The 72,089-nt window shown below is 30.9% G+C and overlaps 4 protein-coding genes across 5 annotated transcripts in view; 2 read left to right on the plus strand and 2 right to left on the minus strand.

Moving 5' to 3' along the window:
• Positions 1-1,639, plus strand: part of LOC125073949 — a 7,306-nt gene extending 5,667 nt beyond the window's left edge. For both annotated transcript variants that reach the window (XM_047685068.1, XM_047685069.1), the window contains exon 9: positions 1-1,639. This exon is cut by the window's left edge and continues 425 nt beyond it. The gene's annotated coding sequence lies outside the window, so the exon portion shown is untranslated.
• A 1,360-nt stretch (positions 1,640-2,999) lies between these two features.
• LOC125073928 (cofilin/actin-depolymerizing factor homolog) lies at positions 3,000-20,623 on the minus strand. Its single transcript, XM_047685036.1, has 4 exons — positions 20,460-20,623; positions 6,447-6,637; positions 4,192-4,323; positions 3,000-3,852 (listed from the first exon to the last, which is right to left on the minus strand). The coding sequence occupies exons 1-4, from the start codon at positions 20,460-20,462 to the stop codon at positions 3,732-3,734; spliced, it is 447 nt and encodes a 148-aa protein (XP_047540992.1). The 5' UTR covers positions 20,463-20,623; the 3' UTR covers positions 3,000-3,731.
• A 1,275-nt stretch (positions 20,624-21,898) lies between these two features.
• Positions 21,899-31,698, minus strand: LOC125073926. The gene is made up of 11 exons (XM_047685035.1): positions 31,557-31,698; positions 31,004-31,239; positions 29,118-30,441; positions 28,840-29,021; positions 28,114-28,299; positions 26,868-28,034; positions 25,806-26,117; positions 24,624-24,977; positions 23,713-23,900; positions 22,792-22,917; positions 21,899-22,191 (listed from the first exon to the last, which is right to left on the minus strand). The coding sequence occupies exons 1-11, from the start codon at positions 31,576-31,578 to the stop codon at positions 21,918-21,920; spliced, it is 4,371 nt and encodes a 1,456-aa protein (XP_047540991.1). The 5' UTR covers positions 31,579-31,698; the 3' UTR covers positions 21,899-21,917.
• Positions 31,699-35,603: 3,905 nt separating this feature from the next.
• On the plus strand, positions 35,604-55,940 carry LOC125074014 (lysosome-associated membrane glycoprotein 1). The gene is made up of 6 exons (XM_047685181.1): positions 35,604-35,852; positions 48,360-48,469; positions 50,384-50,515; positions 52,066-52,182; positions 52,787-52,989; positions 53,303-55,940. Exons 1-6 carry the CDS (start codon positions 35,771-35,773, stop codon positions 53,547-53,549), a joined length of 891 nt encoding a protein of 296 aa, XP_047541137.1. The 5' UTR covers positions 35,604-35,770; the 3' UTR covers positions 53,550-55,940.
• Positions 55,941-72,089: the final 16,149 nt, after the last annotated feature.

Here is a 72,089-nt window from a genome sequence, read left to right on the forward strand (position 1 = left end):
TTTTGGAATTGATGATGTGTTAATAGTTATTATAATGAAGTAAGAAAGATCTTTGAATAATACTCTAATTGGGCTGTATAAGAGCCTATTTAAATAATTGGCGCCCGACGTGGGACATTTCGAAATTCAGTTGGTTAAAACCAAAACTGATATTTGTAAAATACTCGAAATTTTTGAAACTATTTTTACAAAAATCTGACAGTATTTTAAATTATTTTAACAAAAATGAAAATAACAACTTATTGTTATCTCGACGTTAACGGATCGATTTCCGAAAAACGTCATGTTGTTGTAACTTTAAAAAACCTTAGCCGCAATGTCTAAGCTCAAATAAATAGAAGTAGAAAAGTTTGTCTGATAAAATAACACCATATCAAAATGCACACTAAAATAAGAAAGATAAAAGTATTATAATACAAAATATGATTGTTTTATTATTTTAGATGATGGAAACATCGGGTTTGAATGTATTTTAACATGGCAATAAAGATTTTGGCATAATTTTAATTAAATTTTGACATATTTACATACTAAATGTTTCTGAACTATAAGTAGAATATATTTAACCTTTAAAAGTTTCTCCATGTTCAGATTTTAAAAATATTCATAGCTATAGAGAGTTTAAGATTACAAAGTTTTATATATATTAACGCATGCGTAACTTGATCGGATGAATAGATGCTTTGATGTTCATAAATTTTCTTTAGATATCGATAAAAAACGTAGAGCATAATAATTAGTATGACGTAATATTTTACTATTAACCGTTTTGTTTTCAACAATGTCTAGTATCAATTTGAATACTCCTGAAACAACAATCAGAACACCATAGGAAAAAATAGTACTTACAATCGCTAACGGAAAAACTAATAAAATGTTCTCGTTCAATATTTTTAAAACTCTTCCATTCCTTCATGGTTTCGACTTCTGTCTCGTAAAACGGGACAAGCAATTTTATTACTATTGGCTACTGATCTTAATATTGGACTCTGACATTTAGGTAGGATCTCAGATTATAAAACAAAAGTTAAATGGAGCGCAGGGAACGTTAAAATGGAGCAACGAAATGAATTCAAATTATGAAGGCTTTGTTGTGTTTAGGAATTAACAATTTCGTATATGTTAATAAGTCAATATTTCGTCTTAACAAAAAGACGCGTCATTTCGTACTACCGAGAATTTGTATTTGCTTTTGTTGCTTCACATTAACGTTATGTTTGCTTAGTTTACCTTTAGCTTTATAATTCAAAAACATGGATGGAAAAAAAAACACTTTTTGAAAATAACGTAGTACATTTTTTTAAAACAATATTTCTGCAATGTAGTGTAATAAAGGCCTGACAATACCGAGAATTAATTTCCTATAATGTATTTATTAATTCTTTTCACAATTAACTGAGTTGGTCTATGAAATAAAATGTAAAAAACTGAGGGATCGTTGATGAAGTTGTTACTTTTGTAGTCTAACAAATTTACCGATTTTTAACGAACTCACCAAATCGATGTTAATACTAACTCCTAAATAAAATGTTCTTTTATAGAATTAAGTTACTATTTGTATTTTCAAATGCACAATTGTTATTTATCTGTCTGCAACCTGCCCTCAGATCTCATGTGGTATTCAATAAAAAGTAAAAACTTGATACCTAATTTAGAACATTTTATTATATTGTATTAGTAATTACATAGTGCATAAAATATTTTCTGTATTACTAAATATGAAAAAAAAAATGTCTTGAAAGTGTTTAATGGTAAGAAAATTAAAAACATACTTCTCTAAATTTCCATGAGTCAAGTATTTAGTATATAGAAAATAACAGCAAAATATTTTAAATGTAAAATGAATTACCCTTAAAAGAGAGGATATCAATGTATCATTAATTTTCCAAAATAAAAATATGATGTCACGTACCTAATTCTCTATGTAGTGATGGTAATTTAATCAAACTTTTGAAATCATTATTGTTGCTAAAAAGTAGTTAGTAATTCGTGATCTGTAGTTATTGTGATAGCAGTAATGTTGCCATGCGTTTTATTAAATGTTTTCATAACTTCAAAAATGTTTTTTTATTTTATATTTACTAACATGCAAATGTTAGCAACATTACCAACTGTAAGACTACGCTGTTCCATGCACACACTAAAAAATACTTCCTTCTTTATGTTTAATAAGGAATGAAACAGGCAAGAATGAAGTTAAAAAAAAAGAATAACAGAAAGTTGTCAGAACAAATCGAATCTTAATCGATGACTGGTTTCAACAAGTGTCTTTATAATTAATCTCGTGTGAAGGTAAATTTCGAGAGGAAACTTGCACATATCGAATGGAAACTGCTAAGAGTATCCAATAAACTGTATTGCAGCAGCATGGTTTAAGTTCCAACTCATTTCCTCAAAAGGAGGGATAGGGAGGGAGAAGACATTGTGGTCTGTGCTGCGCTTAATATAGTTTGTTAAATGGCGATTCAAAAGCGCATGTAAAAGCCTCCTAGAACAAAGTAAATTTAGATTTTGATTAACACAGCAATAGTACATTTTCATTATAACATAACTCATTTCAGTCTAAGCAATCAAGTATGAATAAGAGGAGTATTATATTTTGTTATTTTATGTGACCAATTTTTTTAAGGTTGATTTTTATATATTAGTATTATTTTTGCATATTAGAGTATAATGGAAAAATTCTATTGCACTTTTGAGTTAACTATTCAGATTGTTTATTTTATAGTTATTTATTTATTTATATTTATTATAAATGTATATATATAATACAATCTCGAAGTTGTATACCTCGTGTCGCCTAATAAGTGTTGAAATTATTTACAAACTGCGGACTTACACATCTTTTTTATTTCAATCAATGAAAGTACTTCTTAGCACTTTTATTTACCCATGATTATAGAAGTCCGAGTTCTTTAACTTCTGTGAATAAATCTGTTTTTATATCTCTCGAGTGTCAAAAAGGGTAAAAGGATACAAATAGAATGAAAACACCAATGTTCACTTATATCAAGTGTATTTCTGGATAAGTTGGTTACAAAATACTTACTCCGCCCGCTGGGTCCGAGCTGAATTTACAAGCTAACTGCACATTAGCACACTGATTTCCAAATGAAAACTAGGCGTTCATATGAACATTTATTTTTACATCTAAGTATAAAAGCTGATTGGTATTTAACCTTTATTTCAATAAAAAAATCACGCACACGCGCCACTGAATTTAATTTAGTTTGAGCTTAACTTACTCTTTAGTTATTTTATAGGAAAAATATATATAATAATTAGTATAATTTAAATTATTACATAAACATCCCTTATGCTATTTATCGCGCGTCGGTCCATCGTAATATAGTTTAATTCACTATATCTGTACAAAATGCCGACTGATGACCGCTCATCGGAAAGCTTAAGGATAAATTATATAATAGAACCAGAGCCACATCGCGACCTTCAAAGTATAAAATTATCTGTATTGAATGTGCACAGACAAGCAAAATCGTCAACGGATATTGATTAACAATCGTTATAAAAATGACTAATTTTTTAATACTATCGAGTCATATATTTTACAAATAATAGTTCAATAATACTCAATTACTTATTTGAGATCATGTCGTATGTCCCATTGGAATTTATTTTTGGAGTATATTTCGAGCGATTTTTTGCATTCAACGTTTTGCTCGACTGTACATCGTGATGTTGCCTGCGATGCGACGTTTGATATTAAATGCTTATTGGCGGTCGGTGGCGCGAAGCTTCTCCTCGACGGCCTCTTGGGAGGCCTCGGAGAGGTCAGTCGCCTGGATGTACTTCTGTACACCGACCAGTGACTTCTTCAGGGCGTCAAAGGAGCTGTAACATTATCATTCGTTATATTTAGCTTTGACAATAATAAGTGTTTTTAATACAATGGAAAGATAAGTATATATGCCAGTTTGTGAGTATCAAGATTATTTGACACATGTTTACTTGTTTGAATGCAATGAGATTAAATTTATCTTATTTTATTGAGCCGAGTGTCTTTTTTCTTAGGTCAGGGTATTTTGAATTCCGAACTGGTAGAAGTTATTAAAGTCACAATCAATAAATATGCCTAATGTTTCTATGTTGAATAAATGATTTTTATATCATTTGATTTATCAAGATTGATTTTGTTTGTGAATTTTGTTGGCATTTAAACATTTTTCTCACCTAGAGTACAACATCTTCTTCTTGACCTTGGCGGTGTCTGGGCACCACGACATGAGGAACAACTTCTGTTTCTTGCTCGCCTCCGACGTGCCTTGACACTGATGCGTGTATTCAAAGTCGAAGAGACCATATCTGGAAAATGAAATACATGAAAATAATTTACATTACTATTCAATATATGTACTTATCTCTACCGTCCACCGTGGATTGGTTTTGTGATAAAACATTACAACATCTCAGTAACCAGTAACAGTTTATATTTTTTGTATTTTACAAAGTCAAGATTTTTGTTTGTAGCACACTGTACTTTTATACATTAGTCAGTTATTAGTATTGATAATAATTTGTATCTTATACCTAGTTTTATTTATTTATTTATTTATATATAAAGTATTAATATTAACACCCAACTACAGACTACAGGAACATATCTTTCCTCATACTTGCAATTAAAATATTAATCTATTTATAATAAATTGTGAATAATAAAAAAATAGATGTGCTTCTATAACAGTAGGGGTTTGACTTAATTTTAATCCTTATTTGTTTCTTTTAATGGACATTTTGATTAATTCACGTTTAATCAATAGGTCTAGTTCGATCGGACATGGTCATAGTAGGAAATAATGAGTAAATTATTAATAGCTTATGTTTATTAAACTGGATAATACACATATTTCATTTCGATGTTTTTAGATTGCAAGTAGGTCAGAGCATGTAAGAGTATAAAAATACCTTTTATTTATATTGCTGTTTAAATACGAAAAAAATTAATTTGTATATAAATATTATTTAAATATGACTTTGTCTATTTAAATGTGATTATAATAATAAATATAGCAAATTATATAAAAAAAAAATAGTCAACTTGTGCATAGTAATGTTAATATCTTTACATAGTATAAAACAAAGTCGCTTCCCGCTGTCTGTCCCTATGTATGCTTAGACTTTAAAAACTACGCAACGGATTTTGATGCGGTTTTTTTTCTTGATAGAGTTATTCGAGAGAAAGGTTTATATGTATCACACATGCATTTTATCGTTGAGAAATACTGATAAATTTAGAGGTTTCTATTGTGATGTCGTAAATAAACACATTTTATGTGCTTAAATTGCAAACGTGTGCCGAACCCTACGAGACAGATCAAAATAATGTACTAAAGTGTTGTACACCTTAAAAAGATCTTCAAAGAAGTCTTGATGGTATATTTCTATCTCTTAGTTGTAACCCACATTGCACCCGTGCTAAGCCGGGGCGGGTCGCTAGTTTAATAATAATTGATTGTATTTTAAATAAACACAGCAATAATTTCAACCGAATATTACGACTGTGATTTTAACATGGATCTTCTGACTCAATATGAATAAGGAAAATAACCTCCATCCTCGAATAACATTATAGTAATCAATATTAAACATCTATTTGCTTAATTAATCTGTATTTAAGTCATTTGACAATAAAAGACATATTTCATTTTGCTTTTAATTGTAAAGAGATTGTACATTTTCGTTTCAGCATTAACATTAAGTTCAAGCAAAATAACTAGCAATTATACTAATAATTATGTTCAATTAGAACATTAATTAATAAGTATGTCAATTCATAATTCACTTTTTACTATAGTGACTGTTCACTGCAGGCCGAAACACCCATAACATGAACAATCCCCCCCTTGTTAATATGTACCACAAGAGACCTAATAGATATGATTTCTAGTGCCTCAAACAGATTCATCGCTGTTCGCTTCGCCGAATGTCACTGACCTGCAGTTACATTGGTACATTCACCATTCAAATCTGAACACACAAATACGATTCTTGCTATTCAGCATAGTATATTCATACTATAGGTGTGTTTTAGTTAATTTTAAAGACGTAATTGGAAGTAGCTCAACAAAAATGATCCAAAACAGAATAAGCTACAATATTTAATTATAAATAGGAACATTAAGTTAGTGAGTGCAAAAGTAAAAAAAAAAATTTTTTATTGCATCTTAATTTTCTAATTATTAACTTTTAAAAAAGTAATATTTTCTTTGTGGTTACTACGGGATATTTTCAGAAATGATGAGAGCATTTTTTTGGATTCTTTTACTGGGTAATGTATATGCTTATGGGAATGGTTCTAATATATAAACATTATTTTCCGACTTATACAGCTCGGAGAAGCTTTGATATCCTTGTGAATTTATTAATCATAATATAACTATGTTCAATGATGTAATACTGTATATATGTAGTTTAGTTTTTCTCACCTGCACTCCCCGGTGCCACCCTTCTGCAAATCCTCAAGGAATTGGTCGTACTCCGCGTTACGTTCTCCGACGGTTTCAACGTCGATCTGCTTCTCGTCCCTGATGTAGAAAACTACATAGCGGTGTTTCTTATCTTTTTTGATTTCCTCGTACGTAGTTTTGCAAGCGTCCGAAACTGTTACACCAGACGCCTGGAACGAACAAAATAATATTTGTTATAAAATTAATCGAAATCAATAGTGATATTAGTTTTTTTGTTACTTTTTTTGCTGTAAAATAAAAATTAATAACAGTTAAGGGAGAAAAGGGCATAAGTATGAATAGAATATATATATAAAAACACAACCCGTAAATTGTCTTCAGCTTGGACCGTATTTAAACTTGCGATCTTCACGAAGTTACGATACGATGTCGTAAAGACCTAACTGTACACATGTGTCCGCATCATTACAAATATTTACCTATAACCTATTCCAATAGAAGTAGGAAAAATGATAAACAAATCTTATATTTGCGTATTTCACGCGATTTGCTAATAACTCAGCTATGTTGAGCACTACTAAGAGTTCATGATTAATATATATTATGTACAATACAACACTATTGCGCTTAACCACTTATTTCAATTTTAATTTTGCCTCCATAATTCCGATAAAAATTTCCTCGACGCTCAAAACGCAATTTTTTCGCAAATCCATAGTGAATATCATAGATTAATCAAGTTCTCGACCAATGATATCGCGTCAATTTGCTGTCAAATGTCAGTTTATTTGGCTTTTTTCCTGTTATGGTTGGAATAGAGTATAGGAAACAACCAATCTCCTATTAAATCCGACAAATATATAAATTACGTAATTACGATCATATTTACGTATTTATACATATTATACATCCCTGACAGTGAAAACGATAACGAGTACATATTTCACCTATCGTTCAAAGATATCTAATAATTTATTTACATCGTAATTAGCTACTGGTTTATTGTTATCGCTTGATTGATGACTTAGTGTTTTTAAATTTGTCAAATACATGACTAAAGCAATAGTCCGTGAAAGTGGATATATAAAGAACAAATTTGAAACTTGACTTAACTTTAAATGTTAATAAAGTTTATTCTTACAACGTAGCTTTGCTGAGGTATGTTAGTCGTCACGAATCTAGATAATCGTTATACATGCGAAAGTAAAACTATATGTTTTCTCCAATATATATATATATAAGTTTGGTAGCCATGAATTACGATATTTACGGACAAAAAATCTACGTCAAAAATATTATTGTTGTATTGTTAAAGAGGAGTACAAAGTCCTCACAGTCAGACTAAATTCGTTCGCAATCCGTCGTTCATGTGACAAACAGCTGCCGTAACATTTCAACTATTTTCGTAAACATCGAAGCCCCGCGCATAGAATCCAAACTAATGTAATTTGTTTACACATGTCGAGCGTATAAACAACTGTTATTGTTCCATCAAATGATAAATAGTACATCTTAATACGGTACTTGGTTTTTTTAAATATAGCTAGCCAGACATCAGATAAATAGGTCATTAACCTGTTGCATAAAAAAGGTCGAATTAAAAAAGTATATTAATGTTACAATGTGTGAATAGCTTTGTCTATATATCTGGTACTTACGGCTAAACCACTGAATTCATTTTGATGGAACTATGAAACAACCTTGAACTCCAAGGAATCAAACATGGTTTTATACCTAAGCCCAAATACCTCCACGCGGGCGAGAACTAGTTTCGAATATAAATGCCTTCTATCGTATTTACCATCTGTAATTAGGATATAGGGACGGTTTTCACGGCCCGGAATAATTTTTGAACGTCAAAGAGAATCTCGTTGCGGTTGAACTAAAAATAGACGACATTTTGGGCGTTGAACTTTGCAGCTTGATATTATCAATACTGGCCACGATATTTGAATCGAAGTTTAGTTTTAGCTTCATTGGTATCATAGAGATTTGTCTTTGTTCTACGTACACGTCAGTTTTTCCTATGGAAATGTATACTCTGTATTGCTGTTTAATGGACGAGTGGGCTAATATACAATTAAGTATTATTTTGACAAGGTCGGTTTGAGGAGATTCCCAATTCGTGTTTTTATATATGTGGCGTACAACTGTTGACGATATTTGCGACGAGTATAATGATCATTGCAAAGTGCTCGAAACGTCGGGATGTTAAAATAATTAATATACGCGATTAAATCCGTTAAAAACTAGTTTTATTTCAATGTGTAATAATCGCGAAAATCTAAGACAACATTATAATGATCATTGTTATGTTTTTATTAGAAAATTTAATCATTAATGGAAATTAAAAAAAAAAAAAAGTATAATTAAATTTACGTTTCGTCCTAACTAGGTAGAGTTGTAAAGTATTCGAATCAATATATTTACCGATTTCATCAAAATTTCATTTAATAAAAATCAAGCGAGTTTGGGCGAGTTATTTTTATCACAGCATTGAGGTCGATATCTCTTGGAAAAGCATAGGGATATCCATATATCAAAAAATGAAAAATACTAAGTGTATGTGTGTTTACGGGTAACAAATATACAAGTTAGTATATGTATTTTAGCACTACTAAGCAACATGTAGATCGAACTATAGTATATTCAATTGTATAAAAAAAGACTAAAATATTTTCAATAGAGAAATCCTGTTTATAAATATAATCTAGTAATAACTTTCGTTTGTTAAGCGTTGTTTTTGCAGGTAAGGTGATGATTATATCGTCTATATTTTTTCTAATAATAATCCTTGTTTATCTACAGTAACATTTTATTACGAAACTGCCTATCTGTTCAGCTAGCACAGCCAAACCATTGAAACGAATTACGTGTTATTTAGTATGAAACTTGAACCCCAAATAAAGACCTATGCTACTTTCTTATACCTAACGCCCGACTACCAACATCTAAAACGCGAATTACGCCGCGGGCAACAACTACTGTTTTAATGTTTTATAAATAAAATAATCTATAGTACATAACTGTATACATACATACAAATTTACAGTGCATTTATACATGATTTATTGTCTAGGTGATGTACCCACCCGCATGGGTGTTATAAATAGCAACGAGACATTGTCCGTCTAAATAAAGTACACACACGTGCTTCCAACTAGGAGATGTGTGTATTCAAGACGCATGTGTTGGAAGGTTCAATATTATCGGTTAATTTGAATATAGCTCGATACGAATACTCGATTCATTTTCAGTAAATATTTTTTGACCAAAGATTTGTATGTGACCATATTGGCGCGCGTTGAGAGTAAGAAAGACACCGTATTCATGACGCTATCTTATGTAGTCGAGCCCTTTCTCCTCTGCCGCCCTCTACTCTTTTATATACGTAACGCTTATTATACTATATATTTTGTTTCTAAATATTTGAATCTTTAAACTTTCAATAACCATCGATTTCGATGCTTTGTATCTGTCCCGACGCACGTTTTTATCATCAAAATAACTTTTGTCATTATTAATAGAAAACCTTTCGCGGTTGAACAAACTGCTTAGCTAAAGCTGCGTTTTCTTGATACAAGAAAACAAGAATATCATTGATTTCTAATAATCCTTAGTTAATATGCGACATCTTTATAATTTAAAATAGGTATATACATTCTAATACAAAAAATAAATTTCTAAATGTGTATTATTAAAATGACGTTTCATCTTATATATATATATATATAATAAATTTCTGTAAGCAAATCGCCACGTTTAAGGGTTAGTAATGTGTGTTACAATCACGTTATCTGAAATTTTCCGAATTAAAACGCTAAAAATAAATTTGACCTCTCGTTTAAACTTCATCCTTGATTCTAAAATTCAATTGCAAGAAACGGCACGAGGTCTATAATTAAACCGTGTTTATAATTAAAATTCTGCATGTCTCTGGGTGTATGCCAAAAACTAAATTATACGTGAATTAAAGCATTCATTATAACATTAATTTTTCATGAAAATTGTACGAGAAAAGTATTACGCACAAAGAATTAATATTTAAGTTTACTAAAGTTAAAGTGTGAAAAGTTTTTCAGATCGAGCTCATGAGCCACCTGGTGGTAAGTGGCGCAATGGCGCTGTAAGAAACCATTCCTTACATCGCCAACGCGCCACCAACCTTGGGGACTAAGATGTTATGTCCCTTATGCCTGTAGTTACACTGGCTCACTCACCCTTCAAACCGGAACACAACAATACTGAGTACTGTTGTTTGGCGGTAGAATATCTGATGAGTGGGTAGTACCTACCCACGCGGGCTTGCACAAAGCCCTACCACTAAGTAAATTAACAAAGATCACTAAAGGTATTTCTATCAGTACGCTATTTTTGTGATGGGATTTTTACCGATCGATCGAACTAAGACGACTCGGTTATTCTGATACTTATAGTTAATCTTCTTCTGTTTTCTGGTTCAAGAAGACCAGTGTACAGTTTTACACTCACGTTAACTTCCAGGGGGCATTTATCTGATCTCTTTGATCGATATTTCATCAAACTATGAATGGAATACACAGTTCATCTTTATTTGCGCACACGTGTTAACTATAACTTCGGCGCAGATTAGTACAGAATACATAATTGTCGTCATAAATTCAGATTTAATTCTACTATTTACACTACACCAGTTTTATTGTAATATATAGTAGGTATATGGTATAGCTGCCAATCCCGACTTAGTACGAGTCATTCACACAGGTTCCATCTACCGATTATCCCCTAGATGAAATTTTCTATCATATTTATCTATGTTATAAAATAATCATGTTACAAATTACAACGATTGAGACATCAATAGTTTTGGTTCATTTTAATTCTGGGCAGGTTAGTTAACTTCTATATAATATATAAATGTAAATAAATATAAATATTGGACAACATCACATACATTACTCTGATCCCAATGTAAGTAGCTAAAGCACTTGTGTTATGGAAAATCAGAAGTAACGACGGTACCACATACACACAAACTCAAAACAACATAGAAAACTAATGAACTTTTTCTAAATCGACTCGGCCGAGAATCGAACCCGGGACCTCGGAGTGGCGTACCCATGAAAACCGATGTACACACTACTCGACCACGGAGGTCGTCAAATATATACGTCATAGCTGTAAGCCACAATGAGACTAGCGAATAAATCGCAAGGTAGGTGGTGTATTATAATTAATTTCGTATCTCAGTATAATTGTACTCATTTATTATCCTCGTGTATTACATAAATTCAGCGCGTTGGCAACGCTGTCACGAATGCAACGATTACCTAGAACATCTGGAAATATTTGCTAGAACATTTACTGCTGGTACGCCAACGTCAACGAGTTGGTAGTTTACGCCTTTTAAATATAATTCTTCTGTAAGTATTTATATCACTCATAAGCTAAATCGATTTTATTTTTGTTATTTTATCTTAGCATAGTTGAAGCACTTGAGATCGGGGTCTGTAAATATATTTAACAAAAAAAAAAAGTTTGTGTGTATAATTACATTGTAAGTGCATTTAATTATTTTTATGATTCTCTCTGTCGTGAAGAATTTTCCTTTTTAATCACGATTGTTAAAATGTTTTACGTCAAAAACGTATTTAATATGTACGGGGTCATCAGTTAAAATTCACGTGTTTTAACCACTGAGCCATCTCGGCTTGATTTTAAACATCATTTAGGCTTATCCTTGTAAGTAATCTTATTGTATTGATATCGGTACGAGAACCACAAGGTGTTATCAGTCATCAGTCTCAAGCCGAAGAATCAGTCTGATTCTTGATTTCGGGGGCACCCATTGGGTTTAAACAGCATTATACCTTAGGGTCCTGTTCATTTTAATGATATTTCGTTTACTATTTAGCTTATATAACAAAAGCAACATCAAATATTAATGATATTTAATAATTATTGTTTGTTATCGTTATCAACGCGAACTTTAAAATGAAGATTAATCACGATGTTTTATCGCGATATTTTCAATTAGACGCATCATTTCGATTATGCTAAAGCAATAAACACATGAAATGCCTTCGAATTACCGATTCTTATGAAAACTTTTTGTATTACGTTATTTTTGTTAGTTTGGGCAACGATTTTTGGAAATTTAAACCATAAAGGTGGGTAGCTTTATAAGAATTTTATCCGTACGAAGTCGGGACGAGCAGGCAGTTTGATATATTATATCGACAGACACTTTCCTTTACTTTATTTTTACATTAATGTCTCCACAGACATGTTGCCTGTGCTTTTGGTGTATCTTTAATTTGTATGTGTATCTTTAAGTGTGTCTGCAAAATTTTATTACCAGGCGGCATCATTGAATCTAAAATAATATTATACAGACGTAAAATTTGTTTGAATGTACGGGTAAGCCCCGATCCACATGATCACATTCTAAAATTGTTTTCACTTGTTTCTACAATTGAAAACTACTACACTATTTTGAGTGATATAAGGTATAAATTATTTTTATATCATGTAATTTTGTTTATTTATATATAACACCTGTGTAAAGCCCGAGACTGGTCGCTCGTATATTCTAAAAACTTAAATTATGATGCTGTATGATAAACACCCATGTGATGTATTTATCTTTATTTCTACACTTAGAATGTAATACAAACAAATCGTTTTACAACATAGAACTCCCGAGTCGTGCTAACTGTAGCTAGAAATTTTCTACTGAGCAAAACTATTGGCCAAGGTTATATAAGGCAACTATCAAATGTATCTATGATACCTGTACTGTCGTTACGCTCTATTGAAGACTATAACATTATACGATGATCATAGATTCTCGGATTACAAAGCCTAGATTGATTTTCCTTTATTTCCTTATTCAATGATATAAATTAACTAGGTACCAGGCCCGACTTCGCACGCGTGTCCCTTACACTATAAAATATTAATTTGATAATACATATATGTAACTATTCGATTTTATAATTATAAAAATTTAAAGCTCATGTCAAGAAACATTGCCATATAAGGTACATTACTCAATACAAGATTAGTATATACTAATATCTAGGCACGATATTTAACTAATTGTTCTTTAATTAAAATGTTGGAAGAGAGAAACTTGCCAGTTACTGTCCGGTTCTCGATAGAATCTACTTTTCGAACTGGCGACAGCTTTGCATTTAATTCAACAGTGTAACATGACGATTCAAAGGCTTGTTCAAGTAGGCTCATAAATGCTTGTATGAACGTTATAACACACACACGCAAGTAAAGCTCCACGCGCGCATGTTTCGACAATTCGCGATTATCGTAATTTTTTAGATAATTAACAGATAACTCTGTTAAATAAAATAAAATATTGAGTAATTATACATTTAAACCTTTAGGAATCACGCGCCCATTAGTAAAAACCGTATAGAAATTCGTTCGCCTTCAGATAGACAAGACGGGGTGGCGGATTTATAACATTGGTGGTTTGATATTTAATTTGGTAATAAAAAAATTATCTCTCAAGCAGAATTAAAATAACTTTTTAAATGAGCCTTAACAGACACAAAAATGTGGTAGATATTGTTATTTTAAATTAAATCACGACACGAAATACTTTTATCATACATTGTTTGAAATAAATCTTAAGATTCGAACGAATTTCTTGAACATTTAATCACACGACTCCAGTGACGTTTTCAAAACGAGAAATCTTGCAAATAATTTAATTGGCTTAGAATCTACGAATACTTATAAAAAGCGGGTTAATATTAGATGTGTATGACGACACGAGACCGACTGCGCCCACTCATCGTTCCATCGTATCTTCGATATTTCTTTCTGTTAGACATTGACTGAAAAACATCGATGAAGTCGCTTTTTTTAGCCAGACCACTTATATTACCTTTAAAAATCGTTAAGCTTAGTATGATATTTTACTAACAATTCAAAATAATTTAAGCTATAATACAATATATAACAAAATATTTTGGAACGAAGAGAGTTATGAAATAGAGTATTATTTAAAAGTAAATAGTAGACTAGTTTGTATGGTGGTCAGAAAATTTAGCTTATCAACTGAATGCCATTAAAACCACCCAACTAGGTGGAAATGGTTAAAAAAATCTTTAACGATCTAAGATCAAACAATAGCTCGCGTATTATAGCACGGGGTAAATAATGATAATTAATCTAAAGATAGATCTTTTCACAAGTCTTCAGACCTGAATATATTAAAACTTACAGATATATTTTTATAATCTGAGCATATAATAGAATAAACAAGCTTACACAAATATTATTCTATAAGATATAACAATGTCTGTATCGTTGAAACAGACGTCAGAACGAGCATCCGTTATTTATGACCGGCGGCGACTAGAGAAGTTAAATTTAATGACGGAAACGGCGGGACAACCGTCCCGATTGTTTGTTCGAATATGTTTTAAAAGAATACAATGAAACTAAGGGATATCAGTACTAATATAATGCGAAAGTAACCCTGTCTGTCTGTTGCTCTTTCACGGCCAAACCACTAAACAGAATTTGATGAAATTTTGTATTTAGCAAGCTTGAAACCCAGGGAAGGACATGCTTTTTTAAGCCTAGCATCTGACGGAAAAAAACCCTTAATCATGAGCGAAGCCGAGGGCGATAACAAGTTATTTTTTAGAAATAATAAGTATAGTATTATTACAAATGTAAATATATAAAGTTTTAGTTTGGAACATCTTATTTTGGAAGTTTTTTTTAGTAGTAGTATGTTGGCGGACGAGCATATGGGCCACCTGATAGTAAGTGGTCTCCACCGCCCATAGACAATGGCCCTGTAAGAAATACTAAACCATTCCTTACATCATCTATGCGCCATCAACCTTGGGAACTAAGCCCCACCACCAATTTGGAGGGGTATTGGCCTTGTAAGGGTTAATATTTCTTGCAACCCCTAAGCCCATGGATTGTAACCGCTTGCCATCAAGCGATCCAATTTAAAATAGCTTACCCTTCTTGGTAGTAAGTTGGATTCCCATTATGAATTAATAGATGTGCGTAATAAAAACACTAGTCAGTACGTCTACCTAACAAGAATAATATTATATAAATATACTACTGAAAATGACATGTACTTTGAAGAGGGCAGTCTGAGGCAGACCGATTCTACGTACCTATATTTATAAGTGAAGTACGCTTCTATGCTAACAATACGAACTTTGCTCTGTGTCGAGTTTAAGTAAAGTCTAGTAAATTTTGGTCGGTCCATTATGAGAAGAGCAACGAGAGTTATTACAGACGACATAATATAATATTATACTGTGAACAACAAAATAGTTATAAATTTCTATAGTTTATTTGAAAAAATATAATTGAAATACGTACTCACGCTGAAATAAAATGTTTTAGTAAATCCAAGAAGATTATATTCTTGTTGCATATAGCTAAAACATATTTCAGTAAAACCTAGACAAGTTCATTTGACGTTTTTCGAAGCAACTGAAATTACTCAATACGTCAATCATTGTTGATAAGTTTACATTTACATTTTGTCGTTTGTACAAACGATATCAACCACCGCTGACTAGGCCCGAAGAATTAACATCGATTTAATGTTCTCCTTAAGTTTAATTCGACAACATTATAACAATAAAAAATTGGAAGATTATACATTTAATTTCAATTAAGTGTTACTTTAAAACAAAGTTATTTATATAAATATATATACTAACAAGTGAGACGTATAACATAGTTAACTGAAATAACGACTGAACCAATAATAAAATTAACACATACCAGAAGATACAACGCGTTTTGGAAATCGTTTTATTTTAATATATAATATAATTATATAAGTAGCTGCGCTTCGTTATTGACCCGGAAAATTACACTATTGACGTTTGACAAGCGTGAATTTCATGTTATAGTTTTAAATATTAAAAGACGTGCAAATATGTAGAGATCGATAAAAAACACCGATCGAGCGTGTTTCGAGTTTATGTTGCATGCAAAACATGGCGCAATTCATCCGCATAGCTATCGATTTTTCAACAAATAAGCTAGACACAAAGTCGGAACTAGTCGTCTTACTGGGCCTACGCTCCCTGTAAAGAAAATAAGTTTATGTTATCACGCTGCCGTGGAGCGATTGGGTGGAAACACACGTGGCTGAATTACTTACATCGACACTACGCAGGTTTCCTCATCGTGCTCCGTTACAACCGAGCACGACGTACGTGATCAGTAAATAGATATTAACTAAATAATAACCAAAGTGATATTAATTTGCAATGTCAATGTGTTTTTCCTTAGCCACGATCGTAATATCACACGTGCCATATCATAACCTAGAAGACACATTATAAAAATACACATATATATTCGACACTAGCTTTGACCGCCACTTAAAAAAATAACAATATTATTATTTTAGATATAATTTTCAAATAAAAGTAGCCTTAGTTACTCCTTATTACATCAGCTATCTGCCAGTGAAAATCCAGTCAAAATCGGTACGGCCGTTCCAGAGATTAGCCTGAACAAACACACAGACAAACAGATAAAAATTGTAAAAAAATATATTTTGGTATACGTACCGTGTTGTTGCATTTAGTAAAAAGCGATTATTTTAATATTACAAACAGACACTCCAATTTTATTATATGTATAGACATAGATGACATTTGCTAGAGAATTAGACGGTGTTTACGTAATCATATAAAAATGATAATGACCTCACCGATTGAGGTCACACCTGACGGCGGCTATTCTCAAGGGAGACCAGCCGAGTGTGCCAGAACATATAGTACAAGAGTGTGCTATTGCTTTCCTCTATACTATAGAAAATCTGACACGACCTAACTGATCAGTTGCAGGGAAAACGGATTTTCGTACTTTCCGAGAAACGGTATTTTAACTATTGTCAATTACAAGACTCCGAGCTACAAGTGAGAATTCTTTAACAGAAAACTTAACTATTTTATTTAAAGACCTGCTTTGGAGATTGAATTCAACACGGGACCGGCATCATTATTGCCTCTAGACCATCACGGGAAAAAAATACAATTATATGATTATTTAAATGTTCAAAATTATATATAGAAACATGCCGAGTCTGCAGTTTCAATGTAGAATGCACAGACACGCCGTTATCATTAATTAAAAATGCAGTTATTAATTAATCGATAGCAAGGAAATCCTTTAGGGATACGGCCGGAAGATACGTCCAATGGGGGATGGATTGTTATCGTCTATGAATACAGATAACATTTATGCATTCTCATATAAATAGCACAGATAAAAAAACGTAATATATCTATAGTAATATTATAAATACGAAAGCAACTCTGTCTGTTCGTGTATTACTCTTTCACAGCCAAACCACCGAACCGAATATGATTATAATAGTAATTTTATAAATACTATTAAAATCATTTATGTCGATGTTTTAGAAGTAACTATTATAAGCTTAATGGTCGACCATAATCTTTAATGAAAATTCGAGATAAATATGTATTTGTATGTCAGACATTTTTAACACAGTCAAAAAAGTAAAAAAAAAAACAACAAAATAGTAGTTACTGAATTTTATTGTATGTTCTTTGCCTATTATTATTTATATGCTTTAAAAAATACCTTCAATAAACTACTTACAGATTTATTAATATCCAATAAAAAGTTAATAGCAATAACATATGTATCAATATACGAATATTAAATATTTCGTATAAATGAGTCACCCTTGACCGTCAAAACGGCACGCAAGTACATCCCTTATTAAAATCACCCCACGAGATGAACTTCGGGAGGGTGGCGAGCGGTCGTTAACCTCAGTGACGTCAGGTCAGTGACTCAGGTATCGATAGAGATTCGACCGCGAAAATGTTTGTTATTTTAAAGGAAATATTCACTAGTTAGTCGGGATTGTTTTATTGTGTTTAATCTATTATTAAAAAAAAAAATAGGATATTCGGGCTTGACATGTAAATAGTCTAATTTTAAAGTGCGTGAAACGAAGCGCGGCTGCTTATACAATTTTATATACTAAAACATTCTCCAAAACACATTGTTTGGTATAAGTTTAATGTATGTTGGTTAACTAGTTACTTTTAAGGCATTACAATAAAAACATCTACATATTTAAAGTATAGACAGATTAAGAATTTACTGTAAATTATTAATTTATCATCATAAGGACAAAATGCTGAATAATAACATTTTTTTTATTTTTATTTAAGATCACTATTTTTAAGATTGTAACTGTCATATCAACATATAAACATATCAACTGACATGTTATTTCTGTTAATAACACTCAACAGAATGACTTAAAAATATTTAAAGTAAGTCATATTCCTATAATTACATAAAATATTGTCAATGAAAATCCAATAAGATTATGTAAAATCTTTACTGTCAGTCCGTATTCAGTAATATATATACTTGTAGGATTCATTAAAACATGTCTTCGTAGTGTGTAATTTTATTATGATAATAAAAAATTAAGATTTTGATCTACTTTCTTTATTTATAGTGTCAATAATATTTGTATTATTTTACTAAAAGTTATTTAAATGCATAGCGAAAGCTTAAATTATAGGTGTGTACAACATTTGCCTACACAGTAATTTCTTTGACAATTATTGAGTAATACTTTTATATCCAACTAAGATTTTGCCATTGATCTTAAGGTTTAGATTTAAACCAACAATGTTGATATCGGCAACCAGCACTTCAGCTAGACTTGATAATTAATTTTATTTGCATTTAAGAAACAATCATTTATACTTATAAGAAATAAAAAAAAAATCTATTAATTGCTATGTAAATATATAAAATTATGTTAATAATATATTATCATTGAAAGTATAGTGTTACAGAAACCAACAAGGTGAAAAATATGTCACCTCGGTTGATATTTTATATTATATGTGAAATAATAGATATTTATATATAATGTTAAAGTTGTCACATTAATTATTATCTTAGAAACGCTATATAATTTAATTAGTTATACTACTGATTATGTGGCTGAGCTAAAAAGCTTATAATTAAACAAATAATTTATCATAAATTTTATAAATCGAAATTCTTATTGGTAAAAGGATTAAATTTAAACTGTTCTACTAGTCATACATCAGACCAAGTCATAAAAGAGAAAGCTTTTATATCATTAAGAACTTTGTTCGTTTCGAATTCTCGGTATTATAATTAGTACGTATATATTATGTATATTATGACCGACAGTACGTCACATCGGCGAGTCAGCGACATTAATGACTAACCTTAGTGAAAGTCTGACGATACAAAAAAAACTATACGTGATTCATCCTAATATATGAATCATTAAGTTACGACGCCTAATTGAACGACAAATAAGGAAATCAAAATAATATTCAATGCGATTACTATAACGATAGTATTGACAAATGTAAGATTTATTTGTCTAGTAACCTTGACACTGTCATAAACTTTTTGTATTTATAACGCGGGTAAGGGAAGGAAAGGAGACGCCCAGTGCTGAATTCGCCCCAAAATAGACTCAAAATGGATGTGACAGGCGGACGGCTATACCATATATGGTCAAGTGGCAAAGCGACTGCGCGACGTAGCATTGCCTCGTCGGTTCGATGCCCTCTAGCAGTCTGGCGACTGATAACTAGTATATCACGCAAATTAACTGCCTCCGTGTACGGACCTCGACACAGCCCGTCATAAAAGGCGGTGAAGTATCGTAACCTTTCAAATGCGTGAAATTTAACACCAATGCCAACGATATATCAATAAAAACTACTTATTATCACTGATAATTGACTCTCCCGGTTATTAACGGGATAAGGGACACAACACGTGGCATAAAATCACTGAACGATGACAAGTATTTCGTCGAAAAGGCGTGCGAAGTCGGCAAAGGGTTGTGCGAAATATGGCCGATGGCGGCACCGGTCGTGCACAGAAAATATTAGTAAATGCGTCAATTTGATATACATCAACACTCTCCAATAATATAAAACACATCACGGTTACGAAACACTAAAATTTATTTTCATAACTTACCATTTTTTGATGTTATTCACGTAAAAATTCCACCACTAACTTCACCGACTCCACGACAACGGCGACCGGAACGACACTGATTCGGACAGTTGGCTAAACCTTATTTTGTGGCAACCAATGAGCGCATGTGTCAAAATTGTACGAATGAATCAATACACTATCTTTTATATTTCAAATAAATTATATTACTCACAACTAAAATTTGGAATGATTAATTGTAATAAATAAATAACTTTAAAGTTTTAAAGTAATAATAACAATTTAAAACTCGGTACTGGAATTGGTTATTTTTAATAAGAAGTTGACACAAGACGACAACTTTTCAAAATACTAGCAGCTCCGTTGTAATTTGCAACATCACTACAGAATTTATAATGATAAATTTATTTACAGGATGCTTGGGTGCGGCAAGATAAGATAAAATGCATAAGTCTTTACAACGTAGAGATATAACTATTTTTAAGACTTCACGTTTGATTACTACTTGAAAAGTGAGTCACTGATGACGATAAAATTCTAACCAATCGACATTCAGTATTCAATAAATGCCCATATAAGGACTGGCGGATATTGCTGCAAAGTGGTACGAACATACAAATTTTCGCGGGTAAAGAAAACATTATAATTGAAGCAATCATAAAGTAGAAAATGACCTAAGATTGGATTATAACACTTTATTAACATTAAGCTTATCTTATATTAACGGTTTGTTTTCATTATGTTTTATTAAATTCTGTAATGCTTATTGCTTTAAAATCGCATATTACTCAGAAGTATTAATTACTCGACACTCGTTACATAGAAATAATACTATATAAGGTGAAAAGTTTGTCGTTAAGTGCTGTTTACAATAATATAACATATAATATACATGATTTTATTTTTGTATTTTTTTTAAAATAGCCAGACGGGCAAATGGGCTATCTGTTGGTAAGTGGTCACCAGTGTCTATAAATATTAAGGTTTTAGAAAATATTTACCTATCCCTACATCAGCGTCACCAACTTTAGGAACTAACTGGAGGTGGCTTCGGAAAATAACTTAAAGACTAATCATTGGCAATTTAGTAATAAACATATTATTTATTTTTCTGATAATCTAACAATGATTAAGCAATGATATACAAAATTATATTACCAAAATAGGATTGCACTATTAGCCAAATATAATAAACAAAGGCAGTGATTAAAGCAAAATCAAAGTAAGTATAGATAATTAAAGTAAAAGTGTAGAGATGATGATGTGTTAGTGTGTGTTGATTTTTTTAATGAAACACAATTATTTTAATAAATTCTATATGTATCTGAAGTTTTAACAGCTATCACGCTATATTCGTTACCGAATAAACTACAAAAAATTTTTGTAATAAGAATTTTTTTTCACAAAAATGGGTTACGAGGATTTATCATTATTCATTTAATATAATAAAACATATAATCTATTCAAAAATATTTTATTTCAAGCATTGCCAACATATTTATGATACCTCTTATACATGGTGTACATATTAGTCAATGTCATCTGTCCCACGGAACCAGCTAAAGCTCTTCTCAAGAAGGCCATCGCGTATGTCGAATCAGAAACTTGAATTAACAGTGCTATCGAATTTTCTAGATGTTGTCTGACCATCTTCGGTGGGGGACTGCTCTCGAGCCACGTGCATATATCGGCCACAGCATATGCGGATATGCGAGAGACGTGTGTCTTGCGTTTGCATATTGATTGGGTTAATCTGTGGAATATTTGAATTCATTTATTTATTACTGATTATAGTTTATAATGTTGCTAGGTATAAAATGTATAATAAACGACCATAAGATTAAATAATATTATATTTAAGACAAAAACCAAAAATGTCAAATTATTGAAAATGAAATGACAATACTGAATAGAATCGTAACGAATATTAAATAATTGAACTATCGAAGGCCTTAATGTTAATAATTCTTGTATAAATTAATATATTTACGAACTAAACGAAACTATTGCTTTTTAAATCCTGTTATGTAATATTGTTAAGATAAAATACCTTAATAGTTTAAACTGACAGTGGTATCATTCATACAGCCACGAATAATTAAATAACGAATTCATGTTAAAACACCGAACAAAAAAGATATAAATAAAACTATCACTAAGACCACAATAACATTATTGAACGGCTTGTTGATGATAATTACATTTTACCGCCATTTATCTTGGGTAAAACTTTGACCCAAGAAAGTGAGCCCGTGATTGCGTCAGAAGATACTTTAACAAAACGTCAGGCAAAATTTATGTAATCCATTCGTCTTTTTAATACAAATATTATTATTTACTCAAATATCCTTACTTTTCAATAGAATGCGCCATTTCAGCTAATTTATGTTCAACAGATTTATCAGTGAGATCTTCCTTTGTAGCTCGCTCACATAAACACAGCACTAACGCTTTGTAACTCTGCATGTAACAGGGCCATCTGAAAAGTTAATTTGAAACATTTTAATAAACTATACACTTTAAAATACAACTTATTTAAATTTAGGAATACAGAGGAAAAATAAATTAAACTTCATCAAATTTTGAAAAAAATAATTTTACTTGATTTAAATTTAGAATATGGAGGGTGAAGGCCCCTAATTATTATTTCACAAATTAATTTGAAAAAAATTATTTATAATTTGTCAGTCAGTTATTTCAATAATGCATTTATGGATGACCCTACTTATCTTTTTTTTACTCTAACTTATACTTGCCATACTTTTTACTATATATAAATATATATTACATTAAAACAATGTCTATTGGGGCCTCTCTTGTAAGGGATCCGAGCCAGTTGCCTTCTTTACCGTCTCCTAAGTCTCTGCCAGCCCTGTGCAGTAGGTCTAGCAGTAGAAACTGGACTCTCATTCGTAATAACGTGTTACAGACTAATACTTGCAGGGTTCACCTTTACTAATATAACTCAATATGTTTTGCTGAATGTTTGTTTGTTAGCGGAATGCCTATTTATATAAACTCTATGACAGAGACCTGCTGCCATATAAGGGGTTTCTATAACATATAATTCTATAACATTTTTTAAATTTCTTATAGATATGTATCGTTTATTTTAAATACAACATGTAACAAAAAACAATCAATAAAAATAAAAAAATATATTATATTATTTTAATAAAATCATTTGAATATAATTTTATTTATAACTTAGTTTTCTTCGATTCAATCTTTACTTTTAATTGTAATTGTATCAAGGTACAAATAGTATATTTACCTATCTTCCAGAAGTTCTTCCCTAGACAGCAACAAATAATTCAATATGGCAACACAACCTTCAAACAATATATTGAAACCTTGCCAACTGACTTCACACATTGTGTCTATTGTTTTACGTCCCAAAATGTAATGGAACAAATGTTGAAGTTCAAAAATCGCATCGAGGAATTTAAAGTCCAGGGTTATCTGAAATATAATATAAAAATATATATGTAAAAAAATATTTAGTCAGTAATTAATATTATAAATATTAAGAAAGTGATTTCGCATATACGTCGGGGTTACAGAAACGGTTATAGCGAACGCGGACACTAGTATGTCATAATACGTCATTCGGCATCTAATGATGCGTTTACTTGCTCCAAGACATTTAGTGGAATATCAGTAGCTTAGTTGGCAGACTGAAGAATGGACCACCTTATGTTACCACCGTAAGTGATCTCAAGACCTATAGTCATTGACATTGTAAGAAATATCAATCATGTCAAATTCGAAGTCCCTTGTGCCTTTAGTTACACTGGCTCACTTATCCCTAACATAACCGGAACAAAACATATGTTACAATAGGCTATTTAAAGGTTGAATGTGTAATTCGTTATATTTAAACTATTTAACGTTTAAAGTATTAAATGTATCTCTATTTCCTTATTGACATGATTATTGGATATTTTAAGAAAAGTTAGGAGCGTTCATGCCGTATTAGCAATTTACACGGGTTTTCATCTGATCAATAAATAATAAAATATTTTTTCTTATTCAAATATTGTATAAAGCCGTCTTTCGTTATTACAACTAGCGTTAATTCACGAAATCACCAGGCGTAAAAAAATATCTTTTAAAATCCCTGAAACGTTTCGCTGCCTAGTCGCGGTAGAGAATGATTTAAGAATAATTAAAAAAATATATTACCTTTTTAGCCGCCAAAATAACTTCAGACAGAATATCCAAATCATTCTTCAATAATTCACAAATACAATCTTCAATTTTAACCACATTGGATATATTAGTAATCTCCTCATTGATATCATCGTCGCCATTTTGTGAGACGCCATTTTGTTGTGTAACATTCTGTATTAAATCGTAATTTTGTTGTATCCAAAATCTTATGTTCTTCGTTGCCCGGAATATTAATTTTGTTACGGCAATGCATTTTGGTCCAATAATATTAGCTTTTAAACAATTTATCCATAAATATTTTGAAACTTTTCTGGCTGTTAGTTGAGAGTTTGTTATGTCTGTATTCTTAAGTATTATTGATGGTTTCTGAAAATTAAAGAAAATAAATTACTACATGTAATTAAATGAAGTAAAAAAATACCTTAAAAATGAATTAATTCATTATTTATAGCCTATGTTGTTTGTTAATAATGTAAGGATTTTCTATAACAATACCCCTTCCATCCAAAACTGTGCATTTAAGTTATGTTGGAAAAAATTATAAATAAATACACCCTGAAAACATAACACTCCTTTATGGGCAGTCATGTGAAACCCAACAAAGTCCTCCATTTTTTTATATCTCGGCTCTAACAAATGAACTAATGGAAAATAAATTTTAAATATGACATTTTAAAAAGATTTAAATAAATGGATGGAAGATAAAAAATAAATGGATATTGTCAAAAACTTACTAAGTTAACTATTAGTTAGTTAACTGTGTTTAAAAATATAAATGGAGTTCTATTTTAATAATAATATTTGACAACAGATGTGTAATGTTTATTTAAATATTGAAACAGCTTACGTCATGTTAACTGTTATAGTGAGCGGCATGAGTCGTGAGCACGACCTTCACTTGCAAAGTGTACATTTTAGGTCTTATTGGAGGAATGAAGGGAGCCAGGAGTCCGAAGCTGCACGCGATTGGTCCGTCAGTCGATGCTTATCGTCTATTCGACGCTTACTTGTCATTCGACTACGGTAATTTCGACGACAGTGTACATGCGCGAACTTGCCTCCCAATATTGACCATTTGTGCTCACAACTTATGCCGGCTATTATACTAAAGTTCGGTAGTCATTAAGTCTACTTGCCCTTGTTCTTCAAACAAATCACTAAATTATATAACACCAAAACTACTCCCATATTTACCTTTAGTAACGTCAAATTCGATAAGTCCCCAACAAAATGACTACTGAAACATTCAACCGAGGACAATTCAGCTATAAATTTCAATGTAACCGACATTTCTTCTAAACAATTGTTATTGGTTTTATTATTTTGATCGTATATCAATAATAATCTTGCTTTTATACTGTTCCATGTCTGAAGGAATAGTTCGTCTTTTTTTTGGAATATTTCATGTGCTTCAAGTTTTTTTATGTATCGCAATGTCACGTTCAAAAGCTGTATTGATGAGTCTACTTGTTGGTACTTTGACGTTGGACTCGCAATGGCTTTGATCTGCAAGTTTAAACAATAAGATTATATTTCCACCTTAGCTATTTATCATCTTTTAGGTTTTACTCGTGTGAATGGGGGTAGGCAGTGCAGGTATTAGGTGTGTCCTCTTCTTCTCACTCAAAATCATTTTCGCATAAGGATTTTATCTATTATACAAAATAACTATACAATTATAAAAAGTCGAATCTCTGTGGCCTGTCTTTAATGCTAGTATATATTATTATGAAAACACAGATCCCTATACTCTTACTCTCATAGTGCTATTAATATCTATTTATTTAAATGAATCCCACACTTTCTGAGGCGCGGGAATTTATTACTTAAAGAATTGGTTCTGAAAGACGTTAAAGTTTGACGCCTTCAAGTTAGAAGAAGTTATAAGAAACTCATATTATATATTTGATATTAATACAATTCACCATGAACTTTAGCACTGTGTCAACTGCATTAACATAGTTTGAAATTTCCTACTTTATATACAAAATGTCAAGTACAGTCTGTGAAAGCTTTAAAAGTCAGGGCCCCAAGAGAAATCTTAGTCAGTTTACCGATAAGCCACTCACTGGTCAAGTGATATTATACATATTAATAGTCAATACATACTAATAAGTATTAATTGACTATTAATATGTTTTTTTTTTTATAATTGTTTTTTTAAAGTTACATATTTAAAAATAGTATTGAGCAAAGAGTTTCATCTTTCATAAATGAAAGTTGTATTAAAATCTTATTAAATATAATCATACATACGGCGTTTTTAACGAAAAATGTTAGTCCAGACCAGAGACAATTTAAATTTTTTAATTCTTCCGCATTTGTTGTTTCGCAACACTTCAGCAAGGTTAAAGAATAAGCACCCATCGCGTTAAGTATTGCTATTGTATTCTCTTCAACATCAGTGTTGCCAGATTCATCTATATTACTTTTGTTGAAATCAATATTTTTGAACGATTCCAACATACTCTTATTCAATTTTTCTTGTAGATTTGCTAAAATAGATCTAAAAGCACTGGTCGTTATGGCTTTCTTTTCCTTAGCAATCAACGGTAATATAAGACAACTTATTTGAAAAACATTATCACCGAAATAATCTACATTCGCTTTATTCTTTTTAAGATTCTTCAAAAGTATTTCCACAATATTCACGACTATTTCTGAGTCAGTTTTGACTTTCTTCACAGCTGATTCCAAAACACATTTTATGATAAGCATATCATTCGAAGTTTTGATTTTTAATTTCAATAATTCTAATATTTTAGCATCTTTAAAGTCAAATATAAAATCTACAGGGAATATTTTAAAGATATCAGGGTATTTCGGACTCAATTCATAAATACTCTGCAATATATAATCTATGCTCTTTTTAATTTTTTTATTTTGGCAGCAATTTTTTAAAATCAATAGAACAAAAATTGCAGTCAATTGATAGTTCTCTTCCAGATAATATATCTGTAAATGTTTTAAAATGTCCAGAGAAATTGTTACGTCATCTTGATTTATTACTTGCGGGTTGAAAAACATTTTAGAGTCATTATCATTAAGGAATGATGTTATTTCAAAACTAGATTTGTTCAAAGCTTTAGATAAAGTATTCATATTTTCTATACATTCAGTAATATTTTTAGTTACTTTCAGAACGAGATGTTGTAATAAGTCTTTATTCATACTTATGACTTCATTTTTAAATATTTCTGTATGGGGATCATTTTGGTACAATTTAATAAGTGTTTTAGATGCTTGTTTCAATTGATTCTTGTCAAGATTTGTAAAAATGTTTTTTGTAATATAACTATTTGATAATATTTCTGGATGATTTGGTATTTGTTTGATTAAGTTTGTTTTAATATCTGATGTGTTTTCGTCGGTGGTATGTGATAAAAGTTCAACTGCCATGGATTTTGTCAAGAGAAGTTGACTCTGAAATCATGCATAAAATGTATAATAATAATATTCATTATTACACTGTTATCGATAGTCTTAAAATAAAGATACATACCCAAAGTAGCTTTTCAGTATCGTCTTGTAACTTTGAGGTGAAGACGATCCATTCGTTCTTAGAAATAAATGGCAATAAGTCATTTCCTTCAATGTTTAGTTTAGTGTTGCTATACTTTATATTTAGTAATTTTAAATGACAAACACTCAAACATAGATTCAGGAATGTAACTACTAAAGTTGAATTCTGAAAATGAAAAATAAATATATTAGATTTTATTATGTACAATGTTTATTAAAGGGGAAAACCTGTTAATTTACCATGATATCAAGGCGATTGGGCAGTGTTCCGCAAGGGTGCATTTTAGTACCCTCTTTAATCCTAATTTATATTAATAAATTAATTCACTTAAAAGTGACTAATACCAGAATATCGCACAGATAATTAAATTTATGACAATCCTATGTAAAAGATGAAGTAAACATGAATTTGCAAACAATGGTTACTTCCTCTGGGATATTTCTAACTTGTCCTGGAAATGACTTTACACATACAATAATTACCAAGCTTATTCCCAGGCTCTTTGCATCCTGTATATTATTTATTATCTCATAGTTATTAGTTTAATAGAAAGCATTCATATTTTACTAACTTTTAATGTAATGTTGCCATATTTTAAAATTATTGTGCATTATTAGCAAAATTATTTGTCTTGCCTTATATAAATAGGTATTTAATTAAATAGAAGATATCAATAAATGTAGGTGTATTGAAAAAGTTACTTACATAGTTCAATTTTAAGATACATTCTCCAAATTTGTTCAGACACTGTTCTTCAAAAGTCTGAAAAGCCATCCAGAAATCATCAGCTATATGAAGTGGTACTGTGTGATCGGCCATTTTGTTGTAACGCAAGAAACTGGATAAAATGGCTGATATCATTTCTGCAAGTGTTATAATTGATGGACCTAAAACAAAAAAAAAAAAATATAATTTAATTATTTCTCTAAAAAGTCTAAAATACTAAAAATGACAAATGAATTATAAAATGATAGATAACATACTGACAAATCCTTCTTCAAGCATCATAAGGCAGTTTTCTTCGAAATCTTTCTGGAGAGATATTAAAAGTTCTCTGTTCTGTCTGAACATCAATTCTGAAGTTAATTTACCGTACACATCGACACACTCTTGCGGAAACATGTCATCTCCTGTTATAATTTTTCCCATGATTTTATTTGAATTATCCTCACCGTTATTTAAAGCCTCCTGTAATTTTTGTTTCAGCTCAAATTGTTCCACATTCGATGCTTCTAAGTTTATTTTCAAATGTGGTATTATTTGGTTCAGAAAATCCATACCTCTGCTGAGTTTGAATAATGTTTCTAGTAAGCAATTCATTGTTTGTGTATATGATTCAATTATATCTGGGTTATTTTTTTTCGCTGTCATGATATGTGGTAATATTTTGTCAATTTTCTGTTCAATCAAACTAGGGTCTAGCTTTAAGGCAATTTTTATTATCTGTAGAGTTGTTTTGTCGAGCTTCCCTTCTAACTTTAACTGTCCCATCATAACAATTTGCAAGAAAGATATAAAAGTCTTTTTAATTTCCACTTTCGAGACTTTATCTCCTAATGTATCAGTAAGTCGTACACTTATATCAACCTCACTACTGTGTATTACTTGAAGCATGTTTAAAAATAAGTTACGCTTGATCTTTTCAGAGTTATCTTCGAATATTATCGGTGGCATTACCATGGCTGGGCTTAGATAATTTTGGGGCATGTTCAATGAACTAACTACCATTATATAGAATGCAAAGATAATTTGGCTCTCATTACCGTAGCATGTGACAAACATGTTAATAAAATCAGATAAGAATTTACTATTCTTCTCTGTTCTGTCTTTGGGGAATGTAAAGAATGCACTCATAATCTTTATAACTGATTGTATGTTATCTCCCCTTTCAGCAATAAGCTCGTCAATATTATCTTTCCGTATTAAATTCAAGAGAAAACTTAAAAAGAATTGCTTTTTGCTTTCAGGAAAGAGGATGACCTTGCACATATTTATCACTGGATCATGACTTTTTGTATCGAGAAAGTTGAATATTGTTTCCAAATTTTCTCCATGCAAGAGTTTAACTATAAATTCCAATTTCTTCTTTGAATCCTTATAATATTTGATGATATTATTGAATATTTTCTGAATATCCTGCTCATCAGTTTCACCGTTTAAGTTTTGAAGTAATGTTGTTGTTATAAACAAATAGTCATCTATTTGTAATTTCAGTTGAGGTAATATTTTATCATTTTCTAAAAATGTTATAATGTACGATACATCCTCATTTTGCAAAGGATTGCTATGGAGATACTGTGAAATAATCTGGAATAATAAATTTTACAATATAACAATAGTTTTCATTGTGTGTTTTTAATTACATTGTATGTAGCCTGTCCAATCATAGGAGGAGCGAAGACAAATAGAAAACTTTGAAAAAGATTTGATGTACGAGTAATGGTCTATTTCTTGAATAATCTTTGGTATTAATTATAAATCTGTCAAATAATCGTATTTTGAATTTAAGAAATGTTTTCAAATTAAAGCATATAAATAGTGTTGTATACATAAATAAAAGTATATTATAAAAAAAAAAAAACATAATATAGTAAAATTAATTTCAAATTGTGTGGTATTTGTTAATCTCAGGTTTTTTTATTTCTAATCCTTTGACTGAAATCTGTGATAGGTCATTATAAAATAAATGTAATTTTGTATAACCTCGGCAATGGTTTTTTTTAGACAAGGCCTTCAATATCCAACGAACCTTACAATAAGAGTCTTTAAGTGATCTATTTAAAATTAATATTTTACATTATAAAACTTAATATAGTATTCAAGGCGATCACTTGTGGCAATGTCAAATTACAGCATAAATCATAATTACCTTGATTAGTTTTAGTTTTAATTCAGCAGTCAAGTCATCAACATTGTTCAACCATCCTAGTATATCACGCAGTTCTTTACTTGCTAGTTTGTTAGCTTGAACCAGTTCGTCTAGCCATTCAGATACAACACGTTCCTTGGGTGCCGTTGGTAAGTGATAGGATTGAACCACATTTTTAGCTAATTTGAGGCGTTTAGGTAGTGAGGTACTGTCGTCTTGGAGGCGACGTTTTAATTCTGAAATTGTAAGATCGAAATTATTAACACACAGAAATTTAAAGTATTCCTCGTTTTATGTATTAAGTACAGAAATACTCAATAGTAAAACCTACTAAAGGAATATATTATATTCCTTAACGTAAGTACTTACTAAAATTTGTAAAAAATAATGTCATAGTCAGCAAATGTTATATTAATCCAATGCGTGTACATGAATATGCATTGTTAAAAATAAATTACGATTTAAGATATATTTTATATTAAAATCAGTCAGTTCTATAGGTTATAAAATGTGTTGTTTACAGTTTTGAGGTTATAACAAAATGTATACACACCATTTAAAGGATACTGCGACATATTGTATTACGTAACGTATTTTTAATTAAAATTAATATACGTTTATATGTATTAATTAGTGATTAAAACTCAGTATTATGCAAAAAATATAATATAACACATTTTGACATCTGCTGTCGATTATTGTTGTTATTTTGACATTTACATTTGTCATTTGTGATTTGATGTATTTTTTAATCCTTTTCTCAAAGAGCGGAGGTATTGCACCATACAGCCATTCTATATTTAATTTTGATGATAATATAGTTACCAAATATTTCAAGAAATTTATTAAATAGGTACCAAATGCAGACAGTATGTTTAAAGTTGATCTGTGACCTTGAATAGTCAGTTTGAAACACGCTATTAAATGATATCGTTAATAAGTATTAAGAGTTGTGTCTACTGTTACAGTAAAGATGCATTGACAATAGCCCGTAAAAAAAAATGGAGGTACGATACGATTCCCTGCCCACGAGGCTGGTATTCAAAAAAAAATTATGAACACCTACCACACCATGCGCTGTGTTTATATCCTATGAAATAAGACAATTTTAAAAATGGAAATATGAAAATATTATAACATTAATTTTAATTTTAATTTTTATTTATAGCTTACCATGCAAAGCCGAGATGTAATGCTATTATTTAGCGTGTATTTATGAATTTTCCATACTCATAATACACATAAACCCTTAAGTGTTTTGTTCAGCGTTTTCTGTGTTGTTTTTGGCAGCACAAAAAAAGTAATAATTAAAAAACAAAAACAATCGGACAGTCTAAGCAATAGGCATTTCACACATGCCCGGTAAAATTAAAAAAATAAACTATTATCATAAAATCGTAAGAGCTGACATAAAATAACACATCCCGTGCTTATTAATTACGGCTAATGCCACTCAACATTTCAATTAATATCTAATTTTATAATTGAATAATGTACAAAATAGTACTTTATGAAAACACGTGTTAATTCCTTCCACCCACACTAAAATGAATAATTAATTGCGAGCAATGCCCTAATGAATACATTGCTTGTAATAATAAAGTTGTCTCTCCTTTGGGGGAAAAGTTATGCATGAAAAGTACCTAACGCTAAAATTTGCATTATGTTTAAAAATAAATCTCTTGATAATACTCGTACATTTAAATGCACGTTATGTGCACCGAGCCAGTGGTGTGGCTTGGTGAATAAGAGGTAAGCCGTTGACAAATCATCCCAACCCCATTATAACATTATTGGTTCTGTTAGGCCTTGACCCTACGGATCAAAACAATTGACACAGTTGCTGAGGCTACTGCTGAAAAATTGTCCAGGTGTGGAGGGCAACCTCGAGGGCGTACCCAGCCATGACATTGGCAAGGCAGGAATAGCCCATTGCACCACTGTTACGTGGATACAACTAGATTGGCCTTAAAAATAATGGCATCTACATAATACTTTTCCAAATTAGTTTTTTTAACAATTTTGAACGACTATTTAACTGATTTGAAATAAGAGTGAATTTTGTTTATATGTTGTGAATGAAAATTTCATGGTAGTTGACAGTTACCTATTTTAATTATTTGGCCGGGTATCGTTCTACATTTGTAATGGTATATCCAAAATAATATATTGAATATGAATGAAGGTAAGTAACCAAAGTATACCAATCGAGTATTATTAACATCATTTAGCTGTCTAAATACGTATGCTATGGATTCAACTGAAGTTTTGAATCTAAAGTGATTCCTAGAAATACTGTTGTGCCAGCTACATTTAGACCGTTATTGTTTAAAGTTTACTTGAAATTTTGCTTTCGTACATTAGAGAAGAAATCAAACGGTATGCAATTTGTCTTTTTAGCATTTAGAACTAAATTATACTTTGTAACAGAGAAATCAACTTTGTATCAGAGATAATGCATTGTCGTCATAATTAGGTTATTTCCTGTCTACTATAATAAGTAATAAAGTATCACGAGCAAACAATAAAAAAGGAAGATCATTCAGATATAACAAAAATAGAAAAGGACTCAAAATTTATCATTGTGGAACGCCCATTTATAGTACAGATCCAGAAGACATCATTCCAATAATATACACATGTTGAATTCTTTGATTCAACATTGCATATTCCAAGCAGTGGTTCCATTTCGCGGCACACGAAAAGATTCGTTGAGAACACTGGTGAGAAGGGCATAAATGGCGACTACCAAGGAGATTCTGAACTACAAACTGAAACTGCCATACATAGTAGAGACGATTCCATAGCAAACTGGCCGAATACCATCCAGAACGGCCGAGGGGGTTGGTGACCACTAACGAAAAAAAACAATACTAATTGAAGATATATTCACCAAACGGACAAAATATTCGCGGAGATACAAGTATACAATAAGATACAATCATTTAAATATTATTCGACTGTGAAATTCAGTCATTTTTCTTTAGTAATTTCACTTCGTAAGCAAACAGTGAAATATATAAATAAATGTCTTCAATAAATCAACTGTAAAATTTTACAGAATACATTAGTTTGTTTCCAGATCTGGGGGTCAACCCGTCAAGATAGTTAATCAAATGATGAAAAAAACATAATACTATTTCACGTAAGTTTCCATTCAAATGTTTTTTATAGTTTTCATTCAAAATTCAACAATAGCTGTAACCTATAAAATAATAATAAGGTACAAAATCGTTTCTAAAGATTTTGAATTCGTGATTAAAGAACATGCTTTAACATAGTAATTGGTGAATCTTTCAATGTTACACTAAAAGTAAATGAAATAATAGAAATATAAAATGATATGACGAACATACATACAAACTATCGCCCTAACCCCAAGATTAATTTTGAAAAATATTTACTTAGTGCCCATCAACATTTGGGCGTTGGTTTGTATGTCATTCATGTTAACATTTTATGAAGTCGATTTAAACTCAAAATATTTTTTTCTTCCGTGGTGTTTTTCAAATATTTTCTTTCATACAAACCTTGTCCAGAAGATTAAAAGTGCTTTGAAATGATTCACGGATAAACATATGTGGTAATTGATTTTAATTTATATAGATATATACATGCAGATCATGTTTATTATTAGTAGACTGATTATAATACCCTTTGACCCAAATATATTATTTGTCATACATAAACTATCACGTGAATTGTCTAGTTTTTTTTGTATTACGGGTTAAAGCAAATACTACCCATCAGATTAATAAGCCACTATTCATTTATTTACAATGAATATTGTTTTTTTTTTATTTTAATAATGCAACTTAGAGGTATAATACTGGAGTCTCACAAGGATTAATTCTTGGTCATTTACTCTTTCTGATATACATAAATGACTTAGTCTGAAAAAGTCAAAAGTCTTAAAGAGAATTATGTCCAATAATGGAATCTACTAATTGAGTGGTTGGCAGCGCAATAAACGCTGACGAACAAATAAAATTAAAGCCGAGTTTAGTTCCCTGGTTGTATAAATAAAATAAAATAATAAAATACTTATACAAGATAGAAAGACCTTTAATAAAGAACGCGGTGAATCTATCTTAAGCAGTCGTTACTATAAAGTAGATTTAATTGAAATTTGTTAAAAAATATAAGCCTAGGCTTTTTCATCAGAGGTCTTAAATTCAGAAAGTGTGTGCACGTGAATGTGAGAAGATAAATAGTTGAAGAAATATATTTATTAGCAATCTGTGCTAAGTGTAGTTAATTATAATTTTGGCCTGCTAATTCAAATAATAAATTTCATATATTGGCAATAACAAAATATAGTCATAAGATGAGTATTGTTTTTCAAGTAAGTTGCAGAACTTCTTAAAATCTTCAAAATTTGGTCAAGTGTGCTTTCATTATTAATCTCGAATCCAAAAATAACATTTGAATGAATAAAGTTTCATTCATAAAATCGCCATTTTGGTATGACGATAAAATTAAACACAGCCATCACGGTCACGAACCGACGCTATGAAATAGGCCAAGGAGAAATTTTGCGCATGTCCGAAAGGATTGATTTTGTCCGTGACGTCACAAAATGTCCGCCGCACCACCGAAACGTTCAGTATAAAAAGTTAAAAAAACAAGAAGCTCCCCTAGTTTCGTCCAAATGGATCGCAGATATACTTAGTTTTTCTAATACTTAGCTGACGAAACAAAAGTTACATTTAGATATTTAAATTATTTCGTGTAGGCAGTTCTTGCGTAGTCGTCGGCTACGTCGAAATGCCACATCGTGTAGTCTTTAAGAATTTTTCCTCTATTCTAGATGCAAGTATGGGTTCCTTGGCGAAGTTCGTGTGTTTATGTAAGTAAAATGAATATTTTTATTTAAAACATTTCAATATAATTTACAGGTGCTTTTATTAAATAATTTTATCATTGTCAAAACAGAAATTATAATTGATGAATAAAAAAATAAATTATCAAAAATACTGTGAATATAAGAAAGGTCATTTAAGTTAAATCTTTTCCTTTATTTTTGTGAATATAAATAACACAAGCACATACTGTATTTAACATATATAAATGTACAGTATTTATGTGTGTCGAAAAGGATTTTTTTATTATTAATTTTATGTACCTTATAGTAGAGGAATAGACTAAGCCAGACTAAGAATAAGCCAGTAACTAAAAATTTTAATTACGTATTTTATATCATAATTTTTTGTTTAAAAATTATAACACAGATTATGATAATAATATTTTTAGGCTCCGATTTTATTAAATAAATTAACTAAATTGCGTTCAAATTGTTTTTTGACACCGTAAATAGAAAAACGAATTTTGATATAAAAAAACATCTTTTTAATATTTTTAATTAATTTATTCTCTCACATGTTTTTATTGTAAAAAGTAAATATGATATCGAATTAGTTTATCGCTTTAAATAATGTCGTTGATGATTACTCGTGGTTTCCTGTAAATTTTACGAACATTGACGTCATGTTCGTAAAGTTTACGGAAACAATAATTGGTTTAAATTTTAAAGGCCTTATAGTTTTTATAGTATCTTGCAATATACTATATTCGCGGGTTCGTTTGTATGGAGACCTCAGGGAATCCTTTGATATTCTAGTAATAAACGAACTATTTATTTATAACCCGATAATAAATAATAGTTTAATGATGATATTATGTTTCATAAAATTCTCACAGATTCCAAGAAGTTCCAAGAAGGTTTTGTTCTTTCATTAATAATAATTTATATTTATACTTTATGTATTTTAATTTAGCTATAATTTTTTTAATATTCTTATACAATTCAACAAGTAATTTTAATTTTTAGTCCGTATATTCATCTCCTTTGCGTGAGAACACACGAAAAAAATAACAAAGAGATTATAATTGAAATAAACATATTTTCTTCTTCTTATTTTCGAATAATTGAAAATGTTATACAATTTCTTTTTGTGTCAAATTAATTTAATTCAAAGTAAAGCTCTTTGTTCGTATGAGATGCAGAGATTAACTGTCAATTGTAACTATTGATTTTTATATTATGGTATAATATACAAACGATCTGCCCCGGCTTTGCATGGCTGCATTTTATTAATAAAGAAAATGAAATGATGTAAATATAATTTATATCTTATAGCACACAGGAATAATATAGCTTTCTACCAGTGTTTTTTTTTTAAACGTATTAGGAGTTTCATATATTACTACATACAAACAAACAAATTTTACCTCTTTATAATATACTCGTATAATAAAGTATATGTCGAAATAACTATTTATTAGATTGGATTTTACGCTAAAACTACGTTCTAATATATTTATTTTATACATACTACGCTAATTTACTATGTGGCAGCAGTACCTAATTAAATGTCATTAGAGTGACAGGTGTCCTTGTTAAAAACAAAATTGTAATTTCAATAAGAAAATACAACAAGACCACAATGATTAGGATTAATAATAAAGGATATTGTACATATAATTACGGATATCAATTAAATTTTTCTACGAATGTTAATACAGTGTATGTTCATTAATAAGTCATGTTTAGATCTTATTATTATTTGTATCGACCTCGGTGTTGTCAGTACCATGTATCTATTTCTCCCACGTACCTGGAAATTTTCGTAAAAGCTGTGTAAAAAGTACCATTTATTATTTGCGTTACCTGGTGGTAGAGCCCTTTGCAAGTCCGTTCGGGTAGGTACCGGTCACTTATCACTTAATCTACCGCCAAGTAGGAATACTTAGTACTTTCGTGTTCGGGTTTGAAGGGCGAATTGAGCAAATTTTACTCGAGCACAAGGGTCAATATCTTGTTCCCAAGATTGGTGGCTCATTGGCGATGTGGGGTTGCTTATACAGTGTCAATTTTTTTGGCAGTTGAACTTATCATCAAGTGGCCCATTACTCAGTCTGCCTACTTATATTACAAAAAAGAAAAAAAAAATGTAATTACAAATTGGATGAAGTTCTGCTATGTTTGTATTCCAATAATGCTGGATGCATTAGAGGAACACGGTATACTAGGTTACGCTTTAAGAATGACTCGTTGGTCTAGCGGCTAAATATAAGACCGCAGAGCTATAGCAGGTTCCGTCACGAAACCCCAGGTCGGGCTGATAAAAAAATATGGGGCTTTTCCATAGAAAATTCTCAGTAACAGCACGGAGTTTGACAGTTTAAAGTATGTACACTTCCATGGCTCGGAGAGCATGCAAGGCCATTGGTGGTGGATTTACCGTACTTTCGGATTATGAGAGCGAGGAATTAAAGAGTGCTTTGTTTGCACACTTGTGCCCTATAATATCGCCCGTATAGTTGGCTGGCGTCTCATGAGATCGGCCGCTGGGGTCGCTTAATCGCTTAGGACGGCATCGTCACACCTCCTCTTAGGAGATGTCTTTTAACCAACAGTTGTATATAAACTAACTATGCTTAACTAACAATTATGATTTTATTTTTAATTTCTATGGATCTTAGCAATCAATTTCAAATTAGACGAAAATATTTTTTTAATAAGATTAATGTTCTAAAAAACCTGGTTTTAAGTCTTTCGAATGCTTCTTGGTCGAAATAGGCATTACATGATCGGTAAAAGGAGACTTAGAAATTATGTCATGTCCGCACAAAGTAGTACTTACTGTATATAAAATACCAAAGCGTGGTGAAGTATGTTCATTGCTTTTGCGTATCTTGTAAACTATTTAAGTAAGCGTTAGTTTAATAAAGATTGACGTGATGTTTGCTAAGCCGCGTCATGAAGCGTGGGTATTCTCTTTAGACCCTTGTCATTGTCAGCCATTTTGGATCCTCGATAGAACAACGTTTGTTTAAGAAAATTAGAGACTTATATTAAATTTCACGATCACTTTTGTCAATATTTATGAACTTTCGGACCACGAGAAAACCTTTTAGTACAGTTTGGTGTTTGATTATATTGATTAATAATCCGATCTTATTTTTATTTATTATGTATGTGTAGTAGTCGGTCACGTACTTAAATATTAACATTTGGTTTGGATGTGGAGTGGTGTGAGGGTAGAATGAAAAATGACTGTCAAAAAATGAAGTTATTAGTATTTAAATAGATCTATTCTCTAGGGAAATTTTCAAAGACAATTGGGTATGTTTTTATGACATGGAAAATAACTTGTACATAAACAATGATAAATTATACGTTACACCTGTAACTGTGAGATGAATATCAATTATTTCATAGGTTAGGTTTTCCTTAACATTTTTTTGGTTGCATTGCCAATGGGAATTCGACTAAAGAAATATAAGAGGATAAATGGGATACGTACTAAACCAATTGGAAGCTTTCTATTTTAAATATAGTAACCATCCAGACAACCGAAATAATTGACAGTTATGTAGTGAAATTCTCAACTTTTGGTTATTTTTAAAGTTGAAAGATGAAAATTAAGCATTTAAAATTAATAACATCTCTAACGTCTAATATTATAATAAATAACGTCAAAATTTTATAGTCCCACGTTGGGCGCCAACTGCCTATTCTACATTAGAAGCCACTTGTTTGAACTTCTTGTATTTTGCTTTTAATTTTATACACAATATATCAAAATTTATGTCTTTTTGTGCAATAGTCAATTGTGTGTTGTTTTATATACGCGAAACACTTCACTCGTTTTAACATTGCATAAATTATATATAGTAAAATATTCACCGTATCGTTAAAACTTTATTAATTTTCTTGCCCCGCGCCCGGCGCCAACTTTTCGCTCGTATGCCACAACTAATACGCAAGATTTCTAGCAACATATTTTTGTACTCTAAAAATAAGTACGTATACATATATATATTTTTGATTAAATGCAAAAATCCTTACGAAAAAAATAAGTATTATAACTTTTTTTTATAAATATTTTCCATCAAATCGAAATTTTACCCGTCATATAAAATTTTACCTGACCACAAAGCATGCTATCATTTTTTAATATATGTAAATTTGGCGTATGGAAAAACAGTGCTTTTAAATCAAACGTTACGACCTTCATGTAAAATTTACACGCTATTCACAGGTGGTTTATAGCATTATTATCTATTTATATATAAAAAAAACAACGTTAACAAGGAATTTGGGGTCAATATTATGTGCATTAAAAGAAGGGGAATATAAACTCTCAAAATTATCATTTCTTATTCAAAGTCGTATTTATACAAAGGCATTAATGTTCGACTGTAACTGGAATAACAACTCAACCACCTGCACATTAGACACGAAGAAGCAATCCCGAAGTGGGCTGACGTCACGATTTTTCACAAATGGGATTAAAGCAAATGATGATGAGTCCACATAAATGGACTATTATATTCCACCATTATAATCTATTCTATTTTACAAATACATCCACATACATATATGTTTCGACCCTGAACTTTTAAATCTAAAATTGCTACATAGACACAGTTTTTTTTTTATTCCACGTTATCGTAAAATCATTCATTATGTCATTACGTATCGTAACAAAAGCTTAGGTACTCTAGTAGGATAATTTTTATTTTATTTAATCTAGTAGAGAAACCTATCCCATCTCTATTCTGCTCTATTCTGATTGGGGGCAGTCGTTAAAAATTGACTTTTTTAGTCAGGGTACGAGGCATATCAAACTAAAATTTGATTTAACATTTTTTTTCTCTTCAAATTATATCGTTTACTATTTTACACCAGCGGCTTTGCTGGCGTTTTAGGGTTTGGTTGTCAGGTATATGGTCTAAAAAAGTTGCCTACGTCCCTCTTTGGAGTTTAAGATTGTTTCATACCAAATTTAATTAAAGTCGGTTTAATAGTTTGGCCGTGAAAAAGCAACAGACAGACAGAGACAGACGTAATTACTTTCGCATTTATAATAGTATTTGGAATATTTATGACAGTATAATCGTAATATTCATCATTTGTTTTACTAATTAGTATGTATATATTTGTATGTAGGTCTGTTAGTGATTCACCTACTCATAGTTTCTGTTAAGTATTCCATTTGAACGCTCAATGACCAGAAAAAAAAATCTTAAGAAAATATCTCGAATAACACTCTAACATTGCCTGCATTGGAACTGCGTTTTATTTTTCCGAACGATAATTCAAAATAAGAGATCTAATCTGTGTAACATTCATGGGGTGTCATTTGTTAGACACATTTCCAAATGCTACGAGTAGTCATTGAAGTTAAACCCTAAGATCCCCAAACTGACAACGTGTGCATTGTTAAGCCTCAGTTTCCGTTTAAAATATTTACTATCGCTCAAACTTTGCCATATCTGATACATTAATAGAACTTTAGAATAAAGTTGGAACTATTCAGACTTGATCTGACCTACATTTTCCGTTTTCATTTTGTTTTATATCTAAATCGAGCACAGTGGAGTTCCGTTAGATTAAACTGATGCTTTGTGATATTCTGTCTTAACTTTAATAACGCTCCAAGCTTTCTATTGAGAGGAAGACATTTCGATAAAACATTGGCGGATCCAGGAAGGTCGTTTGGAAGGGGCTTGGCCCCGCTGAGAGTAGATTGTTTTTTAGCAAAGTTAACAAACAAATAAATTCAGTTTTCTCTTTAGATATTCAGCTTTCTCATTGCATAATTTCCAAAAGTTTTAAGGACATTTTCTACGAGGGCACTGTTATGTTAAAGTTAAAACAATACTTTCTATTTGGGTTCTAGTTTAAAGGATGAGTACGCGAGTGTAACTACAGGCACAAGTCCCCAAGATTAGTGGTGTATTAACAAAGTAAAAGATTGTTAATTTTTATAAATATTTGTTACAGTACCAATGACCAAGCGATCGGTGATCACATACCGTTAGCCAATTTGCCAGTCTGCTCTTAACTTTCAACATTTACCAAAAGTTGTGTTACGTAACGCACTGTATTTTTCGTGGAAAAGTTAAAGTCAATTACGTTTTATTACTAATTGACATCCAGTACTGTAATTTAAATACGGTTCCATTTGAATCCTTATAACATAACCAACCAACACTAATTGGGTCATTTCTGATATGAAATCGCATTTGTAATATGAAGTCCAGACTATTATATTACGAACTCACTACTCCAGTATAGTTGCCTTAAGGAGACTGAATTCTCCCCTTCATTCAAATTAAATGTTAGAAACTTGACCCAGATGTGACCTAACTTGAACACACTTTAAAGTTTCGATTCGATACTCTTAGAAGTTATAAGGTTACTGAGTATAATAGTAGCAGTCTTCAAATTTTCCACTGGAAAATCTTCTTTGAGGAGAAGGTTAGGAGCATATTTCACCACGCTGCTGCCAATGCGGGTTGGTGGATTCATATGTTTCTAAATTTCGTGGAAATTAGACACATGCAGGTTTCCTCACGATGTTTTCCTTCACCGCCGAGCTAGAGATGAATTTTAAACACAAATTAAACCCATGAAAATTTTTGCTCGCTACTGTTTACACAGTTTCAATTGTAAATCTACTCTATTCTACCTCTTTAGTAAAAGAACTAACTTTGAATTGAAGATGGAAAGTCTACCAGATGTTGGATATTCGATGGCAACTAGATATATCATGGACCCTCTTTTTTATTTATTATTTATGGGTTCCACTAGAATTCTCGCGTCAATATTCCCTGAATGGACAATTTGAGACTGGTTCTTTAAAGCTGTTCCAACTTTTTGTTTGAATCAGCTCATTGCAACTATACGGCATTGATTGGTAGTCTTGGTAGGTTCATTTTAGAGGACAGGAAATAAATTTAAACGAGTACTTGAAACTCTCATAATTAATAGGTTTTGAAATATGTTAAATAATAGTTGAATTAAAATCATTTGATATGGGTTATTGACGGGAATATCTTGTACGTAACAAGGGGGACACACTGACTGGGATTAGCCAGTTGAGCGGGACACTTCTCGACGACTTAAAACTTTGAAATGAGGTAGCGATGATTTTAAAATTGTATTATCTTGGAAAGTTTTTACATTTAGGGGCAGAAGGCGAACTCGAGAGAAAATCCATGTTGGTTGGAAAATGCGAACATTTTTATTAGGATTTGTCTCCACCTAGATTGTACTTATACAGTATTTTCTACCAGACTTTATTAACTATGTATAGATTGTATAGATGATAAAAAGCGTGGACCTAATACTTGTTGATTTTCAGGCAGGATATTTTTTTTTTTAAAGAATACTAGCAATTACTAATATTCCTGTTTACCCCTCCTTTTAAGCTTGTCACTTGTGTTAGGTGTGGGGACGACAATAGCCCAAGGGATCAAGATCGGTTGATTGGCATTACTTTTCATTTCTAATGTTGGAAAAGAATTTCTGAGTTATGATCTACATTCCGAACCTGTATATACTGTAGTAAGTTATTTTGACCTATCTTGTAGATTTAAACCAACGTTTGCAGTGTAAGTGCAAAAATGTTTTTATTTACGACATAACATTAGAAACCTCTAAATGATCAATGTCTCTCGACTATATTATGCATGTATTATACATATAAACCTATTGAATCACTCTATCTATAAAGCCGTATCAAAATCCGTTGTGCAGTTTTAAAGATAAATGGGAAGCGTATTTGTTTTTATACTACTATGTATTGATAACGCAACTAGTAAAACTGTTTGTATATTCGTTTCGTATTTAAAATTGCGAACAAATGAAGTGACGTTTAATGTTAATGTTAATATACTTTATTGTACACCACAAACAAAAATACAGAAATCTTAGGATTAAACTAAGAAAAAAAAACAAAACTAGAAATAATGCTCAAAACAAAAATATAACCAATTATTTTATGTGTGTACAATGGGCGGACTTATGTCTAATAATCTGAGAGAGATTTTTTAAAACCATCGGAGTAGGCATTAGTTTAGGTAGGTTAGTTTAAGATTTACGCTCAATTTATTTAAAAAAAAAAAACAAATTTAATATTATATTTCTTAAGTACCTAACTTTTATAACTAGTTTAATATATTTGTGATTTTTTATTCATTTATCTGTGGAACATCATAAATAAATAACTTAATAACTGACATTTACAAATGTCTACGTGGGATTGCCGTTTGCGTGGAGAAACCTTTAAACTATATACATATAATTATAACAGTAAATCGTAACATTTTTTTAGTGTGAGTGAGCCAGTGTAACTACAGGCACAAGGGATATAACATCTTAGTTACCAAAGTTGGGTTAGTGTATTTAGTCATTGGCAATGTAAGGAATGGTCGAAGGAATTTCATACAGCGCTATTGTCAATGGGCGATGGTGATCACTTACCATCAGGTGGCCCATTTGCTCCTCCGCCTACCTATATCATAAAAAAAATCATTATTTGTAAAGCTACTCAGTTATATTTCACATAATGACAATGAAAGAATAAACTAATTTTATATTAAAAATAAAAATTATGCGACTGCCCTGAATGAATTAAAAGCCGTGTTAATCGGGACGATGTAAGGAGTCTAACGATTTCAGACATTTAAAAGTTATGTTAGAGTGAATTTAGAAACTCATATACGTAAATGACACACTTATGATAATGAACCCTGAAATATCAACTTATATAACGTGAAATTTTAAAAGAATCCCACAACTGCTCTTTCAAACTTCGGAATGTTTTATTGATTAGCCCAATTAATTTATTTAATTGATATTTAATAATGAAAATAAGTGACCTATAGGAGTACGGGTTCATTGACTCCTGCAGTTGCGTATTCCCACGTCTATTTAAGTAGCACGATTATTTCGATAAATATATGTTTTTTATGTAATTACGAACTTTGCTCTACTTTGATATTTTCGTCTTTTAAACTACATATATATATATATATATATATATATATATATATATATATATATTTAAAAAGCACATTTTAAAGTTTAATTAGAATTATCATAATAAAGTTCGCTTTAAGATTTGTCACGGAACATTTGTAATACTTTCAGGATTCGGGTCCTTAAATCACCGAATCCACTGGTTGTTGTCGTATCTTGTTGCATTCAAATGATCATAAAAGAAGCAAAAAAAAAAAAAAATTGTCAATGGCGAACTTATTAGTAATAGGAGATGTTTTCCAATCAATCTTTGAAGTATTACGAGGAGAATAAATCAAAATGGTAGATAAAAGTAAATCAAATCGAAGTAATATCAAATCTAAAACAATTACAAAAAAAAAACGAAACACAGAAAAGAACGTCTTTCCAAAAAGTCCAAATCACTTATGTAGGTACTTATTTTATTTTAATTTATTTATTTAATTAGGTTTGCTAGCAGTTGTTACATTTTGATGATACAATTTATTAATTTACTTATGGTTTTATCACTGAATATTTGAAAAATCTGGTGATTTAGTAATTCAGGAGAGATAGTCTAAGCTTAATATTAACCCAGTCGGTTAGGCGTATATAGAGTATACGTATATACTCTAGTAAGTCTTTTGGCGTCCACGTTATGTGGCTAAGCCAAGGCGGCTTTCTGTAATCTTTCGTAGCATATATAAAAGCTTTCCGTGGCATACAGCGAGGCTCTGCGGATGTACGTGTTACGTACGCTTCGGTAACACAAGTTACTGCAACATTTTCATTTCGGTTAAAATCTGACCACATTTTGCTATCTAGCGAAGCCTCTAAGCGTAGAGAATATTTTACAAATTGCATCGCTGAAATAAAGGCAATTACTATTTAAACCATTTTCAATCGGTATATTATTGTTTCAAACCTCTGGTGTTGTTAGAGTTATAAATATAGTCTATTCCGATCGAAGAAGGAATGAAGATACACAAACGTTAGTTTTACGTACCCCATGCAATTTACTTATTAGTACTTAGCTGGATTGTGCAATACTAACAATAATTTTTACTACTTATATCCACTTGCATTTTCGCCGACGAAACGCAATTTTTGCATGAATGACTCACTCTTGGTGTTAAACATGTGATGATTCGGTGGTACCTAACAAGACTTACACAAGCCGTATGGCTTATTAAGAACAAATAGAAAAAAAAATACGTAAGAAATTTTAAAAAGAACGTCATTGAAATCTACAAATTCGATATTTAAAATATTTGTTCTAGATTTGAATTCTTCGCACGTGACCATTTCACAGTGAATGCATATAATCTTGTCTCGGCTTCGTATGTATTATATTTTTCCACTCGCGAATCTAAATGGATGTAGTGATGTTCATCGGGTTATGCAGTATCGATAATAATAGATTTAGTTTAGTAATTTATTTTTAGTTCGACTTAAAGGAACTGTAATTAGGGTTTTTTTTATACGGTATTTAAGTTTGAGCTCTCGATCACATTTGAAGTGTTATTTTACTCGTTGAATTGACGTCAAGCTTGAAATGTAGATCAGAGAGGTATCGACACGAAGCTCAGCATTAATTCCATATATTTTTATCAGATATATATTCTGATGCTAAGTTTGAGGCTTACACAACGAAAGCTTCAAGAGATTAGTTGATTTTTATTTCTTCATCAGTATGTAAATTTAGTCATCTGTATTTAGGGGGTAATCTCCTAAACTAATGATTAAATTCTAAATTTTCTTCATTGCTAGAAAGTAACATTACTACTGGGTGCTAAAGCGCGTTAATTATATTTATAACGTATAATTTTTTATTAATAAACTGCACCCAAGCCGAATGGGATCTAGTTTATTCATAATGACACACATATATGAATCAGATAAGAAAATGGACCGAGATGAAAGGCCTCCTCTACTTTTAAGGTCAAAGTTTTGGACCTTTTTCCACCACAGTGCTCGAATGCCTGATCGTTGGTATACATGTGGCAGAATTTAATCGAATGTATGTAAGCTTATATACGACATTTATTATTCACCGTTGAGTACGAATGTGAATGATGAAGTATTAAAATAAAATTAAATCACGGATTCACACACAGTCCTGTTTGCAGGGATTTAAAACGAGTTTTATGGTCCAGTGGGGCCTCGGCTCTGATTTAATTACAGATGTGAATAATTGAATAACCTAAACCCATTCATGTCAACATATTGAGAATTTAAAAAATGAATATTTTTTTTTAAACGGAGATGAATGTTGCCCATGTCGCTGAAAGACAAAGATCATATTATTCGTAATGTTTTCCTTTTTGTCAAGCTATCGTTTCAAAAAGTATTTATTTTGTTTTGAGATATGTAATCTCTTTTTACTCATTATATAATTAAGCTATCCTTTCCACCGGTGCAAAGTTAACTTAAAATATTTAGGTTTTTCTTCGATAGTAAATTGAGTCTTAGACAAAAAAGGAATTTTTGTTCGGCACAGCTTATTTGAAGCAATAACTTCATTTGAAAAAAAAAACTCTTATCTCTTTCCAAATCAAAAGGAATATAGTTAGTATAATAGAGACGAAACGAGCTAGTAATTACGTCGGATAAGCTAAGTGATAGATTTAATAAAAAGATAAAATAAGATTCACGATTTCACTTGAATAAACTTCCAACTCCGAAATCATGAACGATTACAATGACAGTATGAAAAAATGCATAAGAGTCTGAAACATAAAATACTAATTCACATACAATATACTTTACTTTATATTTTATTGTACGCCAAAAAGAGAAAATAAAACATGGATACAGCCTAAATAAAAGAGGCGTACAATTTTGATAACCTTATCGCTACACAGCGTTCTCTTCCAGGCAAACAACGGTGTAGGTTAGGATAGCTCATAGAATATGAGATGGGTGGTGCTGCAATAATAAATAAAATAAATTTAATCTATAGTAAATCAATAGTTACTGTAAAAGACAGAGCTATAATAAATAATCTCATAATTTATTAACTCTAGTAGGATGATAATGTTACCAACATTGGTTTTGTATTATTTCACCGGTAGTGATTTGTTTGTGAAGGTTTATCGATATGTCCAATCATATAAAAGCACATCACTAACCAAATTAGGTCGTTTATTGTGCGCTACGTGCAAGAGACACGCCAATGCGATGTTAAGATTGCGCCTATACAAATGTTTTAAGAAATATTATACGAAAAGTGTTTAAAAAATTCATTCATACACATAGTTTATTTTTTATAATCGCATATTTAAAATTCTAAATGATTCTTCAAATTGTAGCCTTTTTTCATATTTTGACTTTCTACATTATAGTACCAATACATATTTATTTCATTAAACGCTTTATGGGAAACTGTGACTGTGAAGTGAATAAAAATAATACTTTACGTAGTCGTACATTAAAAATGATGGTAACCGAAAAAAAGTGTCAAGTGAATTCGAAGCGTTAACGGGAATGTTTAAAGTTAATGATAAATTGTAAATGTTCCGAAATAAAACGGTTTTGAACATATGTGGTCTGTGTTGGCAGTCTTGGTGGTATGTTCGGTGCAGAGTCTTCAACTAGAGAGCCAGGCTTCGACGAGAAGACCGCGAGTCACCAAGTACAGCAAAACGACCGTTGTGCCTGGAGGATCGACGGTGAGTTTTAACGTTTATATTTATAATCTAAAAATTAAAAAAAATAGATTTTAAAAGAAAAAAAAATGTCTTTTAAAATAAACTTATATAATGACAAGGTAATAATAATTACAGAAATAAGGAATGCACTAGAATCGAATTTAGCCCATTACTCCCACTGGCCTCTCTATTTTGTTGTGTTATGTATTATATTATCATTGTTTTGATAACTAAATCGTAATAATAAGGCGTTTAGCCTAAAAAATTTAGTAGAAAGACATTGTTTATTATCTTTTTTAAATACAAATCTGTACAACTATGTTCTATTATTTACAAATTCTATACAGGTGCATTTTGATTAAATGCATTGTACTACGAATATGCCCCTGACATGGATGTCAGGGGCATATTCGTAGATTCTATTCAGGGGCATTTCGTTGTCCCCTGTTATGTAACATGTAGGTAACGTCAATCTTTTAGGGTTGACATATTGTATGATTAAATACTTACGGCATATACATATTATGTATACTTTTATAACAGTATTATTAATGTTACTTTACTTGTGACTAAGAAGGCCATTACGTAAACATCTAGGAAATTGATTTAAAATTAGTACGGATGTAAAATAGTAATCGTGAATTCACCGAGACTATACTGAAGCCAGGAGTGAAACATGTGGCTGCTAAAGCCCCTGCTTTCGGCCTTTTCTATTTTGTTTTAAAGTCCTATTAGTTTATTTTTGTCAATTGTGTTTCGGTGATGTTCAGACATGTCAGTATAGGTTATTATTAATTTACTTTATTGTACACCACAAACGTAATACACAGAAATCTTAGGAATATAACAATAATGATTTGTTGCACAGCGGGCGGAGTTATGGCTAATTAGCCATCTATATATAGTTTAAATAAGCCTTTTTTTATAATGACAAACTGAAAGAATTGCTTATGCAGTGCGTTTCGGAGAGTGTTTTAATTTATAATATTAATATATACGTGACAAGCGTGAATTTCATGTGCTTGCAATACAAAACTTCTAGAAAGTTCTGGAACATTATGTTGTAGGTAGATGTGAGCAGCGCTAATTCCAAGTAAGCCAACTACAATTGTCGGTTCTCATATAACATTACGTAGGTATATCCGATAGAGCTAAGAACATAACCGGATTACCGGTTAACCAGATAAAATATTGTTAAGATAATTTCCATAATTGTTAATTAGCTCGAAATTATAATATGGTTAAGCTGTTCTCATTGTCTTATGTAGGTTTTTAAATTGAGAAATATGACAAATGTTTGTTTAATAAATGAAATAATCTTGGAATTTGCAGGAGACTCATATTTTTTTTTTGCGAGAGCTCAGAACTGTTTTGTCTTTAATTTCGTCCAATCAAACAGTTCAAAGCGAGATGTGGTTACATGTTGTGTCGCAGTGAAAATATATTGTTTTGTGATTGCTGTCTAAGCCACGATTGGTACTGGACTGGGACTGGTGACCTGGTGTTGAAAAAAAAACTTGCTTGATTAGTTTATGTGTTATAATTTTTTTTAATTAGCATTAGCAACCTGTAAATTTCCCACTGCTGGGCTAAAGGCCTCCTTTCCTTTTGAGGAGATGGTTTGGAGCATATTCCACCAAGCTGCTCCAATGCGGGTTGGCGGAATACACATGTGGCAGAATTTCGTTGAAATTAGACACATACAGCTTTCTTCACGATGTTTTCCTTCACCGCCGAGCACGAGAAGAATTATAAACACAAACTAAGCACATGAAAATTCAGTGGTGCCTCCCTGGGTTTGAACTCGAAATCATCGGTTAAGATGCACGCGTTCTAACCACTGGGGATGGCCCAGTTTCATTCGACTCATTTTTTTTAATAAACAAATAAAAATATAAAATAGAAGGCAATTAATATGTATAAAATATTTTTTAGGAACCAGCAACAGAACGCAGTTTGATGACAGCAACATATCGCCTGTATGGAGGCGGTGGTGAAACTTGCATCCTATTCACCGTTGACGCTCTACTCGATATATCATACGTAACGAAACTAAATGAACGAGCCGTAAGTTATTATTTTTTATAAATAAATAGCATTTAGACCAAACAATAAACGACGTCATACATTTCATAAAATTCTTATGTATGCAAAACAACTTCGATATTATGTTACTATCCCACCTGATGGTAAGTGGTCATCGTCGTCTTTCGTTATATTCGATGTCACAATTTAAGTTGTAGTTGTAATATTTTCATTAATTAGAATACAAGAATTTGTACTATAAAAAATATTAACAATTCCTTTAATTTTATATGACATAGGTAGGCGGACGAGCGAATAGGCCCCCTGATGGTAAGTGGTCACCACGGCCCATGGGCAATGGCACTGATAGAAATATTAACCAGTTCTTACCAACGCTGGGAACTAAGATGTTATGTCCCTGTGCCTGTAATTACTCTGGCTCACTCACTCTTCGGCCTACTGCTGCTTATGCCGATATGATTGCGCAAGCTCCACTATAAAAATAAAATAATAATCAATTGGGCACCACCTAGAACTTGCTATACCACGCTGTGCACATTAATATAAGTTATTCTTTACGTGCAGTTTCAACTAAAACTTTTTTGATTACTTCTAAGAATATTCCGTTTATTTTAGCGATGCCGAAAACTTTCACACTCAACTTGATGTACAAATTAACCAACCATAAATTAGTTTATTGGAAAGTTTGTTTTCATTAGTTCAGTGTAAATAAAACTTTTTGGATAGAAATGCTGCAGTAAAAAACAAACATCTAATGGTCGTTTTAAACGTTTATTTACCTACACACAATTATTCCCTTGTATATTAGAAAAATGCTAAGTATGCCCTCCATGGCCTTGTTCAGAAAATAGCCTTAATGAGATATGCAAATAAGAAATTTAAATATGTGAGTACAAGGCTGCGATATACGTATATTATTCAGACTTTTTTTAATAAAAAAATAAAACTCTTTTAAAAACTATAAGTAAACTTAAAAAAAGGACGTTATACAAAGTATACATTACAGCAGCGTTATTACGTAAGAATTGTATGAACTAGTTTCGTTCATTCGTGAAATATTGAAAACCGATTCAAAGTGATACGCTATGTTTATGTGTATACCCTTTATATTTGTCATATATATTTATTTACCTTTATTACATAAAAATTACACTAAAAATTACTTACTTTAGAAATCATCATTCCTCACGGTCATTTCGTGAGGAATGATCACAAGAATACTAGCAACATTACGCCGTTAAAAAGCACTTCCCATCCTCTGGGCACACGACAAAATGTTAATGAAATTAGAGAATTAAATGTTATGATTTTTTTATCAAATTCTGACAGGTGATATTGTAGTTCTAAAGTGTGAGTAAAAAACACAGAGCATTTACTAGTCTCGATTTCTCATAATCCGATACATCTGTACAATATTAAGTAGGATATATAGTTAGTAGGTGTTACCCATTTCTTATAAGTGAAGTCTAAATAAGTAAATTAACTATCCGTAAACGTCTCGCTGCTGCTAATTCCACCACGCTGCTCTAATACGGGTTGCTTATTAGTGTAAATTTATAATTTTGTTACAGGATGCAAACACTTTTGTCCCTAACAATGCCAACGTGGCCGGGGCTTGCAAGGAAAGTGATTTGGAGACGCTGGTCCTTTCTTTCAAGGAGTTTTCGTTAGAAATGGTCTTCGCTAAGGTAATATTCAACAATGATCTCTTCTAGTCTATCCTTCAACTAATTTATATGGTTCAAATGACCAAAATTCAACAACAAACAACATTGCTTTTAAATTAAGTATAAATAATAAATAGGCAAAGACAAAAAAGTGGCAGATTCTTTTCTCTTTTCTTTTTCTTCAGATTCTTTCATTTGTTTGGTAGCTATGAGATTTAGTATTGTAAAAAAATTTACGAAACATGAAAATTCATATGTTTTCTCAAATTTTCAATAATGATTATTGTCGACCTCAGTATTAGTAAAACAGTATTAGTATTAGTGAAAAAAATTAACTATTAAAACATAAATTGTTATTTATTTTTAACACCTCAGCGCAGAAAGCGTTGAGTAAGGATAAGTTTGAAGTTTGCCTGTGTTTGGCATCGTATAATGCCTTCACTTAGGCCCTTAACGACCGATGCGATGTATTTTTTTATTCGGAAACTAGTTTCATTGGATAGGTCTTAGCTTCTTTTGACGGAATCAGTTCAGTCGCTTCAAGTTCCTTAAAGTTAGGACTAAATATTGTGGTATTTAAATAAAAAATTATAAATTAAATAGGTATTGTTGTTGATAATTTCAGACACCAGGCGGTGAGCGTTGGTACGCGGACAGCGTTCGACTAACATACAATTCTAGTGCAAGAATACTGGAGCATGCAGCAAAACAAGGCCGAAGAGTTACCCTCACTACTGGACCTAGGGCTCTTTTGTTCCCTACACCGGTTGGCAAATCCTTCTCGTGTCCCGAGGAAACTGTAATTGATTTAGCTGAAGAAGAACCTAGGTAAGTTAATAAAAAAATCCCAGTAATTGCGGCAGACACAACTTACATATGGTACTTTTGTTATTTATTATTTATTGAAAATATAAATATAATTAATTTAGTAAACGTCAATATTATTTAATAAAATTAGTAAAATTATTTTGATAGGTAACATTTTTAGTAATACATATGTGTATTGTTCGATAAGTTTATTGTTTTAACTTAATCCGCTTTGTTAATGACATTCAGTAATTAGGATTTTAGTGTAAATAAGGCTATTTATTAATGAAGTTTGTTTGTCATACGTACATAAAAATGTATATTTTCCTTCTAGCAACCCAACACTTGCGCATCGAGCTAAGTTATACCTCCGTCAAATGCGCTTGCAAGCGTTTATGTTTAAACGCGACGGTGAATTCGGACCACCATGGCATTGCTCTGACTCCGCGCGCGCTCGTTCTGAAACCGCCCCCGTCGCTGTGGGGGCAGCACTGGCTATTGCTACCGCAGGCACCTTGGTAGGTTACGCCATCTGGCGTTATTTGAAAGTAAAGAAGGTTCAATACGACACGATGGAATGAAGAGGTTAGACGTTCTGAACTTGAATTGATGACGTTATGATTAGTGTTAGTATTTGTCAATGATTTGTCGATACTTTTATTTCTATCTTAAATTTAATGTTTTACTTTATAACGTTCTTAATTAAACTTGTCAGAACCATGAAGTGCTGTTCGTATTGTATAATGCATTTTTAAAAGTTGTCGATAATTTTAATTTAAGCAATTAGATATAATCTACAAGCATAATCAGTAAATATATTATGTTATTGTGCGTTAATTTAAGCATGCGTTAACATATCACGAGTTTTTTTTGCTATAAAACTTTTTTAAATAGTTAAGATTTATTAATAGTCATGGGAAAAAGCAACAATTAATTTTACTGCGAATAATTGTCTGTTTTGTAAATTTTAATAGCATTTTACGGTCTAATAAGAATTCAGTTTTTTTTTAAGTAAATAAGAATTATAGAATTAAGGCATGGACACTAATTATAATGTCATTTAAAATATTTACTTCACAATAGTATTTTACGACACAATTTTTTTCATTGTACTTTAAAAAAAAATACTGTGCCTAGTGCCAAAAGGCCCAATGTCCTTACTTTTAGATAATTCGAATAGAAACAGTGAATATAATATGTTGGTAGTATTATATAACATCTATGGATAAAGATAATTTCGGGTTCAGTCTGACAAAGCAAGCATTATAAAATTTTCAATTGTTTAATTTGTGTTTAAAATTAATCTTTTGCTCAAGCGTAAAGGAAAATGAGTGAGAAAATCTACATGTTTCAATGAAATTCTGATAAGTATCTCAAGCATTGGAGCGGCGTGGTGGCATTAGCTTCATGCTTCTTCTCATAGGAAGGTAAATTTTCCACATTTACATTACTTGAACTTTAGTAACATTTCGTTTATGCTGTTTTGGGCATACTTTTTGAAAAGTTTGGCAAATGTTCAATCTTTGCTTACATTTTACTCAAAAACGTGGCTTTGCCCTTTTTGCACGAGGCTACAGAATATTTATTATACAAAAATGTTATTAAAGATTGCTTACGAAAGTTCAGAACGCCGGTTAAGTATAAGAGGATAAATAAAAAAAAATGCCAATTTCTAGATAACGCAGTAGTCCCAAAACGTTGTTAAATTTAAAGTACACATCACTTAGATCGAAAAAAAAAACTATTACTAACTTACTTGTTAAGGAACGGAAATAATTCGAAACTATTAATACTTACTTAAAAAGTAGTTACGGTAGCTTCATACAGTATATGATAAGCCGTATTTATACCACACATAGACACAAATACACTCTGAATGAATAAGCCGGTGTAATTACAAGCACAACTGTGACGTCATAGATCTCGTTCGTGGTGTATCGCTATCGAATGATTAAACTTTTTACCGTGCTAATAACTTTATTGCCAAAGGTGACATATCAGGAAGCACAGTAACTGTCATAAAACAAAAACATATGTCATACACTAATATTCTATTTTTAAAATGCATTTTAAAAATAGAAAAAAAATATATTTAAAATAAATATGTTCTTTAGTAGCCGTCACTTATTGTTTAATTATTATCGTATATTGTATGAATTACTTTATTCAAGAGCGATAGTGATGTGTTTGTAATATCGATAGTGTTGAATCGATGAATAGTTAGTGTTGTTACAATAGTGTTTGAAAATGTATATAAGCTGAAATGAAAATATATCTTTGTGAAGTAATTCTATTCTAAAAATTATAGAGGATCTGTTGAAGTCGATTACGATGAGAGATTTCATCGAGTTTGTAAAGCGTATCGAGATGTAACTGTTTACTGTTGTTGAAGGTTGATAACTATGTATAAAAAATGTATTTAATCCTCATAATATTCCCAGTAATCCCTAGGCTAGAACCATTTCTGTAAGATTTCGGTATTAACCGGTACTAGCCGGTATGAACCGGTATAAGCCGATATAAATCAGTAAATGAGAAAGAATGTGGTAATGGGAAATGTGTTTTAATATTCATTATAATTCGTATTCGCATTATTAAAATCGTTAACTAATCATAACATATCAGATGATAATAAAATATAATTTATTGACAATTATTTACATGTAATTATATGAATATTTATATGTAATTATATGGGAGAGGTAAATATAATTTATTTTTAAAATTGTTTGCGGTATAGCGGACATATTGATATTACGTGTACAAGCAATAAGTAATTTTTTATTCGTCGCCGTCGTTACGACAATTATGGCTGAATTCGATGTTGTATTGTGCGCAAACTTGGTCTCACTAGTGTTTTTTTATAAGCATCCGTCACACGCGTTTTTCAGGATGAAAATTATATTAACTAAAACTATTTTAATCATTTTATAAATAATACAATATATCAGTCTAAACAAACATAATAAAATATAATATCTTATTAGTTTTTTTTATGGTAATTTCGTTTCACATTTTATTAAAAGCTTTATAATAGAGAGAGATTATCTATGAATAATTGTTTGACAGTTAAAGATTTTTTTATCTGTTATTACTATATTGTGTATGACATAATTATTGTACAATAAACACTTCGGACATTTATACTTCTGATTATTGTATTTTCTGAATAAATTTACTCGAGATAATATTAAATTAATAAAATTCTGCTCTTATAAAAATCTATCTACCTCTTAAGACTTCCATTTAATTTATAAAAGAAATTTTCCTATTAAAAATTGAACCGCTGTCTTCGCATCGTTTTCGCTTTTTTTGAAAAAAAAAAAAGTGTTGTTAAGGTTCGTATTTTTTAAACAATGCTTGTCAACTTTTTGCGAATGTCTAATCACATATGAGTGAAAGAGATAACCAAACAATAGCTAAAACACGTTTTATAAGTAAGGCTGTTATTATTTTTGATGTGTAACATCTTCTCTCGATGTTCTTCAATCTGTGGGAGTGTTTGCGTGTGGGACGGAAATGTGTAACAGGAAGTCGGAGAGGTGCGCGTTATTTGATTTGATGTCAGATGTTACTCTTTATATGCGACTATATTAAAACACACTCGTTTTTTTATTATTATATTAAAATTGTTTATTTGTCTTCTTATCGATAAAGAAAACGTTTGATTATATTAAAAAAAATATTTTATAACTATTAGCTATTCAAAATAAGTTTTATTTTTAAATATATAAAAACACTAGTGTCCAAGTTTTGCTAGTTAAGTAACAATTGTGAGTTAATGCTTACAAGGGTCAAATGGCTTTCTATTCGTTTTAAATATATATAATACTCATCAATTAATATTACATATCGTTTAAGTAATATAAGTTAAGCGTGTGACATGCGAGATGTGATCGTCATTTTTTAAAAATAAGTAAATTTCTTAATGTTATTCTGTAATGCTACTGCTACATCTGCGCTAATATAATTGCTTATATTGTTTACAAGCTGTCTTAAAAATGATTGCTTCAAAACCATTACATACATTGGAGTATTACGGTGTCAAAAGTGATATCTTCATTACTAGTATGTGGTATGTATTGCATTTAAAATTAGAACATTGTGGTTAAGACTTAGCGCATAATTTAACGCACAAAAATTTCTGATGTATCGATAAAACCAACTGATTGATATATTTGATATCATGAGTAATATCGTGTAAAAACCTTATAAATGTGGCTACATTTGCATATTAATTTAAAGTCACATATGTGGCAGTAGCATAAAAAACAAAATTAACTCGATGCTAAACACTATCACCAAATATTTTAACCGACTTAGTGATGCGCTAGCCCGATGCGTTTATATAAATGTTTTTTATAATAAAATTAATGTAGTCAGCGTCACATATCATTTTATGACGTTTCACGATCGTCTTCTACGTCGAGTATCGAGTTTGTTCTCACAGAATAGCTTTTACATTAACATTTTTAAATTAACATTTGAATTTAGATTAAGTTAATATCTCTGTCCTTGCTTCCGCTGTATATATTGGCTATGTTTTTGCCGAGTGATATTAAAATGTCATTTCAATCAATTTTTTAAACGTGTGTACTTGAATTTTTCGATACATTTATTATTGTAATGCTTTATTTGTCTAATGTAAATATTTCTTGTTGGATCGTGCCACTGAAGTCCGGTATTCACCAAAGCGAAAAGGACTGAAAAGGGGAGTCTATGATGACTGATTTCTGAAGTCTGAAGCATATCTCCTCTGCTTCCATACAGCTTTGGTGGAAGCCGGGCTAATTTTTTCAAATGAAATTCTCGCACCGTCGTTTCTTATCGAAATCTAATAAAATAATTCGTATTTATTTTCGAATACTTAATAAAATATTTCTGACAAGTTTTCTATTTGAATATATCGATCTATTTTCCTAATACTTTGTATTGAATGCCCCGTAGTTTGTTTTTGTCCGTAAAGTTTTTCGTAGTTTAAATTATATATCGGTGCATTTAATTAAACGATAACGTTGTATTAAAATATTGTATGCCATACGATTTGTCTTCCAGTAATATCTTGTAATAATAGCGTAAAGTATTGTAGCTTATTATATACATAATGATTGTGTAAAAGTGGTGTCGTTACGGGCAACGGAAGTGCTATACTCTGTACATGATAGCTCGATAATTTTGACAGATGTAAATATTTCTGATCGACATAACTTTGCAATGACGAACATATTATTTTCCTAATTTAATGATTTTTAAAACTGTGAAAATATTTAAAAAAATACTTATAATACAAAAGTTCCTAAAGATTCAAGCGTTATCCGAAAATTTTAAGAAATAGAAACAAGGTCGGACGGTAGGGACGCGAATTACAGGCTACTTTTATATTTTATTTATTAACTGCTACAAAAATCCTTATTAAAGATCATTGTTGAGTTATTGTTACGAACGGGGGTCCTTTTAGTTGGGGTCTCTTTGGCTTGTGGTTGGGATATCTTTAGCTGGTATAATACTTTTCAGAAAAATAAGTTAAAAAAAGTTAAATTCTAATTTGAATTACGCATTCCATCGTTCCATCGACTGTTATACATTTTGTATTTTCTGTTTCTCATCACTAGCCCGTCTGTCAAAAAGAACAAGCTAACTTGAACAGGGTATAAAACGATAGCTTCATTTCATGGCATCAGCCAATGACAAGGGAAATACGTATCAAGGATAATTAACAGAAACACCAATATTGATTGTTATTCAATTTTAGTAGCAGACGTAACGCGCACCACTGATTAATTCTTAAGTGACATATCTCAAATTATTGTAATTTAGCGCGTTCATTTATTAAAATTGTCTTTATGAATAAATGACGTCGAAATTATTCTGTTTATTATTATTCGTCCGTTACTTCGTATCCGTGTGTGAGGACGGAGTGTGTCAGTGTGTTAGGAACCTTTTCCATCGTTCGGACAACTTGTATGCAAAATTTGGCTTATAAAATCATAATTTTCATTGGTAAAGGTGCTACACCATACAGTCATAACTGTTTTTTTGCAAATTCGATCAAATTTTAAAGCTGATTTTTAGTAAAATATGCACACGTTGGAGACAAAAGTCTCTTAAATTAATATTTTTACAATGGTGAGTAAAAAAATAGTTTTAATGGAAACCTACCATTAGGTTAAATACCTTTAATGCCGATTCGGTTTTGTATTATTCGTTTAATGTGATTGATTATTAAATTTATTTTAGTTTCAGTATCCAGTTTAAGTGGTTATAAATTCAAAATTGTCAAAGTGATATTATGATATATTAAAATACAGACAGTTAATTCTTGTTTTTTTTTATAAGTGCAGAGTTGTATTAAGTTTCAAAGGCTATTAAGAGGATTTTAAATCCAAACAACTAACAATTCTTAGAAATAAATCAGCAGATTGCTGGAAAACAAGAGGAAAGATGCTACACATTAAAAAGGTAACTATCGATAACATAATAGGTGCTAAAACCCGAACATAAACATATAATATTAAAATATTTTTTCAGTAATTAATATACATAGCACCGTGAAAATTTATAACACTTAATTAAAAAAAAATAGCCAATTTTGTTGTAACAGATAATAAATAAAAAGACTTTCACCCTATTTCATACGATTTGACACTTGACACTTAATTTGTATAGATAATCTGTGCGAATTATTTTGTTATTGTACCCTCCCGTATTTCCCGCTAATTTTAATTGGCTCCCTGGGGACAAATGGCTGCTTGTTTCACAAATTTATCAGCATAGACATAAAACATTATCTAGGCTATTAAAAATAATTGTAATGCCTTAATAGGTTGTTTTTTGTACGGAATTCATGTCTGCCATTTTCTTCTTTAATGAAATTAATTATGTATAATATATTATGTATAATATTAAATATATATATATACGGCTAGTTAGTCGTGTAGTTTACGGGAAATCATATATTATGAACTCCGGGGGGAATATGTTTGCAAAGCCGAAACTTATAGGAATCGACTAAAGGACACCACCAGGAGTTTTGCCACGGCTTATTTTTATCATCATGGAAAATCTCACCAGACCCGGACACCGTAACGATTGACAGATTGACAGCTCTTTGTTGATCGGGTGGTCGTATACATATATGCTATAAGTAGTAATCGTATGATAAATATTCGTTTATCAATAATTTACCAATCAACATCTTATAAATTGTTGTCTACAAAATTTTGCGTCTGTGTGAGTTAGTGTAACCTTTGAACACCTTAACTACAGATTAATTTTAATCCAAAGAACCCGTCAGTGATAATCCCATTGACTTAAATATTGCTATATTAAAATAATGTTTTTATTAAAAGCATGTCACCAAAATATAAACAAACAAAATCACTGTACAAAATTGGTGCAATTAAGTGAAATTTTCCGTATAATTTGGCATTACACCCCTTCAAAGCATATGCGCATCCCTTTATTACGTGCACCCCATCCGCTATCAAGTTGTTAGGACTTTGTAGCTTATTACTTTAATTGAGAGGGCTGAACGATCGTGTTCTGTGGACTTGAGAACTTAATTAATCGATGTACAGGTACAGATAATACAAAGATTTTGTCGAAACAAAAAAGACAATTGTTTTTTTTTTTTGTTTTATTTTGGCTTTTATTTGTTCCATGAGGGCACAGATTATTTCGCCAATGTCACGTGCGAATGAGAATTGTTACTGGTGACATGAAGTTTTGATTGAAATTAAAAGAGTTTCATATTTTTTGAACCTTGAGCTTAAAAGTGTTTTTGTATGTTTTTTATAGAAAAATAAATAAAAGTGTTTTGCTAAAGTAATTTTTTATATGTATATTATCTGTTTTGTATTTTAATTTTTACCATCAGTCAGCAGTACTCACTTTTTTTTGGATTTCGGTTTGAAGGGTGAGTGAGTCAGTGTAACTACAGGCACAAGGGACATAACATCTTAGTTCCCAAGGTTGGTGGCGCATTGACGTTGTAGAGAATGGTTAATATATCTTACAACGCCATGGCCTATAAGCGATGGTAACCACTTAACATCAGGTGGGCATTAGCTCGTCCGTTTACTTATCCAAAAAAAAAATATATATTATCTGTATTTTTGAAGAAACTCATCAAAGTCAAGTCCAGCAGTAAAAAAGGATTCTTAAAGAATGATTTAACCTCTGTATCTATTCTGTTATAGTTGTAAAAAATTCTATAAGGCGCCAGTTTGCTCGAAAATATAAACATAAAATATTGTGTCTAATAAAACAAATCTAATATCAACATTTTTAAAACAAGACTCCACACTATTTTTTAGGGTTCTGCAACTAAAAAATAAATGTATTCGTTCTCATATAATATATTATTTAGGGCTTATATATATATATTAATGATGAGTTAAAAAGTTACGATAAAATTAACTTTACACTAAGATATAGTGGACCAGTATATACACAACATACATGAGCACTGACGTCACTTTCTTAATATACAAGTTAGTTTTCTATCTAGCTATCGCGTGACCTTCAAGATGTTACTGAGAATTAATCGATAGAAAATTCGATATTTTTTTACAAGGCAACGAGGTAGTATATATTTATATATATTATATGTTTATATATAAAAACAATAACCGCAAATCGAGGGTTAGAAATTACTTCATTCGAATTCTGAGTCGACAATGCACATGCAGAACCCTCAGAGCAAGAGTTCTACTCGCACTGTTTTTTGTGAGATCCCCAATTAACCTAACTACTGTAGGCACGAGTGTGACGCTCGATAGTGACAGATTTATTGTCACAAAAACTACTTGCCCCGATGTGTGACTTCTCTGTTAGTATCTTGTGGACTTAAAACGAATGTTAATTTAAATTACAAAACAAAAATGGACCTTTGGAGATTTTCACTCAGACGTTACGTAAAAATGTCGCACTGAAATTCAAGTCGCGAAAGAAAATATTCTATAAAAAGATACCAGTAAAATTTATTAATGTGTCCGTCTTTGAAAAAACATTAAAACGTTACCTTGTTATGGTTTATATTATAAATTTATTACACCCCCTGCTCCCCTGCTCCCCCTGCTCCTCAATCCTAATTAAATGATCTTATAATTTTTTTATTTACTTTTAGTCGTGACATCACACGCACATGACATGACATCTTGCAAGCAAACTAACTCCTAACTTACAACATTTTTTAATGATCCTAAACAAAATAGCTCGGACGATTGTGAAAACCTACCCCATATTACTCCCCCTACCCCCAAAGTACTCGGTTCTATGCAATCTTCCTACGATTTTTGGATATCCTACGACTTATAAATATATTAATTATTTACAACAACGGTTTCACGGAGGACATTGATTTTGAATTTCGAATCGAACATTTCAATATATTAGGTACAGCAGTCAGTATTTGACAAACCACTCAAATGATTTGGTGGTAGGGCTTTGTGGAAGCTAGTCGGGGTAAGTACCAAGTCATCATATCTTCTACCGCCAAACAGCGATACTTATTACTGTGTTCCGGTTTCAAGGATTAGTTAAACCAGTATAACTACCCGCACGAGGCACAGACACAACATCTTAGTTCCCAAGGTTTGTGGCGCATTAAGGGAAAGTTAATATTTTTAAATATTTATAGACTAATCCATAATAAGCTAACGTGATATCCTTCAATATGTCTTAAAAAAGTAGCAATAACGAGTAATGAGGTGTCATGTGACCTTAAAAATAACTTGAACGCCAAAACAGTGTAAAAATATTCAGGAAAAAAATACCATACAAGAAAAGGTGGGAAAGAATGTCTATGGAGATGTTTAAGGATTTTTTTTTAACGCAATTTGTCATTTCTGTGTAAGGATGTAGCATTTCTGAAATTGTTACGTTTTTTTTTTTAATTATTAGCGGAATTTTAATTTTTTTTTTAAATACTTTATTTTTAATTTCATCGCGTCGTACTTATGTTATATATGACGATGTAACAATCTATTCTAATATTATAAAAATGTTGTTTGTTTGTATGTTGGGGGTAACCTTCGGAAATAATGAACGAAAACTAAAATTTTTTTCACTGATAGAATACTACATTATTCTTGTGTGCTAAATCGTATAAAATATATTATTATGATAGCATATTCTTTGTTAATAAATTGCACCCTTGCGTAGCCAAGGCGGATCGCTAGTCTTTAATAATAAAACAAAATATTATAATTAATTTAATTTATTTAAAAAAATATAAGTTTTGATAGGAAGAATTGTATTTCTTTTTTTTCGCTTCCATTGAATACTTAACTTGCTCTGGTCAACAGCAAGTCTTCCGTTAATATTAACTGGGACATCTCAGTTTACCAAGACATTATTATCAAACTTAATATTAAGAAAACTAGATCAAAGACTCCAATAAATTGGTTGAAATCTCTTAATAGGAATATTTATAAGTATATTAAATTCAATTTATAAAATTAAATCAATGAAATAAATTAAAAAAGTATTCTATTTGTACAAAAAATTTTTACTTAATAATTTATTCTATAAAACATTATAACAGTATTTAAAACTTTGATTTTTTTTTAATCTGTGATAATGTAGAAAAAGTTCAAACTGTTGAATAGTATAAAGGCACAAAAGTATTGCGTAATATTGATTTTATTTTTGTGTATTGTATTGTATTGTACTTTTACTCTTTTGGTAATCAATAAAACATATTTTATTGTAGTGATTTTATATATATGTTACTGTAAAAGCTCGAACTATGGTAAATCTTAAGATTTTCCAGTAAAACCTAAGATTTACCGATTATGAATGGTAAATGTCCATAAAACTATGGGATTCGAACTTTTACGATGATTCACTTGCTAGATCTTAGGATTTACATGTTAGGTTAGGTTGGAATAGTATAAGTCCGAAAAAGTCGTCTCTTTATAATAAATACTTACATTTACCAACTCATGTCGGTAAATCTTAAGATTTACCTTAGTTCGAGCTCTTACAGTCACATATACATTAATATTATATTTATTTAAGCGAAACTTTTTTAGAATGGTGGTTTGAAACTCTATGAAACGAAAACGCAACACGAACAAGAGACAAGACAAAATAAATTATTCAGTTTCACTTTTATCGCGTATGAATTGCATACACACGCACGCACTCATACACAATTTTTTAATTACTTTAATTGTAACAACGATAAATTTATTGAGAAGCTCTACTGTTTTCAAATATCAAATCAACGACAGGAAGGGCGACATTCATAAGTTAGAGTTTATTATTCTATAATTTCAAGTTTTCAAATGATCAATTTTAATCGAAAATTATACCTGTATGCAAACGGATACATAGGCACGTTTGAACTAATCTTTATACGTATAAACTCGTCATATGATATTTTAGGCAACCTAACGCCGTATCACACAGGTTACGCGCGTCTAGCGACAGACGGACCGTGAAATTTAACTGTCAAACGAGTCTTTTAGTTAACATGATATTGTTTCGGTATTAACTTCTACAAATTAATATTAGTCTTCGACGAATGAATTATTAAATAAACAATTAAATTTTCGTGTTCGACATTCATATTAAATATAGTCTATGGATATTTTCGAAACCTTGTAACGCTACTTTGAAACAATGACGAATCGTTTAAAAAAAACAAAATTGTCGACGTCATATTGCATTAAGACATTTATGACATATCATGATCTTATAATATTTTTGTATAATTGGTCTAAAGACGAATATACTGAATAGCTGAATAGCCTATGCTGAATTTATCTGTCTGTATAGACAGATAAATTCAGCATAGGCTGACATTACTTTAATTCGAAGTTTCTGTCATAGGACATTATATATTTGATTTTATTCCAACCTCAGTATTACAAGGTTTATAAAATTAAATAAATAATAAATAAATATTCCGTGTAGTGGTATTTATTATACGTTTAATTTCACCTAACTTAAGTAAATTGTATAAATCTAAACTAATATAATTGAGACGTTTTATTTGTAATGCCAACCTAAAAAAAAACCTATGGATTGAATGGAATACGAAATTCGGAACATTCGGTGAACATAAAAAAATCAGTCGAACTTCGGTTCAATTTCACCGCGCTTTCTCGAGAGCGACATCGTGAACTACAAGTAAACCTTATTAATTAAATTATCATCTTCTTCTCCGATATATTATATACAGGGTTATTTGAAAAATATTAATAACATCCGAGATACCGATTGTAGTACTCAAACGTTCAACTTTTTGAATGAGAGCAATATCGAAATCTCAAAAAAATAAAATATATGTACATGCTAAAGATCAGCTGTTAGAGTTCGTATAGGGATGAGAAATTTAGTAAAAAAAGAAAAAGAAGAGATTCTTTTTCAGTAAGAACTAGTAGGTTAATGTTTACTGGTTCCCACTAAAATAATTGACCATGAGTATATAAAGGCCTAGTTTAATTTTACAGTTATGTTAGATGTCCAATAATTTCAGTCAAAATAGTGCAAGTACTTAGGTTTTTTATTTTAATTTTCTTATTGCACCGAATGTTCAATATTTGGACCATAGTTAGGTCGTTCCCTGCTATATACCTACATAGAAATTAAACACAGCGCATTCGAATATCCTTTTATACTCTATTCCAACCATAACAGGAAAAAAGCCAAACAAACAACATTTGACAGCAAATTGACGCAATGTCATTGGTTGAGAGCTTGATTAATCTATGATATTCACTATGGATTTGCGAAAAAATGGCGTTTTGAACGTAGACGAAACTATTATCGGAATTTTGGAAGTCAAATTAAAGTGGTAATAAGTAATTATATATCGATCATAAAGCTCTTAGCAGTGCACAATATAAATGAGTTATTAGCAAATCGTATGAAATACTTAAATCTAAGGTTCGTTTATGTTTTTTCCTACTTCCTTTGGAATAGGCTATTTAGTAGAGAACATTATAATGTAAGTATTGCCTTAGTTTTACTACCTAAATTTAATTGATTTCATGATCCTGTGTGTATACATATCCCCAACTAGATAGACTTGTAAATTAACGTTATAAAAGTCTACTACGAATACGTTATATTAAAAGCCTGTATCTTCCCATAAATTTAAATGGCGGTTCTCGTTACGTCATAATTATGCCGATGTCTTATCTTACAGTGTACGGTTACTGAGATTGGTATGTTATTTACACACATACAAACACTCTACTAAAATTCATGTATGCTTTACTATCTTTAACTAAAAGTTTTATTTTCTTTCTTCTAAATATTTTTTATCCAATTATTTTATTTAAAAAATGATAAATGTCATTTGATCTTTACTCGGTGTTAATATTATCTCTCTCGGCACAAATAAAAGCCAAACCAAAAAAAAAAAAAATTTTAAACTGACACTTTTTTAAATTGTGTATGAAACACAATGTTGCCTTATATTCTGACATAAACCCGGCACACATTTATATTAGATAGATTATCGAATAAAATATTCTACTTCTAATATAGTATTTGACAATCGATAGTAAATTTGTTTACCTAATTGATTAATTATCATTAAAAAACTATTCATATATATATCGTTTATGCAAATAAATTCTGAATTTAAATAATCCTAAAGAGAGTTTTATCCACAGATTATTAAAAGAAAAGGCAAATGGGGTGCGCGGAACACTGACGTGCAGTATCAAAATCGAATACATATTATTTAATGCTAATTAAATTCAAATCATTTAAATTCTTAGTTGAATGGCTTTTAGTTGTGCTGTCAGGGCACAGATTATTTCGCCAATGTCACGTAGGACGGAGAAGACAAGAAAGAGATTGATCAGTACGGTTGAGTAAAGAGACTCAATTAAATTTTGAAGACTAGCATAGTAATAACAATTTCCTTGTTAATCCTTAGCCTAGAACAACACAAAAATTAAGTAAATTACAAATAATTGTTAGTACTCTAAACTATATATATATATATATTATGTAATAAGATATAGCACTCAATTGGATTTTTTTTATTACATTTAATATATTAACAAAAATAAAGAACAAAATGGACTAAACACAAACGTCAACAAACATTCAACATTTATAGGACTTTAGGAGGGAGAATGTCGAAAATGGGACGAAGAAGTTTAGGACAATTAATGCTTCTCCGTAGTGCGAAATGACACGTCTTTTTATAATTATGTTAAATGTAATGTCACTTAAATTATTTATCATTATTTATGCATCAAATATCGAATCAATGTTGACAGATATAGAAATATTCTGTCATTCTTTTTCTTAAACTTACCCGCTAAACAACGATTATAAGTAAGACTGTTAATATTTTTTTACTAATGTCATTAGTGGAGTGTATTTGTGTGTTTGTTTAATGGATCAAGAAATTATTTTATCTATACTTAAACATCTCAAGCAAAATAAACAAATTCCACGCTGGATTACACTAATCCCAAAAAAAATATGTTCCCAAATGTCTGCTAATCTTTAAAATATAGATTTATCGTAAAATTCACAAAACCATTCTTAAATCAACCTTCGCTGAATAAACACAAAGTTTAATTTCCATTGGTTTCAGCAAAAGCAATATATCGACGTGTTCGGAGCATAGCGAAGTTCGAAATTCGAAAAATAATTAAAAACAAGCTTTTCGTAATTTAACGTAGGTTTGAATTTCGAATGTTTCTCTTAAAGGCGTGACAGCGTTAATCCGCAGTTACGAGTATTCCAACAAAGGACACAATAGATTGGGAGCGAAATGAACAGCACTATTGTTGCTTGACACTACTTATGCGCAATCGAATTTTGACGCACACTTGGCTAGCTGCTTGTAACAGCGTTGCAGCTCGTAGGAAATATAAAAATAAATATGTCATTATTGAAAAATAATCATTGATTTTATTTTTCTCTTTGTTTTATGCAAGTACATGTTCGTTAATTTTGATTTAATTTATAGGTGATTGATTTTAATTTTTTAATTTTGTTAACTCGTCTAATTACTCGTCTTTATTAAGAATCTTGATCAATACATATGTAATGTGTAAATAATTACAAGAAGACCTGCTTATTATATGTACATAGAAGAAAATCATAAATTACTTATTTTTTTATTATTTCGTCATATGTAATGTAAACATTTTTTTTTAATTCTGATTAAAGATTAAAGTTACAACACTATTCAATTCATCTAACAATGGCCACCATTTTGTCGACAGATCTTTATATGAATTGCGCATTTCAATTCCCTGTGGCTTTCAACAGTAACAATATACACCCTTACCGGTGCTTGACGTTAATAGAGCGACAAATATTAAAAAAAAAACTACATTTTTTTTTAATAATATCTCATTGAACTCGGATCTGTATTAATGTATTAGTTGCCACTAATATGATATTATTATTTCGAAGGTGTCATATCATTAATAATTAGAGATATTTTGTATCTTAGAATTAAAAAAATACATTTATGCTTCTATTTCTTGATATAATCGTCTCGTTTTTTATTTTTTATTAAAATGTGTTTTATTTTTAATTTTAAATTAAGAAACACACAAATTAATTTGTATAATCTGTGCTAGTGATTAATTATAAAATATATTTTTATACTCAACAGTTCTTAGGAAATCCTGTCTTGAGTTTAAAAATACGACACAAACGTAACAAACCGAATTACAAATAGGCAAATAGCCGTATGACCTCATTGTCTTATATGTATAGTAAACATATAAGTCAATGTATGATCTATAGAAATATTTGTAACTAATATTCGCTCGCGGCTTTGCCTGCGTATAAGGAGACCGGTCTTTCCATTGGATTCAAGCTAGCTTCAAACCAAATCTCATCAAATTAGGTTCAATGATTTAGCCGTGGAATCCTTATAGATAGACAGAGTTACTATCGCATTTTTAATATTAGTATAGATGAACGGGAATCGAACATTTTTTTTATGGTAGTATAGCATATGGGCCACCTTATGGTCAGTGGTCACCACCGCCCATAGACAAAGGCGTTGTAAGAAATATTAACCATTCTACATCGGCAATGTGTCATCAACCTTGGGAACTAAGATGTTAATGTAAGATGTAGACACAACAATACTGAATACTGTTGTTTGGCGGTAGAATATCTGATGAGTGGGTGGTACCTGCCCAGACAGGCTTGCACAAAGACCTACCACCAAGTATAATGTGACATGGGGTCGTTATGGCTGATCCAACAATTTATTTTCTCAAAGAATCGTTACATTCACTTACAGATAATATAACATTATAACTTATTACAAAACTTAATAGGGAAAAAATAATTACAGATTACATACATACATTATAATCTTACTATGTAAACATTATAGTAAATTATTTACAGAAACTTTTATTAATCTGTTTTTTTTTTAATCAATTCTTAAGCACTCAATGTCATGTTTTCTGCCCAGTATCTAAGATGTAATTGCTCTTGTTTATATCATAAATACGATTGAAGGAAAACATTGAAGGTTATATTCCAAATTAAATTCATCACTAATATCAGATATATTAAAATATCTAACCAATCACAGTACTCTTTGGTTGTGGTGTGTTGCCAATATACGTACCTACCACTACTGAGGATTACAACAAAACAATACATTTATACAAAATCAGGTAGCACCACCTGATCTTAGTAAACGTATCTTCGAAATCTTTTAATATTCTCACGATATCATAATGGATTACTTCGATGTGTTGTCAGTTATTGGAAAGGTCGGGTCTGTTTAAGCCGCGTAGTGTTAAGTTAAAATGTCGAGTGTAGTGATTTGATACTCATTGTTAAGGAACTAAATCTGTATTAATATTAAAAAGAGTTCCAAATTTATAAATATTTTACTGGTACAAAGCTAAATTATTCCTGCGTTTTATAGGGTATAAATTATATTAATATCACGACATTCCTTATCACATCTTCCTTAAGAAATTCGTATAGTTGTAGTTTATTGGGTTGTAGAGCTATTTGCTGCATCTGGCTAGATGCTACTCACCTGACTTGTTGGTCATCTAAGATCCGTTCCTTAGTATACAGATCTATATTTCTTTTGATGACTAGTTTATCATACAGTTAGACCTAGGTATATTGTCCTAGATCAACCATGTTAGTATTCATAAATATATTTTGTAGAAAAAATTGGAAATTGAATATGTTTTACAAATACATTGTATTCAATTTAATATAACATACATGGTTTACATACTGCCAATTAATAACGGGATTATTATCATTTCTTAAGTTTTTATTTTTTATTTTAGTAATGGCAAGTTTTTCCTATTTTTCGAATGAATGTATCTTCTATTTTTAACAAAGACTGAAGGTCGAATTTCGACCAATGAGCGGGCACTAGTATGCAGTAAAACACATACATATGAGTACTTGGAAACTTCACAAGTATATAAAACTCAGGTGATATTTTGCTACCATCTAGTTGGTACCTCAAATATTGGTATTTTAGTTATTAATGTTAATAAAATAATAAATACAACACTCTCATTTTTTACACCCGTTAAAACATCCCTTTCATCCGAAATTCCCTAACATCGGAGCCGTTTTTTAAGCATCCTGTGTAACAATACACCTATTGATCACACCTGACAATTCCTGTCCTGTGATTGGTTGGATGTATACGAGGGTGAGTTTGAAACGCTCTGATTGGAGAATAAAGTAAGGGGTGTATCCATAGTGCTGTGGAAAACATAGTACAGTCAATACTATTTTGAAAATATATCCATGGAAAGTGCGAAAGGGATGGCAAATTTGTACAATATGATGGATATAATCCATCTCTTTCTAGACATAGCTGTATGGAGATATATTTGCATCGCTCGTTTATCTAGTATCAAGTTACGAGCTTATTAAGTTGAGTGATTTAGGTGTATTATCGTTTGAGATAAACTTCGGTGTTGGCATGTAACTGAATAATGTATGATTTTTTATTTTGAGTTTATAAAATTTAACATTTGATATAAAAAAATATGATCTTCTGGTGCCTTTAAAGATCTTGAACTTTACTTAGTTGCATGGGATCCAATGTCGCCCAAGTAACGAAGGTTGCAGGTTGAGCTAACTAAGCACAACTGAGTTTTTAAGTACTTGATTTTTTGTCTCCGCTATGCTTAGCGTTAAATGAATACGTCGTGAGAAAAAAATTATGTGGGTTAAGTTTTGCGTGTATATTCCATACCCACTAAACTCAATATTTTCTGTAACAGGAAAAGGGGTCTCTGAACAGCGTTCTGATTTTTTTGGTCAATTGATAGGAGGACAGAATTGGACGACTTAAATTAATTTACTTTGAGTTTGAGTTTGAGTATCCTTTGTGCCTGTAGTTACATTAGCACACTCACACTTAAACGGTACCTTTGTCGCTAGAATATCTGACAAGTGGGTGGTAAGTGTAAGTTATTGACTGCCTCGTTGGTCTAGTGGCTTGGTATTGAGGCACAGATCCCGTGGTACTGGGTTCAAACAACAGGTCGTGCTGATTAAAAAAAATGTATTTTTTGATATTTTTGCTTGGCGGTAGTATACGTATATGATGAGTGGGTAGTACCCAGGTGAGTAGTTGAGTACCTACAAGTACAAGTAAATTTGAAAAGATCTTATATCTTATATAATTCTCCATTTCTAGATTCGTTAGAAGCCGCTGCCACAGCGGGTTTCATTAAAAAGTATACTTTGCATTTTTCCATATATACTTTGTTTTGTAACATAAAACATCGGTCCCTTTGTCGGTTGAATGTCGCTATGGGAGGTCAAATTGGCGCCATGATTTGTTATTGTAATGGAATATTGATTACATTATATCGGCTAGTATAAATATTTGATTTCATCTATAACTAATTAATAAAATAACAGGCGTGCCAAACAAACACTTTTGCTTAAATCTCATAAGCGCCTGGTTTTCCTTCTATTATTTTAAAGATAGCATAACGATTCTGGAAGGCAGTGCCTAAGTATGGAACTTCTTGGTGATAGTTAAGATACTTTTTCCAATAGGTGACAAGAAAACATACTTATGGAATTATACTTGGTGTTAGGACTTTGTGTAAAACCGTCTGGCTAGGCACCTTATGATCAGATATTCAGCCGCCAAACAGCAA

The sequence above is a fragment of the Vanessa atalanta genome, chromosome 26 (genome assembly GCF_905147765.1).
Source record: "Vanessa atalanta chromosome 26, ilVanAtal1.2, whole genome shotgun sequence".
Lineage (NCBI taxonomy): Eukaryota > Metazoa > Arthropoda > Insecta > Lepidoptera > Nymphalidae > Vanessa > Vanessa atalanta.

Bases quoted from the DNA above. Each gene is read 5' to 3' on its own strand.
- LOC125073928 (XM_047685036.1), bottom strand. The intron at 4,324-6,446 runs GTGAGAAAAACT...TTCATTTTCCAG, and splicing joins GGTGGCACCGGGGAGTGCAG to ATATGGTCTCTTCGACTTTG. The intron at 3,853-4,191 runs GTGAGAAAAATG...ATAATGTTACAG, and splicing joins AAGAAGATGTTGTACTCTAG to CTCCTTTGACGCCCTGAAGA.
- LOC125073926 (XM_047685035.1), bottom strand. From the start codon at position 31,578: ATGTCGCAGTATCCTTTAAATG. The intron at 29,022-29,117 runs GTATGTTATCTA...TTTTTGTTTTAG, and splicing joins GCTTGAAGAAGGATTTGTCA to GTCCATCAATTATAACACTT. The intron at 28,300-28,839 runs GTAAGTAACTTT...TTTCATTTTCAG, and splicing joins GTATCTTAAAATTGAACTAT to AATTCAACTTTAGTAGTTAC.
- LOC125074014 (XM_047685181.1), top strand. From the start codon at position 35,771: ATGCCACATCGTGTAGTCTTTAAGAATTTTTCCTCTATTCTAGATGCA. The intron at 35,853-48,359 runs GTAAGTAAAATG...CTGTGTTGGCAG, and splicing joins GGCGAAGTTCGTGTGTTTAT to TCTTGGTGGTATGTTCGGTG. The intron at 52,183-52,786 runs GTAATATTCAAC...TGATAATTTCAG, and splicing joins TAGAAATGGTCTTCGCTAAG to ACACCAGGCGGTGAGCGTTG.